The 58,672-nt window shown below is 46.6% G+C and overlaps 2 protein-coding genes across 3 annotated transcripts; one reads left to right on the top strand and one right to left on the bottom strand.

Annotated features, from left to right (window-relative positions):
* Positions 1-5,276: 5,276 nt before the first annotated feature.
* Positions 5,277-9,221, top strand: KLHL26 (kelch like family member 26). 2 transcript variants are annotated; one of them, XM_030219011.1, is made up of 3 exons: positions 5,277-5,576; positions 6,066-6,248; positions 6,956-9,221. In XM_030219011.1, the coding sequence occupies exons 1-3, from the start codon at positions 5,530-5,532 to the stop codon at positions 8,535-8,537; spliced, it is 1,812 nt and encodes a 603-aa protein (XP_030074871.1). In that variant the 5' UTR covers positions 5,277-5,529; the 3' UTR covers positions 8,538-9,221. The 2 variants fall into 2 exon arrangements, with proteins under 2 accessions (XP_030074871.1, XP_030074872.1); XM_030219012.1 differs by lacking the exon at positions 6,066-6,248.
* A 16,211-nt stretch (positions 9,222-25,432) lies between these two features.
* SLC5A5 (solute carrier family 5 member 5) lies at positions 25,433-40,520 on the bottom strand. The gene is made up of 16 exons (XM_030219782.1): positions 40,423-40,520; positions 38,740-39,133; positions 36,480-36,545; positions 36,163-36,214; positions 35,603-35,670; positions 35,153-35,307; positions 34,787-34,927; positions 34,191-34,320; positions 33,871-33,959; positions 33,394-33,506; positions 32,758-32,828; positions 31,120-31,206; positions 30,238-30,434; positions 29,308-29,411; positions 27,503-27,618; positions 25,433-26,997 (listed from the first exon to the last, which is right to left on the bottom strand). Exons 2-16 carry the CDS (start codon positions 39,100-39,102, stop codon positions 26,770-26,772), a joined length of 1,980 nt encoding a protein of 659 aa, XP_030075642.1. The 5' UTR covers positions 39,103-39,133; positions 40,423-40,520; the 3' UTR covers positions 25,433-26,769.
* Between the last annotated feature and the right edge of the window lie 18,152 nt (positions 40,521-58,672).

Below are 58,672 nucleotides of genomic sequence, written 5' to 3'. Positions count from 1 at the left end.
ACACTTAGATGGCGACTCTGGCTGTGATGAACTAGGGCTGATACTGGGAGACATGTATGGTCTGTGTCTCATATATGGCAATCTAGTTTAAGATGGGCTGGAAAGGGCTTAGACAGTATCTTTGGTGGCTGGAACTTGAGGACAGTGCTAGACAGACTTTTACGGTCTGTGTCCAGCAAATGAGAAGATGATTAGGCTGGAGTGGGCTTTGAGGGCAACTCCAGCAGTTGGAACATAAGGATAGGGCCAGGCGGACTTCTATGGTCTATGTCCCAGAAACGCCACAGAAAGACCATAATCAAGTATATAATATCACATTCATTATTGATTTAATCATGAATTGATAATGATTATGTCTATTGGGCAGACTGGATGGACCGTTCCGGTTTTTATCTGTTGTCATTTTTTTTTTGTTACATTTGTACCCTGCGCTTTCCCACTCATGGCAGGCTCAATGCGGCTTACATGGGGCAATGGAGGGTTAAGTGACTTGCCCAGAGTCACAAGGAGCTGCCTGTGCCTGAAGTGGGAATCAAACTCAGTTCCTCAGTTCCCCAGGACCAAAGTCCACCACCCTAACCACTAGGCCAATCCTTTCTGCTCCCAGGCTGATGCGCAGACCTCAGCTCTGACATAGGCACGAACATCAGATGTCACCTGACCTACTGGTGGGTGCATTTTGCGATCTCTTAGCGCACAGTGCCAGTGAATCAGAGAAGTCTTACATGTGCGTACCAGAGTGTTCCAACTTCAATTCCTTCCTTGCCTGCAGTGCTGCTGCTCGAACCCAGAGAGCAGACAGGAATTTTTTTTTTAATGTACCATTAAATTCTTGTGGGGACGGGCGGGAAAGGGTTAGGGTTAGATTCTCCGCAGGGACAGGTGGGGATGGGTTAGATTCCCCAAAGGGATAGACGGGGACAGGTTAGATTCCCTACGGGGACAGATGGGGATGGGTTAGATTCCAGCAGGGATGGGTGGGGACGGGTTGGATTTCTGTCCCCGTGCAACTCTCTACTCCAGGCTCCTTGATTGCTTTGCTTCCACCCACCTGGGTCTGCTCTTCCTCTGCCTGGCTTCCCTTGCTTCTCTCCTACTGGTCTTCCGGTTCCTCCTTTCTCTTCTCTTGTCCTATGGCTGTGCCCCTTCTCCCTGCTGATGTCAGATGCCAGCACTTTATCAGCTGAGCTCTCCCTAGACTCCTTGCTTCGGCATCTACTTTGGTAGGTGTTACTGGCTCAGTAGTGTGCTTCTCCTCTACTTTGTTCTTCATTGCTGACTCTGCCTGTACCTGGATTACTCTTGTGTCCAGGGGTGTAGCCAGACAGCAGATTTTGAGTGGGCCCCAAGTGTTCTCCCCCATCCCCCACCAACTTAAAAAAATATCTCAGCTGGCAGGAAAACACTGCTCTCTACCTTGGCAGCCTGCATGCGCTGAAGACTAAGCATGCACAGGTGCCAGTATCAGCAGCTTAGGAAGCTCAGACTTCTGAAGTGGAGAGCAATGTTTTCAGCACCATCAGGAGGTCTTCAGCTGGTGGAGCTTGGGATCCCCACCAGCTACCACTAAATGTGTGCTACTGTTGGGTGGGCCTGAGCCCTAAGTGGGTGGGCCCCAGCCCACCCAGGCCCACCTGTGGCTACACCATTGTTATGTCTGCTGCCTGCATACTGACCTTGCCTGTACCTGGATTACTCTTGTGTCTGCTGCCTGCCTACTAACTCTGCCTGTATCTGGCTCAGTCTTGTGTCTGCTGCCTGCCTACTGACTCTGCCTGTACCTGGATCACTCTTGTGTCTGCTGCCTGCCTACTGACCTTGCCTGTACCTGGATCACTCTTGTGTCTGCTGCATGCCTACTGACTCTGCCTGTACCTGGATCACTCTTGTGTCTGCTGCCTGCCTACTGACCTTGCCTGTACCTGGATCACTCTTGTGTCTGCTGCCTGCCTACTGACCTTGCTTGTACCTGGATTACTCTTGTGTCTGCTGCCTGCCTACTGCTCTGCCTGTACCTGGATCACTCTCTTCCCTGCTGCTTGTCTGGCCGTCACGTTCATCACCCCGCTTCCTGCTCCATCTTGTAAGCCCTGCAGGCCGCCCGCACCTAGTTAGGTGTGCCTTTGGAACAGGTCTGGGAAACACTGTCTTACACAAACATATGAATTTAAGAGAGACAATTTCAGTTTATTTTATTTGGGGTTTTTTTATGTCACATACATGGGAAAGGATGAGAATAGTATTGCCAAAACAGAAAGACTGCAACTGCAGGACATTGGACTAGACCAGCCAGTCAGCATTCCAAGATATTCAATTCATTTCAATTCTTGTATATCGCTAATATCTTCTTTCTAGGATTCAGTGCGGTTTACATTCTAAGTGAGATAAAAGCAGATAGTATTAGTGTGAGGTATGAGAAACATTGGAGACCATTGGTGTAATGCATGAGACTAAAAACATTAAAGGATGATACTAGGAAGTAGAAGTCATGATGGATTATCATGAAACAGTCTTTGGGAAGAGAAAGGTTTTTAGCCTCTTCCTGAAGTTCAGGTAGCTGTTTTCTGTTCTGATGGGAATAGGTAGAGAGTTCCATATTTTGACTCCAAGAACAGGGAATAGAGAGCTGAAAATCTTCAGATTTCGAATTGTCTTTTGAAATGGTGATGCTAGCATTAGTTGTCGTTTCAGTCTGTTAGACTGGACCAGATGTGTAGCAAAGTGGGCTTAGCAGTTCAGATGTGAAGCCCTGTAAGATTTGAAAAACTAAACAAGCAGCTTTAAACCTGAATCTATGGGAAGCCAGTGCAGTTTGTTTAGATGAGTTGAAACACTAGTATATCTATTCAAGCTGTATATTAGTCTTGTAGCTGTATTCTGTATGATTTGCAGTTTTTCTGATATTGACACACAAGAAATAGAAAGTAATCCGAGAAATACAGTAATCCGAGTGAGATAGGACTAACATTTTTGGTTGAAGAACGGTCTGACTAGACGTAGCTGTCTCATTTTGAATAGTGTTTTCTTCCATAGCTGATTAATATGGGAAGAGAAGGTGAGTGAAGAATCAAGCAAGACCCTTAATACACTGGTTTCAGATTTGACTGTAAAGCATTGACCATTGATGATGGGACTTCAGCTCCCTGATTTTGGATCCACAGAACCTTGTTTTTTTTTTTTTGCACATTAGATATTCACAATGAATATCCATGAAATAAATTTGTATGACTGACTGGGTTGGTGTGTCCCAAGGACTAGGTTGAGAAACCTGGTGTTGAGCAGTGTCTTATACTCCTTGCTCATCTTATGGATTCCACCATCAGCAAGTCCCTGGACTTCTACAGCAATCTGAGTGCACAGATGAATACCAGTGAAATTTCACTCAATCCCGCTGGTGTAATTCCAGTGCCAAGATCCCGTTTGGCCAAGGCTGCCTCCAGAAATCCACACCTTAACGACCCGTGTCAGGATATTGACACCTGGCACTGATTCCTTTTCTCTCCACTTTCTGGCTCCGTTTTCAGTTATTTTATGCTGTATAGGGGCTCTATTTGGTTACTGGACTGTGGTAGAATTGTTTTGTTTTGTTTATCTGGTTAGCATAACCCAGGGGTTCTCAACCCAGTCCTCAGGACATACCCAGCATGTCAAGTTTTCAGAACACCCACAAAGAATATGCATGAGATAAATTTGCATACAGTGGAGGTATTGCATGTAAATTTCTCTCATGCATATTCATGGTGGATCTTGAAAATCAGACTGGCTGGGTATGTCCCGAGGAGTGGGTTGAGAACTCCTGCTTTAACTTCATGGGACTCAACCAAGTCCTTGGGACACACCCAGCCAGTCTGATTTTTAAGATATTCACAATAAATTAGCATAAGAGAGGTTTGCATGCAATTAAGGCAGTGCATACAAATCTGTTTCATGTATATTCATTATTAATATCCTGAAAACTAGAATAGCTGAGTGCAGGGAGCGAGAACAGCTTTATGGATGGAGGTGCCAAAGGAACCCAAATTAATCTCCAGTTCTGCCTTCAAGCTCTGTAGTTGCCAATATAGTAGAATGCTGATTATATAGACTATCCTCTGCAGGGTGGTGCAGATAATTATAAATCCGGATAATTGGGCATATCAAATTTCTATGAAGAAAACAAGATTACAGCATTGCATATTAAACATTAGTTTTATTTTCATCCATTTCCAAGCAGCGATAGCAAGGCTGTTTCCTCTGCCACGTCCCCGCAAGAGCAAGGCAGAAGAAAGGGCTTTTTCTACTGCGTATGAGTCTGGAAAGGGTAGGGCTTTTCTCTGGGCAGACCACGAGGATTGGCTGGGAAGGTACTGCAGATAATGGGTCCAGATAATTGGAAATCCAGATGATCAGTGTTCAGATAATTGGCATTCTACTGTATTCTGCTGGGCAAAATATCAGCGGGGTCATGGCATTTGTGGCCCACCCCATTCCACTGCTGGTGGCTGAATGTGTCCCAGGTATTGGATTGAGAACCACCGTGGAGACCAAGATGCCTTTTGCTTCAGGTGTGGATAGGGTTACCATATGGCTCCAGAAACAGGAGCTGAGGAAAGGGGGAGTAGGAGGAGTAGGCTCTTGAACAACACTAGTAGGCGACGTAGATTAGGAACAATCTCTTTATTTAAATATACACTCGACTCAGAAACAGGAGGACTGGATCAATGTGTCCTCCTTTTCTAGGTGTGGAGCAGTAAAATCTGGCCCTGCTTTCCTCTGAGCTTACCTAATCTTGCCCAACCCCACCCCTAAAAAAGAATTGTCCTAATATTATCTTTAGTTTTCCGCCATCTTGTTACGTTTTCTGCAGAAATGGTTTATGAGTTTCAGTCACTGACCTGGATGTAGTCATTTTATTCTTCTGTGGCTGTTGTGAGTCGTTTTTATGATTGCCTTATATGACTCCTCATGTCTTTGATGCTGATAATGATATTTTAATGATTACTTTATTGCACATACTTTAGGCTTGTATTTTTGTTTTGTTCATTGCACTGGCTGTTTTAAAGAAAGAGGCTGGTCATAAATTGTAAAATTAAATCAAGGTATAAAACATTATAGAGTCTTAAGAAAAGCACATCTTCATCTTGGCTTTGGGCCCAGAAAAAGCAAAGTGCCTTGGAAAGCAGAGCTGAGAGGAATGTCCCTCCTGTGCCACCGTAGCCCAGACTCTGCTTAGTGCTTACCTCACTGATTCATGCTTCAAGTCCTCTGCCCCTTTGCTGCATCCTTAATTGAGGGGGTCCTTGCAGAGTTTAATTCTCTAAGTAGGTTTTTTTGTTTGTGTATTAAGTCCCGGTCAGCTGGGGGTCTTTCTGTGCCGGCTGTGCTTTGCATGCAGACACATAAGTTGTGATGGTACATCCAGCCCACAGGCCCTTGCTCTTCAGGGAGCTGTGGAAGCATTTCTGAGCTAGGGTTGTTGATTTGGTTTTCAGGAATCTGTGTTGGAGATTTTTATTCTTTTGCAGCTAGAGTGGCCACAGCGAGGGGAAGATGGCAGAATCTGGAGGAGGTGAATTTGGCACAGATCAGCAAAGCAGGTGAGGAAAGAACAGAGGTTTCAATGGGAAGTGTAGCAGCCGTGCAGAAACCAGCAGCAGGCAGTAGCACTGGGATAGGTAATGTTAGGTGGACAGGAGTATGGGGAGCGGGCAGTGCCAGGCAGGAGCACCATACAGGATTTTGCCAAAGACGTAGATACGTTCATTATAGGTGGATTCTGAGAGGCAAAGATACAAATAGAGTGTGGGGAGGGGCAGGGAGGTTTGGAAACAATAGGTGGCACATAAGGGGGGAGGAGGGGACATTGAGCAAGACCAAGGAAGAATGTAAACTGGAAACTTGTGGTGCAATAAGTCATAAAACCTTAGTGCTGCTCTGATGCCTCACCCCATCCCCAGGGTTCAGCAGGTCATCCATTCACAGTCCTGCAGCTATTACAGTAGTTACAGCTTGGTGAGTTTCACTATTGTTCAGGAGAGATGTTGCATAGCACATTATCATGGGTGCTGTCATTTGTTTTGGTTTAGTGCAATTGAAAAGTCCAACACCTCAAGGTGCAGCTTCTGTGCTCCTGCGCATAGCACCACACTGTTGCAGGGACTGGCCGCACTCTGGGCCCAGGGCCAGCTGTTGGATGTCGTCTTGACTGTAAATGACCAAGCCTTCCATGTGCACAGGGTGGTCCTGGCAGCCTGCAGTGACTACTTCAGGTGAACATTAGCCATAATAGTGAAGATAAGCTTAGCCTCTCTTCCTCCTAATATCCCTGCAATTCCAGCGCCTTTCCCACCTGGTGTCACCTCGATGCTCCCACCAACTGGCATTCCTTCTAGTGTCCCCGCGATGCTCCCACCACCGCTGTTCCTTCTAGTGTCTCCGCGATGCTCCCACCACCGCCGTTCTACCTGGCCATTCCACATATTGTCCCCGCAGTGCTCCCACCACCGCCGTCCTTTCTAGTGTCCCCGCGGTGCTCCCACCACCGCCGTTCTACCTAGTGTCCCCGCAATGCTCCCACCAGTTCCGCTGTACCCTATCTCAACGATGCTTCCGCCAGTGCCTTTCTCACCTGTTGTCCTCAAAATGCTCCCACCAGTACCTTTCTACTTAGTGTCCCCTTGATGCTTCCACCAGCACCCTTTCACCTGGAGTCCTCGTGATGTTCCCATCTGCACCTTTTCACCTAGCATTCTGTGATACAAAAGTGTTTGATATGTTATCTGGCTGCCTTGAAAAAACAGGTACTGTTTGAAAGGTTAAGTGTTCCTTTGACACATCTGATGTAAAATATGAGAGAAATAGTAAAAGTATTAGGGGACATAATTGAACAATCTCCACGAGAGATGTAGAGTAGCCTGAATTTATTCAATGGATCTTACTGTATCCCTCACTGAAACTCTCTTATCTTGATCTTTAGGGCAATGTTCACAGGTGGGATGAGAGAAGCCACACAAGATGTGATAGAACTGAGGGGTGTTTCTGCTAAGGGACTTAAGCACATCATTGACTTCGCATACAGTGCAGAGGTCACCCTGGACTTGGACTGTATTCAGGATGTGCTGGGGGCTGCAGTCTTCCTCCAGATGGAGCCTGTGGTACAACTCTGCGAAGAGTTCCTCAAGTCGGCTATGAGTGTAGAGACCTGCTTGAACATTGGGCAGATGGCCACAACCTTCAGCCTGGCATCACTGAAGGAGTCGGTGGACACCTTCACCTTCAAGCATTTCTTGCAGATATCGGAGGAGGAGGACTTCCTGCACCTGCCACTGGAGAGACTGGTCTTTTTCCTGCAGAGTAATAAATTGCAGGACTGCAGCGAAATCAATCTGTTCCAAGCTGCCATCCGCTGGCTTCAGCACGATCCATCCCGCAGGCCAACCGCCAGCCGGGTCCTGTGCCATGTCCGCTTCCCACTGATGAAATCGTCGGAGTTGGTGGATAACGTGCAGACGGTGGACATCATGGTGGAGGATGTTTCCTGTCGGCAATACCTATTGGAAGCATTCAACTATCAGATCCTACCTTTCCGCCAGCATGAGATGCAATCTGCCAGGACTGCCATCCGCTCTGACGTCCTTTCCCTGATCACGTTTGGTGGCACCCCATACACAGACAATGACAGGACTGTCAGTGCTAAAGTGTACCACCTGCCAGATGCTGACGCAAGGCAGTTCAAGGAGCTGACGGCTATGGAGATGGGGTGCAGCCATGCTTGCGTGGCACTGCTGGACAACTTTGTCTATGTAGTGGGTGGGCAGCACATGCAGTACCGCAGTGGTGAGGGGGCCATGGATGTTTGCTTTCGCTACGACCCCCACCTGAACCGTTGGCTGCGCATTCAGGCCATGCAGGAGAGCCGAATCCAGTTCCAGCTAAATGTTCTGCAGGGTGCACTGTTTGCTACTGGCGGCAGGAACCGCTCAGGCAGCCTTGCCTCAGTGGAGAGATACTGCCCCAGAAAGAATGAGTGGGGCTATGTATGTTCTTTGAAGCGTAGGACATGGGGACATGCAGGAGCTACTCTTGGTGAAAAGCTGTACATCTCTGGTGGCTATGGGGTCTCTGTGGAGGACAAAAGGGCCCTGCACTGCTATGATCCCACAGAGGACCAGTGGGATTTCAGGTCCCCCATGAATGAGCCAAGGGTCCTCCATGCCATGATGGGGGCCAATGGCAGGATCTATGTACTGGGAGGCCGGATGGATCACGTAGATCGCTGTTTTGACGTTTTAGCTGTTGAATGCTATGTGCCTGAGACAGACTTATGGACCACACTCAGCCCCATGAGGGCAGGCCAGTCAGAGGCAGGTTGCTGTCTGCTTCAGAAAAAAATTTACATCGTTGGGGGTTATAACTGGCATTTGAACAATGTGACCAGTGTAGTCCAGGTGTACAACACTGAGAGCGACGAATGGGAGAGGGACCTCCACTTCCCAGAATCATTCGCTGGGATTGCCTGCACACCCGCCATACTTCCACAGAGCGCCTTGCAGAGATAACCTACCCTTCTCGGGAACAGACACCCAGAGATGTAATCCCGACTCCTGGACCATAAAACCCTTTCCCAAACCTCAGAACCTGTCTTCGATAGCTGATATTCCCTGACAGTGGGTGACAGCATTAAACAGAGGGCCTAGTTTATTGAGGACTTTCCTGTAGACAGAGAAAAGCCTTAAGGGCTGATGCAGAAAACTTGTGGTAGAGTCTCCAGTGCAAACATAGCGCCTAATTTTTGCTCACCGATGTAGTAAACAAATTATATGCAAGCAGGACCTGTGCAAAACGTGTGCACTAACCTAGGAGAGAACACCAGACGCATGTGTGCAAGGTTCTGCGCTAAGGACAGCTAGTGCTGCGCTTATTGTGTGAGCAGAAACACGTACTGGCACACATCTGCACGTGGGCTGGATTGGTATTCTGTGCATAACATTTTTGCAGTGCCGATATTTTATGCACAGAATGGCATCGCATCACATGTACAGATGTGTGCCGTTTTTCTGCTTAGATCTTTGTGATGAACTGACACCTCCCCCGTTCTCTTTCTTTTTTTTTTTTACCCAATCTCTACTTGTAGGCCACAAAAAAGTTGGTGGTGTCCCGTATGCTGGCAGAAAAAGAAGCAATTAGATAACACCAAAAACGCTTATTGATTTTTATATTTAAATTTGTTTGTTGACATTTCCAAAAACAACTCAATATAAGGCATGATACATTCCAGTAAACAATAAATATAGAAAGGCCTTGTTTCTTTTAGCCTTCCCAGCCCAGAACATGGACGCCTCTCAACTTGGAAAACCCACCCTCTATCCCATGCCTCTCCCAAATAATTTAGTTCAGAACTCGATGATGGATGACTGTACCCCCCCCCCCCCCCCAAAAAAAAAGAAGTGGCAATGAATACAAATTAACAAAAACAAAACAGAGAAATTCAGTCAGCACGTAGGGAAACTATATAAGCCCTGTAACCTAATCCCAAGAAGATATAAAAACAAGAGAGGCAGAGGACCTGGGTTCTTATGACCCACTGAATAAATGCAAATCCCATGGTACAACTATAAGAAGAGAGGAAAGGAAAAAAAGGGGGGGGGGGTCACTCCGAGATCCCAGTAATTATAGAGTGTTGAACACTTCACTATGGGCCCAAATAAAGAGGAACTCCCTTTTACGTTTAACTCTCATTGATTTTTAAGAGGAGAATAAATATACACTCTCCACCAGATTCCTCTATGTTCATCCACCCAGACTTAGGGCCCTGTTTGCAAAGGCGCACTAGTGTTCTTTAGCGTGTGCTAAAAATTAGTGCATGCTAACTGTGTAGGCGCCCATACAGCACTCTAACAGCGTGCTAACACATGCTACTGCACCTTTGTAAACAGGGACCTTAGTGTAGTATGGTTATCATAATCTTTATTCAGTTATTTGAAGTGAAAAGGGAGGCCTTCAGTATAAAGCGTTGTACCAGTGATGGACAGATTCGTCAAATTTGTAACGTTGGTGGTAGAAACTACTGCATAAGTTCAAACTAACCTTCAGACCTGGCATTCACCTTAAAGTCTTCTGCGCACATCTCTGCATCGGGGCGGAATAGCTAACAGTCTCGTTACCATGGATTTTAATATGCTGTGCACTGGTGTCTAACACAAGGTTTTGCCCAGAGTTAGCTTCTGTGCAAAACCTTTTCTGCATTGTGCACCCAGAAAATTGTACACAGACATTGCGCTAACTGTATGCTACACAGAAAGGGAGTCCAAAAGCACACAGTGAAAGCGAGTAGCCAAACCCCCCCCCCCCCCCCCCCCCACCAACACACACACAAGGATCCTTCAAGAGTGGGGGCGTCACAGATATACTTTATTGATCAGACCCGACATGGTTCTTGTTTCGGCGAAACCGCCTGTATCACCAGTTTTTAAGCTAGCAAACATGTCTTTTTAATATTATATTTTTTAATGTTATGTTTCTGTCGCTTTAGTTTCTCTCATATTTCAACCTGATTTGTGTGTCTTTTACACTAGACTTGTTATTCTCAAGGCAAGATTGTATTTTTCCATTGGGAGATTGATACATTTGGATTTTGACACTACACTACAGTTATGTATGAGCTACATGTAGCTTCCCCTTGCTTTTTCTTCTTTCCATTTCATTTCATTTTATCATTATCACCCTTTCACTTCATATTTATCATATTCATTCATTTCACTTTTTTTTTTCTTTCATGATCTGGCTTTATTTATGTTTCAACAATTTTTATTGAAGGAACCAACAGTTTGACAATCCAACAGTAATATACACAACACATGTATATCCAAACAACCAAAATTTAGCAGAACTCCACATGTCCCAACAAAACTTTTTCATTTTCTCCCCCCCTGGTACCCCATCCTAATTCCCCCCTCCAAAACTACTTGAAGTTCCCAGCTTTGCCAGCCAAAAAGAGAAAACAGATTCAACACTATTCATTTTCATATCACTTTTTACTCATTTGTTTGCGTATTCATTTACCATTTATTTTTGTATTTTATATTACTGGTTCATATTAACATGTTTAGTGTTGTTTTTAATTAACTTATGGTTGAAATCCAATTTTTCTGTAAGTTTGCGCTTATTTTTCATGTTTATTTATCTAGACCCCTGATGCAAGCGGTTTTGTTGAAACACGGTCCGTGTCGGGTCTGATCACTCTTGAAGGTTCCTTGTGCTTTTTTTGGCTACTTGCTAACCGTACGCTACCATCTGTGCAAGTGTTCTGTATCAGCCCCTTGGCATGCGTTGGACACAGATACCAGATTCAAAGATTCTTGATTTGTTTCTTTGCTCTGTCACTTTATTTTTTTAATCACTGCAGGGTAATCAGGGATATATTTGGTAAATAAAGGAGAAGATTAACTTTTATGTTCTTCAAATGCTTATCTGCTTATGTGGGGTTCAGCATGGGGGGGAGGGGAAAGTAGTTGAATTTGTAAAGTAAGGTGTGTGGGAGAGTGAAAGGAACAGGGCGAGTCAGCTTTCTGTTCTCTCAGCTCAGCAGTTCTTAGCTCTGCTCTTGCCTCTCTTAGATATAATTATTTTCCTTTTTTACATTTTATTTACATTTAGATTTGTTCCCAGATCATGTTAGAACTTCCAAGCTACAGTTTGGTACAAGAAAGAATTCTGTTTGAACTGAAGTCATTCAGCAGAGCCATCTCCTAGTATTTTAGCCCAGAGGCAAGTTAGCATATGTGCAGGGGTAGCCTGGTGATTAGAGCAGAGGGCTGAGAATCAAGAACGCCAGGGTTCGAATCCTGCAAGTCACCTAACTCTCCGTTGCCTCAGGCAGGGGTGTAGGTAGAAGTTGATGGGAGGGAAAGGCCTGGGGGTTGGACTGGTGGGGCCAAGCATTTCCTCTCTGTCCTCTTGCTGCCACATGCCCCCCCCCCCCCCCAGATCATACTCTTGCTGGTGGGGATGCTTAAGTCCCACCAGCCACAGTTTTGCCACTAGCATGTGTTATCAGGGAAACAGGCAGGCTGCTCCAACACCAACACTTCTGCACATGCTCAGTTCAATGGCTGCCACAATTTTGGAGGGAGCTTGAGCCCAAAGTGTGTGTGGTGGTGGGGAGGGGGGGGGGAGTCTTCCAAGTCTCCTGCTGGCTATGCCACTGGCCTCAGATACAAAAAAATTGTAAGCCTGTAGGAACAAGTATGTAAAAACTGTCCTACTGGATCAGACTAAAGATCCATCATCTTGTTTCCAATAATGACCAGTCCAGATGTACCTTGACCTGGCTAAAATTATGAGCGGGGAGCAACAATAGATGCTGTTTAACAGGTAAAACTTAGGCATTCCTATGGGGAGAGTGTTAGATCACAAGGGGAAATATGCATGGGAAAGCTCCTGGAGCCATTTATGGTTACTGTGTAGTGTGTGTACATATATATATATATATATATATATATATATATATATATATATATATATGTGTGTGTGTGTATGTATTGTTTCAGGCTGAAAATGTCTGGAGCATTTGGTGCACAGTATCCGGTGAATTCCCACTTGGACATTTCCCACCCACCAATTACTCCCTGGATAATTGCCCCCTAACTAATTCCCACCCCAAGATGTCAATTTCCACCTGCAGAATCCCCCCCCCCCCCCCCCCCACCTCTAATCCTCCCCGATATCTCAATTGTAGGCTTTCTAACTTATATGGGTTACTTGCAACATTTACTTGCTCAGGGTTTCCTGGCAGGTTTCGCACTGCATGAATAAATTACTTTTTGAAGTCATCCACATAGGTCACTGAGCATCATGTTGCCAGGCAAGAGTACATTTATTAGCATATTGACATCACTGATATTTACAGACATAAAGTCCGTCTTTTTTTTTTTTACATTAAAGTTCCTTTAATTTATTATATCTTCTTTTTGGTTACTATGTATTTATATTTTTATTTGTTTACCGCATCATATCTTCTATAAAGGATTTGCTGGCGTCCTGCTTATTCGTCTGTGTGATCTTTCCTTCTCTTTGTGTCTTGGAAGGTCTGTGAGCAACATGCTAAATTCTTGGAATAAGACTTGTTATTTATAATTGAGTATTCATAACTGGTTATATATAGGTAATATTTTTTCTTTAGATATACACTGAGGGGCATAATCAAACAGGGACGACCATCTCTAAGGACGTCCCGGCGAAGGGGCGGGGAAACCCATATTGTCAAAACAAGATGGGCGTCCATCTTTTGTTTCGATAATACGGTCGAGGACGCCCAAATCCCAACATTTAGGTCGACCTTAGAGATGGTCGTCCCCGGTTTTCGGCGATAATGGAAACCGAGGATGTCCATCTCAGAAACAACCAAATCCAAGCCATTTGGTCATGGGAGGAGCCATCATTCGTAGTGCACTGGTCCCCCTGACATGCCAAGACACCAACCAGGCACCCTGGGGGGCACTGCAGTGGACTTCACAAATTGCTCCCAGGTGCATAGCTTCCTTACCTTGTGTGCTGAGCCCCCCAACCCTTCCCCCCCAAAACCCACTCCTCACAACTGTACAACACTACCATAGCCCTAAGGGGTGAAGGGGGGCACCTACATGTGTAAAAGGTAGGGGGGGATGGGCCTGGGTCCTTCTGGCTGAAGTGCACTGCACCCACTAAATCTGCTCCACGGACCTGCATACTGCTGTCAGGGAGCTGCTTATGACTTTTGAGGCTGGCAAAAAAAATGTTTTAAGTTTTGTTTTTTTGGGTTTTTTTTGGGTTGGAGGGGGTTGGTGACCACTGGGGGAGTAAGGGGAGGTCATCCCCAATTCCCTCCGGTGGTCATCTGGTCAGTTCGGGCACCTTTTTGTGCCTTGGTCGTGAAAAAAAATGGACCAAGTAAAGTCAGCCAAGTGCTCGTCAGGGTCGCCCTTCGTTTTTCCATTATCGGCTGAGGACGCCCAGCACACCCCAGTCCCGCCTTCGCTACGCCTCCAACATGCCCCTGGGAACTTTGGTCATCCCCGCGACGGAAAGCAGTTGAGGACACCCAAAATCGGCTTTCGATTATGCCGATTTGGGCGACCCTGGGAGAAAGACGCCCATTTCCTGATTTGTGTCGAAAGATGGGTGCCCTTCTCTTTCGAAAGTTAGCCTGACTGTGTTAGAAGTATATTTGCAATATACTGGTAAATGTTATGGAGGGGGATTGTCCTTGCTGGGGGGGGGGGGGGGGGGAGAATTGGTTAGGGGGAAGTTGACCTAGATGTAATTATCCAGAGGGTGATTGGTGGATTGGAACTGTCCGGTGGGAATTTTCCGGATGGGAACTCACGTAGAACCATGCTGGGAGAGTAAAGGAACTAGAATAGAAGAATAAGTGAATGCCAGGGGAGGGAACATAGAAAGTGCCGGGGGGGGGGGGGGGGGGGGGAGATGGAAAAAGTGTCAACAGGGAGAGGTGGAGAGGAGAGAGTTAGTGCCTGGGTTGAGTTGGGTTGGGGGTTGATGACTGCTGCGGCCACCCAAATGTTTAGTGAGTTGTGCTAATTTTTATTAATTTTTAGGAGCCAAGCGATGGACAGGACAGCGTCCAAAAGGAAAGTCTGCTTGTATTTTCCCTTTGAAAGGTGGTGTCAATCCATGGGCAGAGGTCCCCCCCGTGGACTAGGTGTGAAAATTGCCACTTAGGATCTTGTGTTCTAGATCCACAATGGTGCTAGGTAATGCTTCTTTCTCTGCTTTCCTCTGGGCTTGTCTGTTTCATTCATTCTCTGTCAATGGTTCTCTTCCACCTTTCTGTTGAACTGGAGGAAGAGATCAATACTTTATCGGGGCAAAATTTAAATAGAGAAGGCATTGTGTTCTAATTTTCAAAGAAAAAGTGTGCTGAAAATTAATATAAAGTATGGGGCAGCTAAAAGGGCTAAAACCGTGCACAGGTTTATGGAAATGTGAGTTACACGCCTCCTCACGATTCAGCTAGAAGTGCTCACACTGTGGAAAACTGCTCCTGCTGTTAGCCAGGTTGAGTGAGAGCACTTTTCAGTCAAGCCATGTTACCTGGGTCAGTCATCCACCCACTTCCCAAGCCTTTCAGGTTTCTGACCCACTCACTTATGACAACCATACTGGAGGTTCAAATCTAATCTGAGGTTACAAACTAAAAGGGCAACTTGTCAGGATAAACATATCTTTACATTTAGCAAAGAAGATAATGGTTTGAATTTCAAAGGTGTGATGCAATACTTCTGATAGAGGTTTGGTTCTACCAACTTGGGCCAAAGATAGCAGATCTGATCAGCACATGCTGAAAATGTGCCAACTGCCTTGGATTTTTTTTTGCTGTCAATTTTCTAAAGAGAAAGATTATCCTGTCCCCATGTTTCCTTCCTTTCCCCCAATAATGTCCACGAAGCTTCATTCACACTTTTGCTCTTACAGACCCCTTTTTTCTTTTTCTTTTCTTTATGGAAATAGGTCAGAGCACATTGTGATGTCATCAAGCATTTTTAAAATCGCCCTACCATTGGTTAATATAACCATATGCACTGGGCCAGCATTGGGGGAGCGGTGCAAACAGGTCCAGTGGGGCCCCCTGTGAGCCGGCATGTCTTTCCTCCATCTCTCCACCCTATCCAGTGTCTCCCTCACCTTGCGGTCTAACTTTAAAATGCATTCCATATCATCAAGCTGATCAATCCATAGACTGGTGGGTTGTGTCCATCTACCAGCAGGTGGAGATAGAGAGCAAACTTTTGCCTCCCTATATGTGGTCATGTGCTGCCGGAAACTCCTCAGTATGTTCTCTATCTCAGCAGGTGGTGGTCACACACAGCAGCAGCTCTGGCTAGGCCTCCAAGCCTAATCCTTAGGTTTTGTTGAGGCCTGGGGTTGAGGGCTCTTTTGAGCAAGTGCAAACCTGGTGGTGCCAGGTCCCTCCTTTTCTCCCCCCTCCCGCTGGCTCCGTTTAAAAAAAAAAAAAAAATTTTAAACGTCTTTAAAGGCGTTTAATTCGACGTTTCTTTAAACGTTCATTGCAGCTACTCACTGGGACACCAGTTCGTTACAGCTCGGAGCGGCAAGCAGGTAATTTTACCTTTTTATAGCGGGCAGGGGGTTCCCCGATTCTTCTCCTCGTGGCATATGGCGTCGGAGGGCGAGGGCGCAAAGGGTCGCTCCCCGGATCGCTGGAGCGCTTCTAGAGGGGATGCGGGGGTTTTACAACCTGATTCGCCCTTGATGGGTGACAGTTTAGTGACCGATGAATGTCCCGGTCGTTCCTCTGGCGTGGCGTTTTTTTCCCGCCATAAACGCCCATCCCCCGCTCCTCGCCTCCGCCATCTTGGCCGGCCACGCGGCTCGGACGGCTTCTTCGTGGGCCGCCCTTGAGGTTGGAGACATTAATGCCATGAACGCCCTTAATTTGGGCGACGGCACAAGCGGCTAAAGTTAAGCGCCGTTCTTCCCGCGCGGCTCCTTCGCGGAGTTTCGCGCCGGACGCCATTTTGGATGCGCAGCATGTCTCTCCCCCGCTATTGCGAGCGCCGGTTGAGAGTGCGTCTAGGGCTGTTGCCCAGGCTGCGGAAGTGCACAGTCTGGGGGGTTTCTCCCCCGAGTTTGTTTTGCTGCTGCATCAGGCTTTCCTCATGCAAAACGCTGCCCCTGCTCCCTCTTCTGATAAAGAGGTTGAGGTTCCCAGAGGTAAACGCCCTCGGGTTGATTTCCAGGCCTTGGAGGACTTTGTCTCCTCCGATGTAGATGAGGGCAGCGTGTCTGAGGTCTCCCAACGGTCCTTTGCGGATTCCTTGGAGGAGATAGATCCCCGCTCGGATGGAGCGGATGACCCCTCTGCAGCGCGGCTTTTTAGCCCAGAGGATTTGCCCAACCTGTTTTTACAGGCCATGGACACTTTGAAGATTTCCTCTCCGGAGGACGTCTCTCCCTCAGCCCCTGTTGGCTCTGCCATTATGCTGGGGACGAAGCGCCCGCCTAGATCCTTCCACGTGCATGATGCCATGCATACCTTAATTGCGGCTCAATGGGATGTCCCGGAAACGAGCCTTAAAGTGGCTAGGGCTATGTCCCGCCTCTATCCTTTGGCTGTGAGTGAACGTGAGGCCTATCTGTGGCCTACCGTGGATTCTTTAATCACTGCGGTGACTAAGAAAACGGCGTTGCCGGTGGAAGGTGGCACGGCCCTAAAGGACGCCCAAGACAGAAGATTGGAGGCGGCCTTAAGGTCGTCCTTTGAGGCAGCTGCTTTAAGTTTGCAGGCCTCAGTTTGCGGCTCCTATGTGGCCAGGGCGTGCCTGACTATGGTGCAGCGGGCTTCCCCCTCGGATCTTTCCTTGAGGGCTGATTGGCCGGCCCTGGAATCGGGCTTAGCCTATTTGGCAGACTTGCTGTATGATGTCTTGAGAGCCTCAGCTAAAGGCATGGCTCAGACAGTCTCTGCGCGGCGGTGGCTTTGGCTGAAACATTGGTCTGCTGACCACGCCCCTAAATCCCGCCTGGCTAGATTGCCTTTTAAAGGCAAGCTGCTCTTTGGGGTCGAGCTGGACAAAATCGTGACCGATCTCGGCACGTCTAAGGGCAAGAAATTACCAGAGGTCAGGGCTCGGGCTAGTACTCGTCCCGGTACCTCCAGAGGACGGTTGCTGGAAGCCCGTCGGTACCGCCCGGGCAAGTCGGGTTCCTCTGCCCCCTCTTCCTTCAAGAGGAATTTCTCCCCCAAGCAGCATTCCTTTCGCAGAGACCGCCGTCCCGGAGGTGCTCCCTCCGGTCCTCCCCCAGGGTCTCGTACCCAATGACGGGGCCTTGGTCCACGCCCCAGTGCAGATTGGAGGACGGCTGTCCTCGTTTCTGGGCGAGTGGACCACTATAACTTCAGACGCGTGGGTGCTGGAAGTCATCAGAGACGGCTACAAGCTAGAGTTCTGCCAACCCTTAAGAGACGGGTTTGTACTCTCTCCCTGCAAGTCTCCGGTCAAGCTGTGGCAGTGCAGCAGACCTTGGACAACCTGATCCGCCTGGGGGCGGTCGTTCCGGTGCCAAAAAATCAGATTGGCAAGGGACGTTACTCCATTTACTTTGTGGTTCCAAAGAAAGGAGGTTCTGTCCGGCCTATCCTCGACCTCAGAGGGGTCAATCGGGCCTGGAAAGTGAGGCACTTTCGCATGGAGACTCTCCGCTCTGTTATAGCGGCAGTGAAGGCAGGAGAGTTCTTGGCTTCCTTGGACATCAAGGAAGCGTACCTGCATATTCCCATCTGGCCTCCTCTCCAACGCTTTCTGCGTTTTACAGTCCTGAGACGACACTTCCAGTTCAGAGCCCTCCCTCTCGGGTTGGCTACTGCTCCGCGGACCTTTTCCAAAGTAATGGGGGTCATAGCGGCCTTCCTGCTAAAGGAAGGAGTACAAGTCCATCCTTATCTGGACGACTGGTTGATCCGAGCCCCCTCTTATGCAGAGTGCGGCAAAGCTATGGACCGGGTAGTTGCTCTTGTGAGCTCCCTGGGATGGATCATCAACTGGAAGAAGAGCCAGCTGCGCCCGACTCAGTCCCTGGAGTATCTGGGAGTTCGATTCGACACCCAAGTGGGCAGAGTGTTCCTGCCAGACAATCGGATTGTCAAGCTTTAGGCTCAGGTGGACTAGTTCCTAGTAGCCTCTCCTATTCGGGCTTGGGACTACGTGCAGCTGTTGGGCTCTATGACGGCCACGATGGAAGTGGTGCCCTGGGCCAGGGCTCATATGAGACCACTACAGCTATCTCTGCTGCTGCGCTGGACTCCGATGTCGGAGGATTATGCTGTGCGCCTTCCCGTGGACCCAGCAGTGCGCAAGGCGCTGAGCTGGTGGACGCAGACAGACAAGTTGTCTGCAGGATTGCCTCTGGTGACCCCGGAGTGGATTGTCGTCACGACAGACGCCTCTTTGATGGGCTGGGGAGCCCACTGCTTGGGAAGGACAGCGCAGGGGCTCTAGTCTCCTGCAGAGGCAAGTGGTCTATCAACCTCCTGGAACTCAGAGCCATTCGGTTGGTGTTATTGGAGTTCATCCCGGTACTGGTGTTGTAGCCTGTACGGGTCCTGTCGGACAATGCCACGGCTGTGGCCTATATCAACCGCCAGGGAGGTACCAAGAGCGCCCCTCTAGCCAAGGAGGCTATGAGTCTTTGCCAGTGGGCGGAAGCGAACCTGGAGCAGCTTTCAGCGGCCCACATTGCCGGAGTCATGAATGTCAAGGCGGACTTTCTCAGTCGCCATACCTTGGAGCCCGGAGAGTGGCAACTATCTGCTCAGGCGTTCTTGGACATCACGAAGCGCTGGGGCCAGCCGAGCCTAGATCTGATGGCGTCATCGGCCAATTGCCAAGTGCCGCGCTTTTTCAGCAGAGGACGGGACCCTCGATCCCTGGGAGTAGATGCTCTTCTCCAACAGTGGCCGACACAAGAGCTCCTCTATGTGTTCCCGCCCTGGCCCATGTTGGGCAGGGTGCTAGACCGGGTGGCAAAGCATCCCGGCAGGGTAATCCTGGTGGGTCCGGATTGGCCCAGACGTCCCTGGTATGCGGACTTGATCAGGCTCTCAGTCGACGATCCTCTGCGGCTGTCAGTGGAGCAGGGCCTGTTACATCAGGGTCCCGTGGTGATGGAGGATCCCTCTCCCTTTGGTCTTACGGCCTGGCTATTGAGCGGCAGCGTCTGAGGAAGAAGGGCTTCTCAGACAAGGTCATCGCCACTATGCTGAGAGCGAGGAAGCGCTCTACTTCTACTGCTTACGCCAGGGTTTGGCGTATCTTTGCAGCATGGTGTGAAGCAGGCTCACTTTCTCCCTTCACTGCTCCAATTTCTTCAGTGTTGGCGTTCCTGCAAGAAGGTCTGGAGAAAGGCCTGTCGCTCAGTTCCCTTAAAGTCCAGGTAGCGGCTCTGGCTTGCTTCAGGGGCCGCCTGAAGGGTGCTTCCCTGGCTTCGCAGCCAGATGTGGTGCGCTTTCTCAAGGGAGTTAATCACCTGCGCCCTCCTCTGCACTCAGTGGTGCCTGCGTGGAATCTCAACCTGGTGCTAAGAGCATTGCAGAAGCCGCCTTTTGAACCCTTGTCGAGGGCATCTCTGAAAGACCTGACGTTGAAAGCAGTCTTTTTGGTGGCTATCACTTCAGCCAGAAGAGTTTCCGAGCTCCAGGCGCTCTCATGTCGAGAGCCTTTTCTGCAGTTCACTGAGGCAGGAGTGACTATTCGCACAGTGCCTTCCTTCCTGCCCAAGATTGTTTCTCGCTTCCATGTGAATCAGCAGCTCTGTCTCCCTTCCTTTCGTAGGGAGGACTACCCAGAGGAGTACTCTGCTCTTAAATATCTGGATGTGAGACGAGTCATCTTCAGATACTTGGAAGTGACCAATGATTTCCGGAAATCGGATCATCTGTTTGTCCTGTTTGCAGGTCCTCGTAAGGGTCTGCAGGCTGCTAAGCCTACAGTGGCAAGATGGGTCAAGGAAGCCATTGCAGCGGCTTATGTGGCCGCGGGGAAGGTGCCGCCTATCCAGCTGAAGGCTCACTCCACGAGAGCTCAGGCGGCCTCGACGGCAGAGGCCGGATCCGTCTCCTTGGAAGAGATATGCAAGGCGGCAACTTGGGCTTCGGCTCATACATTCTCCAAGCATTACCGTTTGACTGTGGCTGCACGGGCGGAGGCCCGGTTTGGAGCTTCAGTGTTGAGGTCAGGGATTTCAATGTCCCGCCCTGGGTGAGTACTGCTTCGGTACATCCCACCAGTCTATGGATTGATCAGCTTGATGATATGGAAGGTAAAATTATGTATAATCATACCTGATAATTTTCTTTCCATTAATCATAGCTGATCAATCCATAGCCCCTCCCAGATATCTGTTCTGTTTTTATTCTGGTTGCATTTCAGGTTCAAGTTTAGTCTTCAGTTATTTCAGAAAGACTTCGTGTTCAAGTTCTTTCACTTGGATTCTTCAAGAGTTGAGACGAGTTTGTGTTACAGTGAGCTGCTGCATTCCTCTCCCCTCCGTTTTACGGGGCTGGATTGAGACATAAATTCTGCCGGCACTCCCTCCCGCTTCGTGCGGCTGTAGGGCAGCTTTGTACCCCTCCCGCTTCGGCGGTGTTAGGGTCAGTCAGCTCCTCCCGCGGTTGCGGTTGCAGGATAAGCCAGATCCCCCCGCATCGGCGGGTGTGGTGTCCCTCCCCCGCTCCGCGGGGATGAGCTGGACGGATTCCCCTCCCCCACTTGTGTGGGGATGAGCTGGGTTAATTCCCCTCCCCCGTTTCGGCGGTGGTGAGCTGGGCAGAGTGTCCCTTCGTGGGTGTAATTCTCTAAGTGCTGAGTCCTGCGGATGGAGCTTTGATATCGACATACTGAGGAGTTTCCGGCAGCACATGACCACATATAGGGAGGCAAAAGTTTGCTCTCTATCTCCACCTGCTGGTAGATGGACACAACCCACCAGTCTATGGATTGATCAGCTATGATTAATGGAAAGAAAATTATCAGGTATGATTATACATAATTTTACCTTTTGCTTCGCATGGGGTCACCAGCGCAGCAGCGATTCTGATATGCTGCCTGTGGCCTCCTTAGCGTTTTCCCTCTGCCACAGTCCACCCAGGCAGAAACAGGAAGTTGTGTCAGAGAAGGACGTACTGCAGCAGAGGGAAAGTGCCAAGGAGGTCATAGGCAGCATGTCAGAATTGCTGCCTCGTCGGCGACCCCCCTATGAAGCAAAATGCATTTTAGACCGGGAAGGTGAGGGAGATGGTGGATTGGGTGGGAAGAAGGGGAAGACGTTCCAGCCCAGTGGGGGCCCCCTGGAGCAACTGTTTTTGAAGTAGACCAAAGGGCGAGGGTTCAAAGACAAGGGGAAATGCTGGACCAAGGGTGGAGGGGGGGTGAAGGAGAAGAAGTGATAGGCCCAGAAACAGAGGCAAGGGAGAGAGATGGTGAACAATGGGATGGAGGGAGGGAAGAGAAAGGGAGAGAAGTTGGACCCTGGGAAGATGTGGAAGGCGATACTGGATGGGAGGGTAGTTGGGAAGTAAAAAGGAGAGATGGTGGACCTGGGGGTGGTGCGGAGGGAGGGACAGATGCTGGATGGGGGGGCAGTCTGAAAGAAAGGAAAGGTTGAACATAAGGGAAGGAGGGAAGAGAGAGGAAGAAATGTTGTGTTTGGGAGAGGAACAGAGGGAGAGATGCTGAACAATGGAATGGACTGAGAGAGGACAGAGATGCCACATCAATGGGGGGGGGGAGAAGAAGAACAGAAAAGAGAGGGAATAATGTTGAACCATGGGGGTAGGGAGAGAGAGGAGGAGAGATGAATGCTAGGTGGTGAAAGGAAAGGGACAGGGAGATGTCGCAATGAGACTGGGGTGGGCTACAAGAGTGGAGAGAGGAGATTCCGGAAATGATGGAACCATATGAGGGGGTAAAAGGAGGAGGCAAGAAGAAGAGTCAGAATAGTGAATACAAAGGTAGAAATGTGGTAATGGGGAGTAAATGGAAGGAAATAGGAGGCTGGGAGAGGAGTGACATTGGAGAGCTAGGGACTGAGGAAATGGAAAATTGATACCTGAAAATTTAAAAGAAGAATGGTGTCAGAGGGTGAAATTTGAGTGGAAAAGAAAAAAAAGGAGGAACTAGCTGAAAGAGAAAAATCAATATGTTACAGATAGGTGTAGTGAGGGAATGGAACAAACGAAGAGAGGAGAAAAGAAAAATGGCCAGCAGACACTGGAATGAGAATTAGGAGAAGAAAGACAAGAAAAGAGAAACTGGGATCAAGATGATGGAAAAGTAAAATGTCCAGGCAACAACGGCAGAAAAAAATGTTTTATTTTTAATTTATTAACTGGAATATATTAGCTTTGGAATATGTGCATCACAGATGGTTTTTGTATTGTATTCAGTGGTGTAGCCAGATGGCTGATTTTGGGGGAAGGGGGGGAGTGGGCTTTATCCCAAAATGGGTGGGCACCAAATTTTCTCCCCACCCAAATGCAAAATATCTTGACCTTACAGGGATCCCCAAGCCCCACCAACTGAAGACCTCCTCCTCCAGTCCAGCAGCCAGAAATCTCCAATATCTGCAGCTGGTGGCAGTAACCTTGAGTTGCTACTGCCACCCGCACACACACATTTGGTTTTCATGCATGCGTGAGAGCCAAGCAGGCATGGGGATGAAGTGGCAGCAGTTCTGAAATACTGCTGCTGGCTGCAGAGCTTGGAGAGTTCTGGTTGCAGGACCTGAGGAGGGGGAGGAGGTAGTCATCAGCTGGTGAGGTTTGGGGATTCCCACCAGCCACAGCAAGGGAGATGTTAATTGGGTGGGGGGCTAAGCCCCCCCCCCCCCCTTGTGGTTATTCCACTGATTGTGTTCAGTACAAAATGAAATGCATTTCTGTTTTTGTTTCTCCAGTGTTGCATTTTAACTTCTTGGTGTTCCCAGTTCACTTTTGGTGTTCATATTTCTAATTTGTGATCCCTTGCTCTGTATTTGGTGAAGGTCTATCTGTGTTTTGTCCCTGAAGAAGCCATTTAAAGTTTATGTGGTAGTTAATGGCGGGTGAGGAGATGGCAGGTGGAGAAGGGACTGGGGGCCCCTTCTTTAATTTCTGCCCTTGGCCCCAGCATGTCTAACACTGTCCCTGCATATGCATAATTTCTCTACCAAAGAAGAATAATAGCTATGAAAATGTTACAATATTTTATTTTCCCTATATAATAGGCACCATTCTCCTGCAACAAGACATTTCACCCAGTCCAGCCTGAGGAGCTGACAGGTCTCCTTTTGAGTGCACAGACGCCAGCCCCATTGCCACCATGAAGCAATGTGCCCTGCGTGTGAGCTACCTTACTGTGTAATAGAGATGTGAGCTGGTATGGGATGGGCAGACTTGATTGCTCATATGGTCTTTTTTTTTTTCCTGTCGGTTTCTATGCTGCTGTAATAAGGCTAACATCCTATTCTGCGTGCTTTCCCTTCTGGAAAATGACCAGAGCCTAGGACTGCCTTGATCTACAAGCTCCCCTCCTTAGCTCTGCAGAGACCCACGGAGCTGATGTGAAAAGCGTCACTGTGCTTCAGAAAGTATCAGTGTTGTATTGGTCCTGGGGGCTACCTTTAGTGGGGGGGGAAAAAAAGCAAATTTGCAACTGGCCATCAGGAATTTACCCTTAAACTGATCCACTAAATTAAATGGTCTCCTTTCAGCAGTGGCCAAAACAATGAAATTTAAGTGACCAGTCAGTCTTCTTGTGGGAGAAAATTGATTTCTAAAGAAATGGAATGGATTGTGCAGGAAATGGGGCTTCACCTATTCCTTGCTGACATAGAGCTGGTAATGTGAGGTGCATGACAGAGGTACATTCAGGGACAGAGTATTCTGTGTAGGCCCACTTTTCCCTCTAAGGCTAAGCTGAATGGGAGTCCTCCACATATGGTCCTGCCAGTGGGGGGTGCTGTTTCACTAATCACATTTTCAATAATGAAGGACAGGCAAGCTCTACCTGACCAGCAAAAAGAAGGTCCAAGTCTCCCACAAAAAACACATGAAACAACAAAGAGAGTGGAAGGAAACCAAATAAAAAACCTTTTTATTAGCATTTACGCCACTTTCGATTTCTGACAGCACCAGCGTTTATGCATTTCACTCCATGAGAGTTCTGGAGGCACATCTGTATACGTCAATTTGAAGACCCCTGAAGAAGGCCGGTTGGCCGAAACACGGACCGTGTAGGGTCCTAATAAACTTTTTTGGTGCTCTTACTCTCTGTGGTTTTTATCTGGTCTATTTTGGTTTCCTTCCGCTCTTTTTGTGGTTTCAATCTCTACCTGACTCCATGGAACCTGTCTGTCCCTTACGACTGAAAACACAGTATTGAAGCGCCACCCCCTACTGGTAGCATGCAGTTGGAAGACTCCTGCTCGGCTTTGAGGGAATAGTGGCTAGTCACTATCGCCTGGATTCTATAAAGGTTGCATATACTAGTTAATGAGCTGTTAATTATTGGCGTCGGACACTAACTTACATTTACGTACATATCTGCTTGTGCAGTATTCTATAACTCTGTGCACCCAAAACATCTCATGGGCGACCCAAAACGGGGCATAGCCATGGGAGGGGCATGGGTGGGTCACGGACATTCCAAAAAAATGTAGGCGCAGTGTTATGGAATACTGGGGGTATGATTTACACCAGGTTTCAAGTCTTTGGGCGTAGGAATCTATTCTAAGTGCTCAGTCCAGAGCACGTATGTTAGAATAGTGCTTGGCATAGATTTTCCCCCGCACTTGTTTTTTGAGCGCCATCTACTCAATCCAACCTAATATGACCTAAACTTGTTTTCTTTTACATACCACACAAAACTATTATATCTATAACAATAATCAAATAAAATAAGGAACACACTTAAGAGTTCAAGCTAATAGTCTCAAATACCAAATAATACAATTTATTTAAGACATAAATAGGTTGTGGTGGTTCTTTTTGCTCCCAAACTCTCGTTTACTTCTTCTAACATACAGTAATAAACACTACAACTCCCAGAGTGCTGTGGGGCAGAGGCATGGAGCTGTTGTCGCTTTAAAGGTGTGGAGCAAAACCTTTGCTTCTGATTAACTGATCCCTTGCTAGGATTCCAGTTCAGGTTTAAAAAACAAACACATGCGCCCATCCCAAAGCATTCTGGGACTTGTAATCTTGGGAAAGTACCAGGTGAGAAGGCTGCACATTAGTGACTTCTTCCAGGACTTCTTCCCTCTTCTTCACTGACAGCACGGACCACACTCGGCTATGCGTTTACAGCAGCATTTGGTTGACCACACAATACTACATACCCCTCGGAAATTCTCATCACAAAGCAAAGCTGCCTGAAGTCTGCCAGTTTGCACTGAGCTGTGAATTAGCAAACCAGGACTGGATTTCATGTACTAGTAGATATGAAGCCACTCAGCCTACTCTACAAAAAGTTGTACATTTTTATGCATGGACCGTGTTCAAGTTTCATCTTTCAGTCTGCCTTTCACATTGGAAATAAGAATAATAAGAGATCACTGGAAGGTGACCCATTGACCAACTGTATCCCTTCCTAAGCAAGGTCTGGCATACTCTCGCTGACCTCTGTTTCTCTATATGGAGTTGTGATGCCCTGAAATGGTTATGACCCGGGAATACAAAAATTCAGACACAAATACAAGACAGCAGCAGAGAGGCACACGTGAGACTCAGTCCATACAAGTCATGTCTTAGTTCTCATGTCCTATCAAGCAGCTTAAAACTTGGGAAGGCCAGAAGGTTCCGGTTTGTCCATCGAACCACACCAGCCATGGCTTGCCACCATCTTCTTGATGACCAGTGAGCCTCCCGGTACTAGTTCTTCCTCTTGCTTTTTCTGGCTTGCCAAGCTGTAGTGGTACACTAGCAGCATGTGCCAAATCTGTCCCAAATAAGATCAGGGCCTGCAGTCTATCCCTCCAGCAGGTCTGAAATGGAAAGGGAATAGGAAGCCAGGAGGAGGACTACAGATGCTCTCTCCCCCTAAGTTCATTTTATGTATGAACCATGTAAGGGTTTGGGAATGTGCATCAGGTGCATTGAGTGACCCTTTAGCAGGTAATGATGAGTCTCTGCAGTCAGTGTACACTTCCTCCATGCCACACCACCTGTCAAACAGCTTGCACAGGCTCAATATGTTCTTTTGGGTAATGGATGTGCCCACCAGTTTCAGCAAGCTCCGCCTACACATCTGTTTCTGCCAGTAGATGGAAGAATCTTTTATCCACTGGGCGGGATATCCATGAAGAAGCCCGTCCATCCATGGAGTCAGCCTTTGGCAGAACTTCTGTGGTGCCATCCTTTCTCACCAACAGGAGCCGATCCACTTCATGTGCACCTGTCACACCATGCACCAGAAACGTGGCAGCTCCAAAGGCCTTGGTTTTCATCTCAAGAGAGTCATCTGAGTACTAATGACACAGGAAACAGGAAGAGAGGAGCACCATATCAATCCCTCATCTTACCAAGAAAGAGCCAGATAGGACCTTAGCAAACAGCCAACACTACAGTTGAGAATTACTGGCTGTACAACTTCAGTCACTAAAAACCTGACTTAAGACAGCTTACATCAGAAGACAGTATGCCCCTCCATTTAAAAAACAGAGTTCAGAGCGGGAGCCTCATCTTTATCAGTCTGCTCAAGCATAAATCCTGCGCATGGGATTGATAGAACCACAGCCAAAGCAGATCTGCAATTATACCCTTCAGCTAATCCCATTCTGCTATCCATTTACCAGTTACACCATCACTGGTTTCATCCACCAATCACATTGCTTCCAGAATGGTGAGAATGATGTGATGGACAAACATAAGCAATCAACTCAGTTGCCACCATCACTCAGTGCCTCCTTCCCACTGGTCACATTACAGGAGTTGTTTCTGTGCAACAGTATGCTGGTTCAGTAGTACACTTACCTCTGTCAGGCTCTCCTCCGAGGAGTCTGTCTTCAGTTGAGGTGTAAACGTTGCCCCCTGCTTCATGAGGTCCCACCACAGCAGCCCTGGTGCAAGCTCACTCCTCTTAGTAGCACCTAACAAAGCAGAGGCCCTTGATTTATAATCAGAAGTTGGAGTCTTGGCTTCTGTTGAAGCTCAAGAGGTTTAGGAGAGGGGAAACACTCTTAATTGTATCAGATGAGAATATTAAAGTGCCTATGCTGTTATCGTAAGTATATTCACCTAAACTGTAGTCTGTTTCTCTAGGTTATACCACACATGTTATACTAGAAGCCCTCTCTGAAGAGATTTGGGGCCAATATTCAGAGTAATTTAAGTGGGCTGGAGAAGCTCTGGCCTGCTTAAATAGCCTGTCCCCACCTAATTGCCAATATTCAGTGGCACTAATCCGGGCAGTGCTGCTGAATCTCGCCTCTGACCGGCCCCCCCCAAAAAAGCTGACACCTGCATGAGCTTAAGCAGGTGAATTTAGGATAGCTCCTAAATTCACCCGCTTAAGCTTATTTATTTGTTGCATTTGTATCCCACATTTTCACACCTCTTTGCAGGCTCAATGTGGCTTACAATACATCATGAGTAACAGAAATACATGAAAAAGTATACATTTAGTGATAACTGAAGGATTTTGGGTAGCATGATCATGATAAAACATGATAGTATTTTAACTAGCAAACATATTAAGAAATATATAAGAAAATATACATTTAGTAGTAGCTAAAGGATCTTGGGTACCATGATAGTGAAAAAACATGGCAGTGTTTTGACAGGTTGACATAGTAGAGGCAGTTTTGGATGTGCGTATAGGAGTTTATATTTGTTAATCATTGTTGTATGCCTTATTAAAGCAATGAGTCTTCATCTCTTTACTGTGTTGAACTAAAATGTTCTCTGTTTTCATCCTATTTAGATGGCATTTAAAGCAGTGTTTGATTTGTGATGTGGGCCCAGGCTGAATATCGGGCTGGGACCTGCATGTTTTTTTTTTTTAATATTGAAGTTCCCCCCCCCCCCCCCACACTGAGCCCCCAATGCATCGCATCCCCTCCCTCTGCCATCCTGCAGCCACAAGCCACTCCTTCTCTGCAAATACCCCCCGCCCCCCAAGTCCATGCAGGGCCATCCCAGGCCTACCTTAATCCCTAGTGGTGGCCACTATGGGCAGGAGAAGAGCCACATCACCCCTGCCCCTTGCAGAAGTACATGAAGTACCACGAGCTGCTGTGAGAGATTGTGGCAGCCATTTTGCAAAGGTGCCACAAGAGGCAGGAGTGAGGGGGCTCTGCTTCTACCCCCAATGACCATGGACCACCAGGCATTAAAGTAGGCCCAGGGGGGCCTGCATGAACTGTAGGGGTTGAGGTGGGGATGGGTGGCATTTGCAGGGGGTGGGAGTGGCATGTGTTCGCGGGCTGGGAGGGCGAGAAGGAGGGGATGCAATGTGTCAGGGATTTCAATTAAAAAACAACTTATGCAGTCCCAGCCTGATATTCAACCAGGGCCACATAACTCATATGCAGGCTCAGCTGAATATTGGCTGGGCAGGCATAAGCTGCAGCAGCCTACCCACCCCAAATTGGCCCCCGGTATTCAGTGCCAGTGCCCGGACATGGCCCAGAACTGAATATTGTGGGATAATTTAGCCAGCGATGATAAGCGTGACTGCCGCCGGCTAAATATTGGGTGGTCTGTTAAAACAAGAGTGTGCAGTAGAGGGAGGTCCTCCCTAACACAGCTCAAGCCATCCTGCCCGACAGTGTTTTTACCTGTTATGTAACTGACCAGGACGCCTATCACGACTGTGCTCAGTGTTCCCAGAGCCCCATAGTACATGTACGATATAGCATAGAAGTCATCTGCAATGGCCGGCCTGTGGAAGAAAGACAGAAGTGGTTGACTAGGGAAACAGATGTGGCCTCAGTCAGGTTCAGTACACAGAATGGGAACACACAAGTACTAGCTAGGGGAGTGTCTAATTTACTTGCCTCCCAAAATGAAGGAACATGAACAGCTCTTGATATTCTTCTGTTGGACCAACCAAAGCTGCTGAAGATATTGTGTAGGCTGCACAGACTCTTCAGAACTCAACATGTCTTCTTACAAAACCATGGTCATGGGCCTTAACCCAGCAACTAGGTATGGCACTCAAGCAATGACTATAATTCCACCTCTTCTCAGCCTACGACTGCAGTATAAAATGTATTGAGTTTTCTGGGATCTTGCCAGGTATTTCTGACCTGGATTGGCCACTGTTGGAAACAGGATGCTGGGCTTGATGGACCTTTGGTCTGTCCCAGTATGGCAATATTTATGTACTGGATCAGTGGTGTTTCCCACACCATAAGATTTAAGAAAGAGCCTGGCCTTTTCCATTGAATTCACCAAAAGGAGGAGCAATGGTGGTTCATGGAGATGTGCCTCCTCAGCCATGGGCTAGCTCACATTTCTTCCATCAAATTTAAAAATTATGTTTCTAGAACTAGACACAGGCTGATCAGATCTACAAAATACTATTGTCCTGGCATCAAACAGTTACACCTGGCAGCCAGGCCCCTGCTGGTTCAATAACTGAAGTAGTTCCAGCTTGCCTTCTGACACTGGCTCAGTTCTAATGTCATCCCAAGTGACAAACACCCTGTCATTTTTACATCTAGCAAGTCAATACCATGTCTCTGGTTTCTTTCTTTCTGTCTTACCTGTCTAGGGGTGTTGAAATATTTGCCGGGGGCAACGGTCCCATGATGATGGTACCATTGGTGGAATTGTATAAGGGACAGAGATCAGCATACGTTGGCAAAACCCCCATTGTCTTTGCGGAGGGTGGGTAGAGTGTCCCCCCCACAGCTACCCAGAAGGACAAGGCAAATCCTGCTGCCAGACCACTAAAGACACCCTGTGTGTGATGGAAAAAGAACAGTTACCAAGAATGAAAGTGTCCACCTGAGCTCAAGGATATACACATTACTGCACACGAAGTGAGAGAACGACCACCAGGAGGCCTGGCGCAATGCAGCATCATACTGCAGTGTCATCAAAGTCTTATCATGAAGCAGAGCCACCTAGCTTTCAAAAGTCCCTCCTTCATTCCTTATTGGATCTAGACTCCTACAGAGGACTTCTGTATTTCCTCATCAGATCTAGTCTCCTATGGAGGATTTCTGCGTTTCAAAGGGATTTAACAAAACTGAAGGACTAGCCTCTCATATGAGGTATTGTTGGTAGCTCTGCATCCTGGCATTCATAGCCCTCATATTGTCATCCATTATTGTTATTCAGAACTCTGACATGTGTCCTTAGCCCATTGAGGTTCATTCTGTACTCAGTGGATTTCTCAGGAACTACAGCATAGGTACCAGTGGTGAAAGTACTTGAGCACCCCTATTATTGAATAAATGCTGTCACTGAGTCCATGGAGGGGGTAATTTGTGTTGAGTTTAGCATGTTCAGTCATTTTGAAAAAGGTTGGCTCATGTGGCTTATGGCCATGCCCCAGGTCTGACTAAACTTATAATAGGAGCAGCAGTAGCAGCCACTTCTGGTCTTTTCCCCCTCTGAAAGCTCTACCTTAAGGTACTTACATACGTATTTGCAGCTGGTATTAACATCCCAAGTATGAAAGCTCCAAGCAGTGGACCACCGATAACACCCATGACAGTGAAGGAACCCTGCAGAAGACAGACATAAGACACTGGAGTTAGGCCGTGGCCAGGTTTGGTGTCAGAAGCAAGAATACTATTCAGATTATTTGAGCTTTAAAAGAACATTCCAGATTCTGCTTACTGAAATTTTTTTTTCAAAAGCACAGCCAACAGGGGGAAGGGCTGCACTCTGCATATTTAAATCAATAATGGCACATCTATGTTGAACGCTCTTTAAACTGCAGTTCTGCTGATTTCCTGGGAACATGTCAGCAAGATACACTTGCTGGATCAGCTTATTCCTTGAATATGATGTCACTAATGGCATCACAATACATACACATTAGTCTAGGGCAGTGGCGTAGCCAGCTGGGGCCTCAGAGTCCTGGCCCCCCTCCCCCCACTTTGGGCTCAGGCTTCCTTCAAAATTGTGGCAACCAATACATGGCTTTTGCGGGGTGTCCAAGCCCCATCAGTCAAAGAGTTTTGCCGCTGGAGCCCTACCCGTATTGCCTGAGCAGCAGAAGTCAACAGGGTGCTCTAGCCACCATTGCTGGCACTTCTGTACATGCTCAGTTCATTGTATTTGAACTGAGCGTGTGTGGACATACTGGTGTCGGAGGCTGGAGCAGCCTGCCTGCTTCCCTGCTTCTCAGACAGCACATGTAGGGCTCTAGCAGCAAAGCTTTGACTGGTGGGGCTTGAACATCTCCCATCAGCTAAAGATATGATCCAGGAAGGGGGGCAGCAACAGCAGCAGGGGTTGAGAGGGGACTGAAGGGAAATGATTGGACCGAGGCCCACCCAGTTAGGGCTCAGGCCCACCCAACAGTAGCACACGTTTAACGGTAGCTGTTGGGGATCCCAAGCTCTGCCAGCTGAAGACTTCCCCCTGAGGGTAACAAAAACGCTGCTCTCCATGATACTGGCACCTGCGCATGTTCTGTTTGCAGCGCAAGCCTGCTGCAGACTGCCAAGGTGGAGAGAAGCATTTTCCCGCCAGCTTAGATATTTATTTGGTGGTGGGGGAGAATACTTGGTGCCCACCCACTTCTTGCCTAGGCCCACCCAAAATCTGCTGTCTGGCTACGCCCCTGCCCCCCCCCCCCAAATCAACTTCTGGCTACACCCTTGGTCCAGGTGTTCGAAACCCAGTCCTCAAGACATCTAGCCAATCATGTTTTCAGGATATCCCCAGCGAATATGCACGAGATACATTTGCATATATAGAAGGCAGTGCATACAAATATATCTCATGCATATTCATTGGAAATATCCTGAAAACCAAACTGGCTAGGTGTGTCCCGAGGACTGGATTGAGAACCCCTACATTAGTCTATCCAATTAGCTCTCTTTTCTTATGAGACTGTGACCCTATCAAACACAGTGCACTCTGGCACCATCATCCCCTGGCAGACAGACTTCTGCATCCCCAGAGTCCTAAACTAGAACTCCTGAGGTGGCCATAAACCTGAAAAGTTCCCCTTCTCCCCCACTCCTATTCATTCATCAAGGGTCCTCATTTCCCTGTAATGACTAGAGCCACTAACAATGCTAATACACACATGTGCCCATTACCTGCAGTACACCACCTCCAAGTAGGGAAGAAAGAGCCGCCACAGTGATACACGCACTGCCATAGATCAATGCTGGAATGAGAAACAAGGATAGGTGAATGAAAGCACCAAAGAGGATGCCTCTAAACTGTCTTCTCCCAGACTTTTACCCTTATGTCACAGATAATTAAACTCTGGAATTCGTTGCCAGAGAATGTGGTAAAGGCGGTTAGCTTAGCACAGTTTAAAAAAGGTTTGGATGGCTTCCTAAAGGAAAAGTCCATAGACCATTATTAAATTGGACTTGGGGAAAATACACTATTTCTGGGATAAGCAGTATAAAATGTATTGAGTTTTCTGGGATCTTGCCAGGTATTTGTGACCTGGATTGGCCACTGTTGGAAACAGGATGCTGGGCTTGATGGACCTTTGGTCTGTCCCAGAATGGCAATATTTATGTATTGGATCAGTGGTGTTTCCCACACCCACAACATAAGATTTAGGAAAGAGCCTGGCCTTTTCCATTGAATTCACCAAAAGGAGGAGCAATGGTGGTTCATGGAGATGTGACCTTGCTCCTAGGAGCTCTATCTGCTGTAGTCTAATACCGAAATTCCCCACTTTTCCCTCACTGTGATCCCCTCCTCTTAATACGTACAGAGTCCCTTGGAAATGAGGGCTATCTTCTTCTGGGACAGCGAAGGCATGTTGGGCTTGATCAGATCTTCTACAGTTACTGCAGCCATGGCGTTGATGCTGGTGGAAGCCGTGCTAGAGAGGAAGAGGAAGATGGAGAATGAAAGGTTAGTGACATTTGACCTGGAGGTGCTTTCAGAAGAGGCAACAGAACACACTATATCCTACTGAAGTCCTTCATTAAAGTCCTATCTTGGGCTTTTCTACCATGGATGTTGCCATATGAAGGAAGAGATGCTGTGACTGGTCTGTCCCATCTGCCCACTACGTGGGAGATATTGTCAGATGCCCCACTTCCAGCAACCCTGATGGGAGCTTAGCAGCAGCGGGATGCACCAGAACCATTGTGGTGAAGAGGACACGTCTCTCTCTGTCCCACAGATCCATGGTTCTAGTATATTTCTACAAATGATAACCTCCAGCCAGGTTCTTTACTTACCTTAAAGTTCCACTGTAGGCACAAGCCAGGAAGAGACCAGGAACCCCAGGATACTGCTCAAAAATCTCCAGCACCAGGAAAGGTATGTACTGATGGGATAGAAAAACAATTAAATCAGAAGACAACGCAAAAAAAAAAAAAAAACATGGATTCAAATGAAGAGGAGGAAATCTGCTCCCCACATCCAAGGAAAGGAGTAGATTAGGGTCTGATGAAGGGGACTCTTCACCTGCTGCTGATGCAGCACATTTATCTAGCTGGCACTGCCAAAACTCACTGCAGGGCCCTTGAGCATTCAACATGCGTTACAGATTTCATACCTGGTCTGGAGCTGAGACGTATCCTGCCAGCAAAGGGTCACAGTTTCTGTAGAGGGCAAACATCACAATGCCACAGGCCACCGCACTGCCCACAATGAGGCAGAGAGCCCCTTGATTCACCAGGATAGCACTGTGGAAACAGAAAAAAAACTGGTCAGCTCTTCAGAGTGCGGCTGCTGTAGCAGAGTAAGTGGTTGGGAAAGACTGGCTCAGCAGTCCAAGAGAAGTGAAGATCACGGGAGGTCTCAGTGCCCTGAAACAACCAGGGACGCACAAGAGTCAGAAAGCAATATCAAATTTTGGTGCTGCACACCCCACGGCAAGATGTGTTCACAGACTCCACTCTCCCAAAGATACCAAGATATCATCTAATACTCAGAAGGTCCTTATGGGCTGAAATGTAGTTCTCTCTGAAGTCTGAAGGGATGTACTGTTTGCAATACATTTACAGATGGGAAAGTGTGAGTTTTTCCTACACAGGCAGTGGTCTTGTGCACCTTCCACCCACATCGATGGAGCTTTCTGCAACCTCAAACTGCTCTAGCTCCCCTATTTTCCTCCCCCTTCCTTTCCCCCTCTCCCTCCCAGGTACTCACAGCTTTGCCTCACGTTCCGTCTTGCAGGAGATGTAACGCTGGACTTGTGCCTGGTTGACTCCATACATGGACAACCAGAGTAAGGTGCCACCAAAGAGGAAGGTCCAGAAGGTATAACGACTCCGAGGATCGGGATCAAAGCTGCCAATACAGACACAAAGTCCCTGTTAGAAGAAATGCCTTGCGATAAAAAATGTATGCATGCCCCCTGTTACAGGGATTCCTCTGATACAATATTTAATATGATTCTGGTCATTAGTGAAGCTCAGCACATGCACGGGAAGGGGAAGGGGCTATAATCCAACCCTCTAGAAGCAGCAGTGACTACCCAGACCACAGTCAGAGAAATCATATAGACAGACGTACTCCCCAAAGTTGATTCTGGAGTTATTGCTGGCGATTTCCAGCACGTTTCCAGCTCCACCAAGCAGTATCGTCCCTTGGATGACAATTGCAAAGAAGCCAGACATCATCACCAACACCTGGAACACATCTGTCCAGATCACAGCTTTCATCCCACCCTGAGGGGAGAAGAGAGAGTGTCATACACTTGGAACACATCTGTTGGAGCAGAGTTCTGTTTATTACAGCAAATCCCGGCCATTATCAGAAGGAAACAGTTGTGATAGGGAGAGGGCCCTTTATACAGGCTTCAGCAGCTCATGAACAGCAGTGGATTTGGCCAAGATGATTTGTGAAGTGAAAATTAAGATTCTCTTTTTGCCTCCTCCCCCACCTGACACACAGACCTCCACCTTACCACTTACAAAAGTGATTTTCCTGACCACCTAGGTGGGTATTGGCAGTCATACTCACCAGCGTTGTGTAAATGGTGCAGATGGCCCCAGTAGAGAGAAGAGATGCCCATATATCCAGACCAGTTACTGTCAAAGAGAACAAGGAAGACGTTATCCTGATGCTAAGGTCCCTCGGTGAAGAGAACAGAAAATGTGCAGTGCTTCAATATGTCAATTCCATTATTGGGAAGGAATAGCCAGGGAAGGGGGTGTTAGATTTCAGGGACTTTTTCTATCTTTGACTCTGGGTGACTTCAGAAAATTCACATCATCTCTCTGTGCTTTGGTTCAAATTCAAGTTCTTTCCTTGACTCTGGGAGACAGAGGTTTGCACCAGCTGCTCTTGCATCCTGCATCATACAGCATCACAAGGCCGTGTGTATCATTTTCTCCTGATTATTAGTGTAATAGCATCTTTCATATAAACAGAAAGAAGACCTGCTTTACAGCCACGGTGCTTTAGACACAGAGAAGCAGCCACTTTGGGGTGCCTGATTCCAGGCGTATGAACTCTGTGCCCTCTAGAATAGCAGTTCTCAGTTTCTATGTACAGGAAAAGGCAGCGGCAGTGGTACATACCTTGGTTGAGTATTAATGCAGGGGTGTAGATGACAATCCCAGTATACAGCATCTGCAGAAAGAATACAGAGCAACCAAGGGTCAGTGCCGTGCACTACAGCAGGCATCCCCGTCTGTCAGTAAGAAGTGGGCATGGAGTGCACTCAGCTGCCTACGTAGCACTGATACCCTGACAACTTTCATGCAAAGACTGATCCAGAAGCTAAGTGCACCGATGTGGCTATTACAGTGTCCTAAAAGGGGCTTTGTGTTATTGTCCGGGTGGAAGTTCATTCCAGTTTAAGCAAGGCCTTTCCAGCACAGAGATAGTGTCTTACCGTGCCAATGACGTACTGAATGGTTCCACACAGCCGCACCGACTTACTGAACCTCATTTCCAGGTACTGCAAAGAAAATCCAGAGAGAAGGGATTAGAACAGATCCAGAGAGGAGAGCTCTGACTGCACCATGAGCTGCTGCAGATGCTTCTGGGATCCCTTTCAGCAGCTCTTTTAGCTAGGAGTAGCCTAGTGGTTAGTGCAGTGGACTTTAATCCTGGGGAACTGAGTTTGAGTCCCATTGCAGCTCCTTGTGACTCTGGGCAAGTCACTTAACCCTCCATTGCCCCTGATACAAAATAAGTACCTGAATATATGTAAACCGCTTTGAATGTAGTTGCAAAAACCTCAGAAAGGCGGTATATCAAGTCCCATTTCCCCTTTCCCTAACGATACTGCGTGCTCTGGCTACTCGGGGGCTGACAGACCCAGGGCTGATTTTACCTCTGTTGCAGGCAGGGCAATGTTGTTCCTGCTTTCTTCAGGGGAAAATCAGGTCTCCGGGTCCCTCCCTGAAGTGCAATGAAAGCTGGAGTGAATCTGACAGTCCTGAAAATGTGCGTTCACTGGCTCTCCCTATCCATTGGTCTTCTGCAAGTTATGCCATAGGTCAGACATAACAGGGCACACAAAGGATGGCTTGTATACACAAGTATTGTGTAAGTGTGTGAATGAGCAGTTTACTCTGTTCTAACACTAACACAGGGAGGGTGCAGTAGGGTTTGCTTTGTAAGAGTATATAATCCCTGTTTTGTATGCATTGCTGTTTTTGAATCCAATGCACTAAAGTCCAGGCAGGCTCTGAATTGCAAAGCTGTATGTATGGCTGGAAAGTAAGAGGTTTTCAGAGTCTTCCCCCCCCCCCCCCCCCACCCCTTTTATGCCCAGGGAACACGGATTAGAAACTTTAAAAATGTCATTCCCAGGCAGACAGGTAACTTCACACTGCAAGATTGGAGATGGCTGTTATAACTCAGGCTGGGGTAGAGACAAGAGAGAAATATCTCAACCAGGCAAAATGGCCCTTGGTCAGGGACCCACACACCCTATCCCACTGCAAACTGCAATTATGAGACCAGCTGAGGCCATGCGTCCAGCGGTCCCTCTGGACACCTGGCAACCAACAGCTTTTTTGGAAAGTGGATTTGTTAGGCCAGGATTTGGCAGTTAGGGGAGAAGCTGGACAAGTTGTACTTGGATTGGAAGAGTCTTGACCATCATAGAGTGTCCTGCAACCCGACCTTCTGTCTCCTAGACAGATCTGCAGAAGTTCAGGTCTCAAACAGAAAAAAAAAAAAAACCCTGGCACACCATGCTAACAGTTTCAACAGAGAAAGAAGGGACAGTGGCATTCTTACTGGTAGCTTGTGAAGTCAGTGGCTGCTGGGAGAGGAATCCCTCTGGCTACTGAGATCATGATCCCTACATGGGGCCGGATTCAGTAACTGGCACTAAGAAATAGGCACCGGGAAAAACCAGCACTCAATAAAGGGTGTTCCAGGATGTGCGTCCTTCATAGAATAGCACCTAGTGGGGATTCACACGGCCAGCTTTGGGCACGAGGACTTACACCAGCTGAAACATGATGCAAATCCTGGCATGCAGGTTGGGTGCAGATCCCCAGAATTCTGTAACACTGAGTGCATCTTTTGTGAAAGCCCCTGACCCGCCCATATAGCTTCGTGGCCACGCCCCCTTTTGGGTTGCACGTGAGAGGATTTCAACCAGAGGAGTAGCCAGCCCTCCAATTTTGGGGATGCCCAGGGGTGGACTGGGAGGGGAAAACACATTCCTTTTTCCTCTCTCCCTCCCCCCTCCTCCATGCATTAATGTGCTAACCATACCTTTGCTGGCAGGGTTGCTGAGGCCCCACCAGTCAAATAATTACAGTGCCTCCGCTCCCCTCCTCATCTGCTTTCTTTCTGCAGATGGCGGTACCAGGGAGCGGAGGCACTGTATTTATTTGGCTGGAGGGGGCTTCAGAATCCTTGCCAGCAAGGTAAAGGGATGCAGCAGTTCTGGTGAGGTGCTAAACCCAAGGGGGGCAGGCCCCCAAGGCCCCCCATAGCTATGCCACTGATTTGAATGTGGATCTTTACAGAATCACGTGCTGCCAGATCCGCACACAAATCCAGATTAGAGCAATTAACATCGATAATGCTTGTTAACAGCAAATCATTGATTATTAATGGCTCACTATTGGGTACATATCTCAGAATTTGGATGTCATTTATAGAGTCTGATGGTGGTGTACTCTTACCTCATAAGTGCTTGTTATCCCCAGGCGGTAGAAGACAGGTAAGAAGATATAGGCAGTCAGAACACTGTTCAATATCTGACTGATGCACATCTGTAAAAATTTGACACCATAGCGGTAGGCTTCCGCAGGCACCCCCAACACCTGGATGGCAGACATGAAGCTGGCAGCAAGGGATAAGCCCACTGGCACGGCAGACATTGACCGTCCGCCCGTGAAGAAGTCATCCGAGGTTTTCTGCTTGCCTTTGGCAAAGGCATAAAAGAGGCCAATGCTAGTGGAGATGAGCAGCATGAGGGCGAAGACTCCGTAATCCCAGAGTCCGAAGGTTAACTTCTCTGGCGCAAAGAGATCGTACTCTTCCATCCTGTCCTCCTCAGGATCACAGCAGAGAACCCTGTGGAACAGTTAGCCAAGAGATGACATTATTCTCTCTGAAATCAACTCCTGTTGCCCCCCTCCCCCCTCCTTTTTTCTAAGTTCACTCCATTTCTTAAGGACATACTGGTTCTGTGCCAGTTTTTCAGCCTCACACCACGGTTATACTATATCCTGGGTCTTCTGTAATAACTTTTAGCAGCCCCTGGCATAGGAGCTAACTTTTCAAAATTATTGGGGGTACTAAGCCCAATAGAAACAACCCCTCCCTGGACACATACAAGGAATTTTCTCAATATTGTGGGTGCTCAAGCACCCACAGAGCTGGCTCCTATGGCTCCTGGTGTTTTGTGGAGTGGCCTGGAGTGGCCTAGTGGTTAGGGTGGTGGACTTTGGTCCTGGGGAACTGAGGAACTGAGTTCAATTCCCACTTCAGGCACAGGCAGCTCCTTGTGACTCTGGGCAAGTCACTTAACCCTCCATTGCCCCATGTAAGCTGCATTGAGCCTGCCATGAGTGGGAAAGAGTGGGTACAAATGTAATAAAAAATAAAACCTATGTAAGCAAGGGAAATGCACCGTGGGGACACAGGACACACACTCAGCGCTGTCTGCTTTCTATTCTACAGCACCAACAACGTGAGGTGAGAAACGCTGTGATCGGTGCCTGTGATTTCATGATCAGCAAATTCTATAATGCACGATTCTGTCTCCAGTACGGACACCAGGAGGACCGGCAGATTGGCGACTGCAGAAGGATAACTTGTACAGCGCTGCGTAACCCTGGCAGCGCTATAGAAATGCTAAGTAGTAGTAGTAAGTTGCTATTCTCTCTGTCGTGGTGAGAAACGCACCGAAACAGCTCTAACAGAATACTCTGCAGAATTGGTTTTGTGAAAAGCTTGCAGGTTATTACCTGTAAATAATCCACTATTCAACCGTACAGCATAGGAACGGCAACGCATGCGGACAACTCAACTGGAAGGTTGAGAGTAGACGGATTTTCTGTTCTCCGTACATTCTGTGTGGCCAAAACTTCCTCCCCTGGAGCCTCACTGCTTTTCAATTCTAGTATCTTATGCCCCAGAAGAAAAACTATTAGGGACTGCGTGTCCCTCCCCCACCCCCTAAAAAAATGCACACTGGAAAAATAACTAACATATTACCGGCTCCCAGTCTAAAAAGCCCGGGCTATAGGCGCAGAAAGTGAGACATCCTTCACTTCTCATCCAGTGAGGGAAAATCCCTACGGTCATTCAAGAAACCCCTGGAAAATCGTTGCCTACCTTTGAGTTTCTTGATCACTTACCTGCACTTGGGAAGAGGCGAGCTGGAGCGGTGTGAGCCTGAGGAGAGCCGGCGGCGGTGGACTCAGGTAAGCTGTTGCATTCACCTGCGCCCGCTGAAGTGGCAGGAAAAGCTATTTGTGCTGTAGAGATGCAGGAAGGAAGCTTTTATAGGTGCTTGACGGGCTGATCCCTCCCTTTGCATACAAACCTTTTTTCCCCTTTGGCGTTGTCTTTAACACGTTGGCCCGTATCCAGAGGGATGGACCATTTTGCAGACACCTTCTTCAAGACCCCGAGGCTAAACGGGGCTGAACTCTGAGGCGCCAGCTCCTTGCAGATACTGCCCTGGGCCAAGTAATCTTTGCTAGCCATGGGTGCCTCCTCGGGGCAGGATGGGGGGGGGGGGGGGGGGGGACGTGGACAAAATCCTTTCTCTCGTTTTTCATTGTCCTTTTCTGTAGTTATGTTTCCTTATTTCGTTTCTGTCTTTTCAGCGGAAACTAAAACGAAAGAATAAACGCGACATTTTGTCATTTTCAGCCTTCTTTCAAGTGGGGAAGTGCAAAGCTTATTGTGCCCAACAGCACGAATGATAACTTGGTTGCTTTTGGCCGTGTCTTAGCACTGCTGCTTTTGGAAAGGAACCGGGGTCAAATTTAAGTTTCTTAAAAGCAAGAAACAAACAAATAAACAAACAAACAAAAAAAATCACACACACACACAACAAAAGCAAAAAAAAAAAACCCATAGCTGCAGCCTGCTAGGCACAGCTGAGCCCCTTTTTGAATCTGTTCCTATGTCTCCATATCTACAGCGTACGGAGCATCGTTTTGCAATAGCCAATCTTCAATTTCATACTCAGCAGTTTCTGGAAAGGAAAACAAATTCTAGAAAAAACGAGGAGCAGTAAAATCTTGTGCAGATAGTGTGAAGAAATTGTTGCCTAATGTGGGAATTTTGCAAATATCGGATATGGTTTATGGGCGCCTCCAGGCTTTTCTCACAGTCGCTTACCAATGGTTAGCAGTAGCTATTGGATCTAGAGGCTGTCAACTGGCACTTTTGTTTCAGGACTGGTTGATCCCATCCTGGTTTTAACCCAGTGCATGCAGGGAGACGTGGTTTAGATTTTCTTAGGGAAACTCAATGAGAAAACCAGAACTAGAAGTCTGTATTCCCAAGGCTGCATTAGCCTCTCCCGAAATACTGGAGCCAGATGTCAAGTGTACTTTTTAGAGCAGGGATTCTTAACACTTTTTGGTTCTGGCAGCCCTTTAAACTGATAAGAGAAATCCTCATACCCCCTTTCTAAACCAGGTATCCGCTAGTGTGTACCGATACCTACATAGGTCGATGTTAACAGTAACTGTCTTAAAACTGTCTTCGCTCTGTCTAGAAAGTTTCAATAAATTGCCTCAGATTTCAAGACCCTTCTCTTTATCCCATTTGAACTCTTCCCACAGGCACCACTCCTGGTTTAGCGCATGGAACAGGCATGGAGGGGCATTTTCGAAAAAAAAACAAAACATCCAAGTCAGAATTGGGGTGTCCTGCTCATAACATCCAGAAACCATCCATCTCACAGTCATTTTCAAACAGGAAAAACATTGGGATTTGAAAATAGGTGAGAGGGATGTTTTTGTGCTGAAAACTCTGGAATTCGTTGCCAGAGAATGTGGTAAAGGGGGTTAGCTTAGCGGGGTTTAAAAAAGGTTTGGCCAGCTTCCTAAAGAAAAAGTCCATAGACCATTATTAAAATGGACTTGGGGAAAATGCACTTCTTATTTCTAGGGTAAGCAGCATAAAATGTTTTGTATTTTTGGGGGGACCTTGTCAGGTATTTGTGACCTGTCTTGGCCACTGTTGGAAACAGGGTGCTGGGCTTGATGGACCTTTGGTCTGTCCCAGTATGACAGTACTTATGTACTTATGTAAATGTCCAAACAGAACAGCTATTTTCTAAAATGAAACATCCAAAATATTAATGCTCAAAAAGCAGGCACAAAAACATCTGCCTGGCATCATTTGTATAAAAATGGCCAAACAGATGTCCCTGCAAAGCAGAGGAGCAGCCTAATGGTCACTACAGTGCTATAATAGAATGGGAAGAAACGTCCAAGTCAAAAAAGAAGGACATTTTCATATAGACCTGTTTCAATTATGTCCGGGGTACAAAAAAGTGCCCTGATTGAGCAGCTGACCACTGGAGGGTTGAAGGCATGACTCCTCCTTAATCTCCCAGTGGTTACTGACCCCCTTCCATCCCCTTAAGAAGTGGAACTGACAGTGGATACCAGGATCTATGACAGCATCAGGTATTACAGCCATTCCTAACAGAACAGCAAGCCACGTGTAAGGAGTAGCCTAGTGGTCAGTGCAGTTGAGTTCAAATAATAGGACCCACTGTAATTCCTTTATATGTTATTGTGAGCAATAGCCATCATGCTCGCAGGTATCTTATAAATTCAGATACAGTAGGTATTTCCATGTGCCAGGAGGCCACATATTTATACAGAAATAAAAGAGTTAATGAGGGAGTTGCAGCTTTGTCCCATTGTTCAAAGTCCACTGCATTGACCACTAGGCTACTCCTAACGCTTGTTTCCTGTTCTATTAGGAATGGCCATAATACCTGAATCTGTGGTAGAGCCTGGTATCCATTGTCACTTTCACTTCTTAAGGGAGTAGGAGGGGGTCAGTAACCACTGGGAGATTAATGAGGGGTCATGCCTTCATCCCTCCAGTGAACACTTCTAATGCTCAACACTCTACAACTGCATGTATATCACGGACCTCAGCAGCAACTCTTTTCACATGGGCGAACAACCCATGACTCGCCTGCCTCTTCATCGACCTCAGTATATGATATACTCAATTATCTTTATTTATTTATTTATGCTTGTATCTTTAGCAATCTTTATACACACTTCAATTTAGTCAAATAAGAAACTTTAGCTTATCTTTCTGGTGTAGATCCGCTGCCTACACGGACCATGTTTCGCTAGGCATTAAGCCTGAGCTTCGTCAGGGTGCGGACCTCATGCACAAGCTGCCAGCCTTTTCTTACTGTACTCTTGGAAATATATAATCTGATGAGTTCAAGGAATTCATCCATCCAGTGGTCAGCTGCTCAATCAGGGCACATTTTTGTAACCTGGACGTGATTGAAACAGGTCTATATGAAAACGTCCTTCTTTTTTTACCTTAGACATTCCTTCCTGTTCCATTATTGCTGAAAAACATCCTAATTTTGGTCTCACCCAAAACACACCCCTTGCTATGTGGACAAACTGCAGTGTAAAACATATAAACTCTGCCTTTTGAAAATCGCAATTTGGATGTGTTTTGGCAGATGGACTTTTTTGGGGGCCATTTTGAGATGTCCATCTGCTTTGAGCACCACAGTGATATAACTTAGTAACACAGTAAACGAGGACAGATAACAGGAGGGCTTCTTGATATCTGGCTAGATGTTGAAACTTCTTTCCTTTTGAAGGGGGAAAGGGGAAATGGGACTTGATATACTGCCTTTCGGAGGTTTTTGCAACTACATTCAAAGCGGTTTACATGTATTCAGGTACTTATTTTGTACCAGGAGCTATGGAGGGTTAAGTGACTTGCCCAGAGTCACAAGGAGCTGCAGTGGGAATTGAACTCAGTTCCCCAGGATCAAAGTCCACTGCACTAACCATTAGGCTACTACTCCACTCCATGGGGCTGAGCAGAATGCAGGGTTACCAAGTGTTGATTGCCAGTTTTTCACTCAAAGCCAATGCACAGAAGAGTTGTGCACTAGAGTTAACTTGCATGGAAGATACAGCTGCAAGCTGTATTAAAATGTATGCTGATGAGGTCACTTAGGTATTCTGCGCTATGCAGAGAGTATGCTGCCCACTTTTGACGCATGCACAATGCAATAATTTTTCTGTGCGGGTCTGGGGAGGCATCAAAGGTTTTGCAGAGAAAATTTATTTTCAATCTTTCACATGTAAGTGCTGGTTTTGTCTTTTTAAAGAAGCAGAAGGAAGCCCAGGCAGGTTTTAAAGGCAGATTTTAAGTTACAAATATGTTTGTGTGTCTGAACAAAATTAAAAGTGAAAACACACATCAGCGATTGTTCATCTGTGCCTAAATATGAGACTCTCAAAAATTTCAAGTGGAAAAAATTTGTGCAAAGTTCATTTTTAGGTGCAGAAAAGCAAGCGCTGATATGTGCTAACACTTTTGTTTTCAGTTGGGACATGCACAGAAGAAGCTATGCTTATCGCAAAAACTTTGTGAACATGCATCCGGCATACTGCATTTGCTGCAGGTTTGCTGGGCATAAAAATTACATGCAATTTGCTTCTTACACTCGTGGTAGAAGCCACACGCTCAGACATCCATGTGTGGCTCTACCACAAGACTTTCTGCATCTCCCTCACTGTTTGTGGTCCTATGAGTTAAGAGACCCTGCTCTGCTTTCTTTTTACCTGGAAAATCTGCAGTTGCATTGATGTTCAGCAGCGCATGTTGCCTCCCATCCCAATCTATCTGAGAGTCTGGTGTCCTACTTACAAAGATTCTGGTCTGCATGGAGTAGGGAGGAATTTCCCTAGGGTTTATTCCATTTTCTGCTCTGCTTTCTTTTTACCTGGAAGATCAGCAATTGCATTGATGTTCAGTGGCACATGTTACCTCCCCTCCCAATCTATCTAAAACCTTAGAGTTTGGTGTCCTACTTACAAAGATTCAGGTCTACGTGCAGTAGAGAGAAATTTCCCTAGGGTTTATTTCATTTCCTTGAGTATCTTCCTGCTCCTCTAGTCGAAACAACTGTACTTCCTTCAACTGGATATGTCTTCACAAGATGTGGGGCAGGAGGCACAAGGCATTGCTTCTTTTTCTGACACCCAAATTCTCTTGGATCAGGGTGTGGTGTGTTCCCTGCCCACATTGTAATACCTGCCATACACAATTGGTTGACACATGATTGCTGGGGATTCACCATACTTTTCCCAGTGCTAAATCTCCACTTTCATCCGGCTGTATTAGCTGATGTAATAGGCTGGAGATAGTAATTAAGGCTTCTGAATACACTGAGAATATTATTATGAGGGCAGGAAGGAACAAGCTATTAAGGATGATAATAGGTGTCCTAAACACAGGGAAACAGAGGTCAGAGAGAGAGAGAGAGGGCGCATGTGTATAACAGTATAAATGCATGTGGCTGATTCGGTGTGTTAAAGTATGTGTAGTGTGCGTGTATGTGTATTCCTCAATCTCCACTACCCCAACTATAAAGGACTAAAATACAAATCCACATACGCAACCAGTTTCTCCTACATTTGCAGGCAACTATGGAACGCACTACCAAAGGACATAAAAACAACTGAAGACCTAACTACCTTCCGAAAGCTATTGAAAACTGACCTGTTCAAGAAGGCATATCATAAACATCCATCCTAAATACTAAACAATAAGACTGAACATGAACTAGACAAAACCAAACTTTTATTATTGTCTGACCAACCACATTGCTATTAATGAATAAGCACTACCACTTTAATCCTCATGTCGAAAATGATTTCCCTATAGTTGATGACCTAACGTATGTTACAGTCCAATCTATCACTCAGGAACCTATATGCAATACCATAATGTATTCTTCTTTACAATGTATGTATGCATCCTAATGTAATACCATTTGTAACTCTGTTAACCAGAAATGGCAATTGCCATTACGGCAAATGTAAGCCACATTGAGCCTGCAAATTGGTGGGAAAATGTGGGATACAAATGCTACAAAATAAATAAATAAATAAATAACAGTATAAATGTGTGTGACTGAGTCGGTGTGTTGATGTATGTAAAGTGTGTGTGTGTGTGTGTATACAACAGTATAAATGCAAGCGGCTAAATGATTAGAGCCAGGATGGTGGCGAGTGGACGCCCATTCAGCAGCTCTGCTCTGAAAGCGCTGTATCTGACCTCTCAGATGTCCCTCCCCATTTTGGAATTCTCTGTGTCTGTAAGAGATAGCAATATATGTGGCTGTGTGAGTGCATTCTTCGCCTGTAAAATAATGTGTTTGGATTGGATTTTTTGCTCACACTTTTTTCAGTAGTAGCTCAAGGTAAGTTACATTCAGGTACACTGGGTATTTCCCTGTTCCTGGAGGGCTCACAATCTAATTTTGTACCTGAGGCAATGGAAGGTATGTGTGTATTAGAGTGGCATGTATCTCTGTGTGTGTGTTCTCTGTTTCTATACAGAAACATAATATAGGGATGACCTAGAGGTAGGACCAGGATATGATGCTTTCTGGGAACACGTGCTTAGGAAAGTCATTTCTTGCTCCAGACTACCTCCCCAGAGTTAAGCCAGTGGAGGAGATGCTGCAGGGATGGTCTCCTTAACCACTGTGAAGGGAGCCAGTCAAAGTTGTTATGCAATGGTGACACCTAGTGGCCAGATATAGGCACTATAAAATTAGGGAAGATTCCTAGTTAGTGGTGAATGAGATTTGTGATGCCAGATCCCAGCCCTGGTTTTGAATGAACTGAGAGGCCGATGGTTAAATCAGGGCACCGAACAGTAATGCAAAAAAAAAAAAAAAAACAGTTTGGCAATGCTCAAAGCAAATCATATTTAAATTGTATGTGTGGTTAAATCGCGCTATTAAAACAGGAAGCAGAGGGAGGAACATGTCTGACAAACGTGTCCAAAGGTTTTGACGTACGCTCGGCTCTTATGTGCATGCTCAGACAAAAATGGAAGTGCCAGCACATATTGGTGCTTTTTCTTCAGTGCCTAAATATGAGCCTCACTAGCACATGGAATGTTTGCTAGACTCATAGTTATGCGCAGAAGAACAGGCTTTCTGTTTTACTTTTGGTTTTGCTCAGACACGCACACATATTTGTTACTTCCCATCTGTCTTTAGAACTTGCAGTAGCCTCCTTCCACTTGTTAAAGAAGACAAAACCGGCAATTGGTGTGAAAAATTGGCAAGAAATCCTCTTCTAAAAACCTTCTACACTGTCCCTGACCTGGGATAAACCATCATTTCCTTCAGTGCATTGCGGGGCTTTTGTTTGTGCATTACAAAGGAATACTTACTGGCCTCATTACCTTCCATTTTAATAAATTTCATCTGAGCATTTGGCACACAATAATGTGCACAAACTCGGCATTAACCGCATATTAACCCCAACGGTAGGTAACATCATCTCTGTGTACAATAGACTTTCTTGAAGTCCATTAGTGTTCAGTCTGCAAGGCTATTCTATCATCCACCATGCTCTCCTTGAAGAAATATTTCCTGATGTTTGCTCCTGAGTCTACCTGTCCTGGAGCCTCAGACCGTCACTTTTTGTTCTTGACTTTTCTTTCTCTGTAAAAGGTTTGGTTCTCATATTGGAACAGCAAACAGGAAAAACCTCTATGTCAAATCGTCCAATCAGGCAAGAGTAGAAGTTGACCAAAGGACAAATCCAGTGCTGGAGATAGTTCTACACAGATATTTTATTTGTTGATTGGAAAAAAGGACTCGACACGGTCCGTGTTTGGGCATCACAAAACGCCTGCTTCAGGGGTGAACGCTGGTTGTCCAGTATTTTCTCTTGAGCGGATGCCTTTGAGCAATTTTGTTTTTTCAGAATACTTCTTCAATTACTATTGTGACCCCTGAAGCAGGCATTTTGTGATGCTGAAACATGGACCACGTGTCCCCTAGTATTAGTATTTTTGGAAGAGTAAGAACATAAGAACATAAGCGTAGCCATACTGGGTCAGACCAATGGTGGAGGAGTAGCCTAGTGGTTAGTGCAGTGGACTTTGATCTTGGGGAACTGAGTTCACTTCCCACTGCAGCTCATTGTGACTCTGGGCAAGTCACTTAAACTTCCATTGCCCCTGGTACAAAATAAGTACCTGAATATATGTAAACTGCTTTGAATGTGGTTGCAAAAAACCTCAGAAAGGCAGTATATCAAGTCCAATTTCCCTTTCCCTTTCCATCTAGCCCAGTATCCTGTTTTCCAAACAGTGGCCAAGCCAGGTCACAAGTACCTGGCAGAAACCGAAATCGTGGCAACACCTTATACTACAAATCCCAGGGCAAGCAGTTGCTTTCCATGTCTGTCTCAATAGCAGACTATGGACTTTTCCTCCAGGAATTTGTCCAAACCTAAGTAAACAAACAATTCACATCTAACCATTCTACTCCACTCACTATTTCATAGACCTCTATCATATCTCCCCTCAGCTGTCTCTTTTCCAAGCTGAAAAACCCTAGCCACTTTAGCCTTTTCTCATATAGGGAATCGCCCTTCTCTGTACCTTTTCTAATTCCACTGTATCTTTTTTGAGATGCTGTGACGGTTGCACCATGAGGTTCCACCAAGTGCACCCATGGAGTGGTTGCACCATGGAGCAATGCAAAGACATTATAACATTCTCATTTTTTTTATTCCATTCCTTTCCTAACATTCTATTTGCTTTCTTAGTCACTACTGCACACTGAGCAGAGGGTTTCAACATATCATCAATGATGACACCTAGATCCTTTTCCTGGGTGGTCATTCCTAATGTGGAATCTTGTATCACGTAGCTATAGTTTGGGTTCCTCTTTCCCACATGCATCAATTTGCACTTGCTCACATTAAACGTCATCTGCCATTTGGATGCCCAGTCTCCCAGTCTTGTGAGGTCCTCTTGTGATTTTTCACAATCCTCTTGCAATTTAACAAATTTGAATAACTTTGTGTCATCATTTTGGTAGGCTCTCTCAGATCACATCTACCTTCTCTATCACTATCTTTTTAGAGGTTCCGTGCCTAGAACAAGACACAGTACTCCAGGAAGGCTCCACCGATGATAGTACAGAGGCATCATTATCTTGTTCTGCTTGTCACACCCCTCTTTCCACATCCTTATCTCTGTGCCTCTGTCCACCACCTTATCACCTTGTATATGTGTCAGAGTGAGCAACGGGAAGGTATGTGGATGTCCTCATATTTTCTCTGTGTGTAATTTTGTGCTTTTTGTGTATCTGTACAGAGAATTATATTTTGCCATGTTACCCCACTTGAATGAACCAATAAGAAATCTATCACTTGCAACTTGTTTATTGTGCTACCTTGAAATCTTTAGACAACATCATCCCAATACCTCTCTTATGTACATGTTCCAGTGCATGACTCTGCTTTTTTAGCATTAATTCTTACCTGTGAAGCACTTGGCCACTCCTTGGACTTTCTTAGATTCCATCACATTCTGCCTACTCACTCAGGGCTGTTCACGGTGTTGCAGGTCTTTGTACAATCCACAAAAAGACAAACTTCCTTCTAACCTTTCGCAATGTCGCTGACAAAAGTCCTTGAACAGAACCAGCCTCAGGATGCATTCTTATATATGTTTGTGGGTGTGTGCCAGTCAGGGGAGGGGTGGAAGGGGAAGACTGTATGTGGATGTCCAGATTTATTTTCTTTGTACAGTTATGATTGTGCCTCAAGGGGGAGGGGAGTATATGTGGATATCCTGATATACATACTCTCTATGATGTACAATTGTGTTGGGGGGGGGGTATATGTGGATATCTAGATATATTCTCTGAGGCTTTCAGACCAACTAACTCCCGCAGTCAGCACTGAGAGCTGATATCAATGCCGGGCCGTTTCCGGCATTGAACATCCGGTTAAATTTTGGCCGGTCAGACTTTAAACATCCAAGCCGATATTCAGCGCTGGCCGGTTAAAGTCAGACCGGCCAAAGATATTCCAGGGTTTCAGGCGGCCAAATATGGCCACCAAACTTGGCTGGTCTGACTTTAAAAATCGGCAGATAGCCAGTTATATTGCCCAATAGAACCAGCTAGCCGATAGCTGGCCATGTACTGCTGAATATCGGCAGATAGCCAGTTATCCCACATTTAACCAGCCAGGAGCTGATCCTGGCCAGTCAAATACAGCTGATCATCAGGGAGCATGTGTGCAATTTTGTGTGTGTGTGTCTGGGGGTGAGAATTTGTAAATGTTCAGATATATTCTCTGTGTACCATTGTGTTGTGTGTGTGTGTCCAGAGGGCGGGGGGGGGGGGGGGGGGGGGGGGAGGGGAGGTGAATATCCAGATATATTCTCTGTGTACAATTTATTTATTAGGATTTATTTACTGCCTTTATGAAGAGGTTCACCCAAGGCGGTAAACAGCAGGTACAAGCTTAACATAAAACAATTTTGTTAACAGCATATCAATACTAAAATGACCAAGTATAAACATAAATACAATAAATGAGGTAAACTTGAAAACAGCAAATTAAAACTTAATAATAGGACTACCATGAAACAGGATCAAAAGTATACAAATAACATAGATATTATGCTAATGCTTTTCTACAATACAGCTTACCATATTGCGGAGGGGCCAACTACAGATATATAGATGGGGATAAGGTGGGTGGTACAGAGTCAGTTGGGATAAATAGATGGGTGGCTAAACTCAAGGCAAGCTTTTTGTACAGTTAAACAAGAGATAAGGAACTGTGTGGACTGTGAAATATTGCAGGAAGACCTTAGGAAATTGGAAGACTGGACATCCAAATGGCAGATGAAATTTAATGTGGACAAATGCAAGGTGATGCACATTGGAAAGAATAATCTGAATCATAGTTACCTGATGTTAGGGTCCACCTTGGGGGTTAGCACTCAAGAAAAAGATCTAGGTGTCATTGTAGATAATACTCTGAAATCTTCTGCTCAGTGTGTGCTGGTGGCCAAAAAAGCAAACAGGATGTTAGGAAACGGATGGTGAATAAGACCAAAAATACTATAATGCCTCAGTGCAGCAAGTGGCCATTTTGAGGGGGAGCACTTACCGCCACCCACTGAGATAAGAGCTCCAGCCCTAACCCAGTGGTAATCGGGCACTGCTTTGCCAGGTAAACAGTAGTGCTACAAAAATACAAATATTTTTGTAGCACCAGAAGTGGCGTGCGCTGGGGGTGGGAACTGCGCCAGGCTGCTGCGGTAGCCCAGTGTTAGTTCTGGATTAGCGAGCGGTATGCCCATGTTGGATTTACAGTCGCTTCTTAAAAACTCCTTTATTGTTTAAATACTCTGGCCCATTTTGTCTGAGGACCTTGAAAGTCAAACATGGAGGTTTACATTTAGCCCTGTAAGGTACTGGTAGCCTGTGCAGTTTTTGCAGGAAGGGTGTGATGTGGTCATGCTGCTTGCAGATTTTTTATCAGTCGTGCTGCAGCATTCTGAATCAGGGGCATAGCCAGACCTGGGCGGGAGGGGGGCCAGAGCCCGAGGTGGGAGGGGGCACTGTTTAGCCGCCTCCCCCCCGCCGCCAATCCCCTCACCACCACTTTGGACCTCCCCACCGCCGCAACCGCAATCCCAACCCCCCCGCCACTTTGGACCGCTGCCGCAACTGCAACCCCCCCCCCACCTGCCACCGCCACCACCACCCGCCCCCCCTCCGCATCAGGTACCTTGTTTGCTGGCAGGGGTCCCCAATTCCCGCCAGCTGAAGAGTTTTCTTCGGTGCAGGATGTAAGGCGTCAGAAACAGATGATCCCACAACGAAGACGCCGGAGTCAACCAGCGCTGAAGAAAGCTCTTCGGCTGGCGGGGTTTGGGGACCCCCGCCAGCAAACAAGGTACCTGATGGGGCGGGGGACAGGGGGCGGCGGTGGCGAGGGGGTCAGATGTAGAGGGGGCCAGGGCGTAATCTGTGGGGGCCCATGCCCCCGTGGCCCCACGTAGCTATGCCCCTGTTCTGAATTAGTTGGAGCTGATACAAGCTCTTTTTGGTTTGACCAGCGTACAGGGCATTATAGTAGTCTAGTCGTGACGTTATCATGGCATGGACCACTGTGGTCAGACTCATCTTTTCAATATATGGAGAGAGATTTTGTAGCTGCTGAAGGTAATAGAGACAATTTTTAAAAGTTGTTTGAATTTTTGGGATCAGAGAGAGTGATGAGTCTAGCAGTATCCCAAGATTCCTGACCTGTGACTTTAGGGGGAGTTCATACTTCCCAAAAGGTATTTTGAAGTCAGGTATTTGTCCACTTGTGTTTGGTACCCAAAGAATTTCTGTTTTGCTTGGGTTCAGGCAGAGTCTGTTGTTGTTTGCTCATTCTTGAGTTGCAGGTAGACAAGCATTCAGTTTACTCAAGGCTATGGGTAGATCTGGTTCAATGGGTATAAGTAGTTGCACGTCATCAGCATTGATATAGAATTTTGTGTCCATTGACTGAAGCAGCTCAGCCAGAGGCTTCAGATAGAAATTAAATAAAATGGGAGACTGTATGGATCCCTATGGCACCCCACAGTCCAGTGCCCAAGGTATTGATGTGCTGTTGTTGAACAGAACTGATTGTTGTCTGTCTGACAAACAGGATTTGAACCATGTAAATACTGTGCCACTGATACCTGTTTCTGCCAGCCTTCTAAGCATATGATCCCCAGTGTCAAAACTTGCTGAGAAATCCAGCAACACTAGTATCGAGGCAGATCCCCTGTCACAGTTTCTGTGCAGATCATCAAGAAGGGACACAAGAACTGTTTCTGTGCTATACCCAGGTCAGAAGCCAGATTGACATGGGTCTAGCCAATTACTTTCAATTAGCCAGTCGTTGAGTTGAATGCAGACTGTCTGTTCTATACGTTTTACCAAGAAAGGAATGTTAGAGACTGGTTGGTAGTTTTCGAGCTTGTCCTGGTCAAGGGAGCTCTTTTTCAGTAGGGGGTGCACCACTGTGTGTGTATGTCTGAGATGGGTGTTTGTAAATGTTCAGATCAGTGGTGTACCTAGGTGGGGCACGGGGGCCTGGGCCCCCCCTCCAAATTTGCTCTGGGTCCCTGGTTGGTTGGCGGGGGTCCCCAACCCCTGCCAGCTGAAGACTTCGTCCAGCACTGATCTGTGGTGGCAGCGCTACATTGCCTGCCCTGCTTTCTCTTCCCCTCACGTCGGGCACGCTTCTTTTAGTGAAATTGAGTTTCACTAAAAGGAGCGTGCCGGACATGAGGGGAAGAGAGAGCAGGGCAGGCAATGCAGTGGCGCCGGAGACCAGCGCTGGATGAAGTCTTCAGCTGGCAGTGGTTGGGGACCCCGCCAGCCAAGGTATTTGCGGCAGTGGGTGGGGACCCCCAGCCAGCCAAGATGTTACAGTGGCGGCAGTGGGTGGCGGAGAGGGGTGGCAGTGGGGTGGTAACCAAAATGTGCCCTCCACCTTGGGCTCTGGCCCCCTCCCACCTCAAGGTCTGGCTACGCCCCTAGTTCGGATATATTCTCTGTGTACAGTTGTGTTGTGTGTCCTGGGGGGGGGGGGGTGTTTGTAAATGTTCATATATATTCTGTATGTATATTTGTGTGTGCAGTGTACGTTGGGGGAGAGGTAAGTGGATATCCAGATATATTCTCACTCAGTGTTTAACTGTGAGCATGTTGGGGGCAAAGGGAAAGGCATCTGGATGTCCTAATATATTCTCTGTGTACAGCTGTGTGTGTATATCTGAGTGTATTCTTGCTGTCTTTATCTGTGTGTATTTTAGCACCTCAGTGTTGGTGGCTTCATTCAATGTTCATTGCAGCCCTCACCCATCACATCACTACCTTATAATGCTGACAGGAAGCTTCCATAACCTCACAGAGATACTCTAACAGTTTTAAGGTCCCTGGGTCTTGCCTGCCATCATCCTGTTTCAGGTGCCTACTAGCAGCACCTCTCTGCTGCTCTGGAATCTGGTTTATTTTCTAATTGCAGAAACAGAATTATCCATGGAAAGCCCCACAAGGAGTCCAGTTTGCTAACAGAGCATCATAGAAATGACTTCTAAATGTGTCACTCACATTCTGCTCATGGTACAGTCAGACAAGTGCCACTTTATGATGATTGTGTATAAGTAGATCTGGAGAGCCCTGCAACCAAACTTTCAACTATCACTCCTGGGGGAATTGCAGGATTTGCACAGAATTTCTCCCCTGTACAGAATTCTGCACAGGAAAAGGTCATGGGCACAGGTAGCAGTAGCTGTCATTATTCCTTTCCTCTCCTCCCATGCCTGAAAAACCCCTCAGCTGGTCTCTTCCTCACCCCACACATCACCCCCAAGACAGAGAAAGCACTCACCATGGGGTAATTTTACTAAGCCGCAGTAAAAAGTGGCCTGCGGTAGTGTAGGCGCGGGTTTTGGGCGTGCGCAGAATTATTTTTCAGCACATCTGTAAAAAAGCCCTGTTTTTTCCCCCAAAATGGATGTGCGGCAAAATCAAAATTGCCGCGCGTCCATTTTGGGTCTCTGACCTTACTGCCAGCTATAGACCTAGCGGTAAAGAATTTGTGCAGTAATGACCTATGTGTGTCAGATGCCACTTGGCGCGGGTCCGCTACGCGTGCCAGAAAATTTAAAAAATATTTTTCAGACGCGCGTAGCGGACACGTGCCAAAAATGAAATTACCGCAAGAGCCACGCGGTAGTTGGGCGGTAAGTTCATTTTGGCACACATTGGGTGCGTATAGACGCTTACGCAACTTAGTAAAAGGGGCCCCATACCTGTTAATGCTCCAGACAATTAGCAATGCACAGCAAGGAGGAGGAGGAGAGCAACTGCTCATCAGACCATATCCTCCTTCTCTCCCTGGTATTAGCATGTTCATTTGAACCACGTGACTGTACCGTGTTCCTCACAGTAGAGGTGTGCATGGGGACTTAATTTGGCCCCTACCCCCACACACTGCCAGTCAATTTTTTTCTGTGCCCATCCCATCCCCATCATATCGATACTGTCCCCTCACCATCCCCACACTTTTCTTTCCTATCTGCTTAACCAACCTGCATTGAAAGATCTTGTAATTCAAATAAAACCTAAAATGTATCTTATAACTTGTTAAAATTGAACATAAAGCAATAGGCATTACTTTGTTAAATATGCATATTTTTTATTTTTAGCTGAGGTGTTGGTGTTTTAAGATATAGTGCTCTCAAAAAAGATAGTAGAATTAGAAAAGGTACAGAGAAGGGCAATGAAAATGATAAAGAGGATGAGATGACTTCCCTATGAGGAAAGGCTGAAGTGGCTAGGGCTCTTCAGCTTGGAGAAAAGATGGCTGAGGGAAGATATGATAGAGGTCTATAAAATAATGAGGAGTGGAACAGGTAGACGTAAATCATTTGTTTACCCTTTCCAAAAATACTAGGACTAGGGGGCATGTGATAAAGCTACAAAGTAGTAAATTTAATATGAATCGGAGAAACCCTTTCTTCCCTCAATGTGTAATTAAACTCTGGAATTCGTTGCCAGAGAATGTGGTAACGGCAGTTAGCTTAGCAGGGTTTAAAAAAATGTCTGGCCCGCTTCCTAAAGGAAAAGTCCATAGACCATTATTAAATTGACTTGGGGAAAATCCACTGCTATGTCTGGGATAAGCAGCACAAAATGTATCAAAATTTTTTCGGGATCTTGCCAGGTATTTGTGACCTGGATTGGCCACTGTTGGAAACAGGATTCTGGGCTTGATGGATCTTTGGTCTGTCCCAGTGTGGCAATACTTATGTACTTAAGTTCCTGAGTTGAGGTGTGCACAGGGACATAATCTTGTCCCCATCCCCTCCTGTCCCCATACGCTTCCAATTCATCCCTTCCCGTCTCCATTTGCTTTGGATCCATCCTCTCCTATCCCTGCAGTATCAATGATTGTTTTGTCACAAAGACCATGGATACCCATGGATTTCCGAGAGTTTCTCATTATCCCTATCCACACCTCTGTCTCACAGTTGAAATTAGCAGTCAGGCCCAGTTAGAGAGGAAAACTAGGGGGCAGAGAGAGAAAGTTGAGGTTTGAACCTGCTGAAAGGAGGAGAGAATAAGCATAGGAACAGCATCAAGCTAAGCAGGGGATAGAGAGAGCTGGGAAGGGTTGAGAGAGAAAGCTAGGGGTGTCAAGAGGATCAAGGCATTCTGATGAGAGAATTCAGTACAAAAAAAAATTCCAATAAAGAATGCGGAATTTTTAAAATGTTTGCACAGAATTCTAAACTTTTTTGTGCAGAATTCCTACAGGATTAAACTATGCAAATCTCTGTTGAGGGACATTTCAAAGGCAGAACAGAAGGACCAAACCTTCTTCCAGGAAGAATGCTTCCACTGAGGGATCTAGGGTGGCCAACTGTTCAGGCCCGTTTTCCAGGCAGTCCCACTGTCCAGTTACAAAGGTAACCTAACACTGTAATGTCCAGTCTAGTTAGGCCAGTGCTATTGTGCACCAATCGGATCAATCAGTGGTGTCAGTTGCCAGAAAATAATGTACCATCCCCAACTTCCTAGTTCTCATATGGGCGTCTGCTGCAGTGCTACTGATCCCCAGGTCCTCCTCCTCTACGTACAGATGTGCTTCCTTTCTGAAACAAGAAAAGCAATGTGACTAAAGAGGGCAAGAGAGCCACGGGAACCAGTAACGTTGCACGTGATCTGAGTCCCACAACCCACAGTGTTGGTAATTCCTGCATTGTCACCATTGCAAAGAGTGTAAGAGAGAGGCCATCTTCAAGTACTACTACTACTTCTGCTTCTCACTGGGAGGCTGAGTGGCTACATAGGAAAGAACTTACAGAGAGCAGTGTTACCAAACAGGGCAGGAGTGAAAAGTGGAAAGGGGAGAGAGATTAATGGTGGAGAGAAGAGAGTTGGGTAGGATGGCAATACCAGGCAGAGGAGGGGAAATATATGAAGCAGTGTGAGTGAAGAAGGGGGGTGGTGGGAAGGTATATGAAGAAGGAGGTTGGGCGTTAAGCAGGAAGAGGAGGCAGGAGAGGGTAGGATGAGTGAAGGAAAAGGACAGAGATGGAAGAGGAGAAAGGGAATGAAATTGGAAAGGAGACAAGAGAATATTGGGTGGGAGAATGAAGAAGAAAAAATTCAGGGATTTGAACAAAAATTCGTGGATGTGGGACTAGGTGATTGCATTGGGGTATAAATAGGAATATATTAGATGGATTTGATCAGGGTGCAGGAAAATGAGGAGGGGTAGAGGAGCTAGGGAGGAGTTGAGAGGCAATGGAAAGGGATAGAGGCTGTCGAAGGAGTAAAAGTGAAAATAAGGGATCTGGGCAGGAATAGGAGACAGAGGAAAGGGGTTAAGTGACAGGGAAGGAGCTGGGGCTCATGGGTGAATGAAAGCAGAAGGAGGTACATGAGGGCTGGGGAGGGGATGAAAAATAAGGAATAGAAGTCTGAGGATGGAGAGAAAAAGAGATGGGAGGGATGAACAGCAGGTGAAAGTGGAAGATGAAGAGCTGGTAGATAGGAGAGAAGTAACTTGAAACTGAATGAAAGATGAAATCTAGATATGAATGGATAGAGAGGCAGAGAAGAGAAGTGGAGACAAAAGATAAAAGGAAAATATCAACGACAGAGACAGATATAGGGAAGAAGAGAAGAGGAGAGAAAAGAAATAGAAAATTTACAGGAGACCCTGGAAAAAGACTTGGGAGAAGATCAACTAGAGAAAATAAAAGAGAGACTGGGGCAAATCTGAATAGAAAAATAAAATGCCTAAAGGTAGTGAAAGTAAAACATTTTAATTTCACTTTTTAGCATCAGCTTTTGGAAAGCATATTTCTTATATCTTTGTATTTTGATTACTAAAAGAGGAAATGTGTTTCATTTTCACTTTTCTGTGGTATTGGATTGCATGCCAAGTCTGTTTTCTCAGGGTTTCTGTTTCTTTTTTTTTTTTTTTTTGCATGTTTCTTTGCAATCTCTTATTCTGTATCAGGTAAGGATCTGTATATGCAGAACAGAAATTAAAGATTTTGCTAATGTGTAGGGGTCTCTAGCAGTCTGGCTTATTTTTTGGCCTTTTTTAAGGTTGAGCTCTTCCTCTTGGTGTGTTGTGGTATGGGAGGTGTTTGGTAGTATGGAGTTGATGCTGTTCATTTGTGACTTTGCTAGGATAGATTGTGCTGATGCAGACTTTCAAATTTTCTAGAAACCTGTATATGAGTCAGACAGGCAGCATGCCATTGCACCATGCCAGGGAATGGCTACTGTCCATGCTGGAACTGACAGACTATGTCCCACCCCCCAAGAAGTTTCTGCTTTCCATTCCCATTTCCTTTAAAGTCCTGGACTTAGAACGGGTGAGGGTGTCCATGTGTGGGTAAAGTTGTTCCTCTCTGGCTGTTTGCAGGACTCCATTTGTGCCTGGGGTGAAAATTTTCCTGCTGGTTTGCCAGAAGGAAGTTGGAATTCACACAGCTACCTACTGTAATTAT

This window comes from Microcaecilia unicolor, chromosome 11 (assembly GCF_901765095.1).
Source record: "Microcaecilia unicolor chromosome 11, aMicUni1.1, whole genome shotgun sequence".
Lineage (NCBI taxonomy): Eukaryota > Metazoa > Chordata > Amphibia > Gymnophiona > Siphonopidae > Microcaecilia > Microcaecilia unicolor.
The sequence above is the reverse complement of the archived record's forward strand: the minus strand, read 5'-3'. Positions and strand labels throughout refer to the sequence as shown.

Excerpts from the sequence above, each read along its gene's own strand:
- KLHL26 (XM_030219011.1), top strand. The coding sequence starts at position 5,530 with ATGGCAGAATCTGGAGGAGGTGAATTTGGCACAGATCAGCAAAGCAG. Across the intron at positions 5,577-6,065 it reads GGCACAGATCAGCAAAGCAG|TGCAATTGAAAAGTCCAACA; the intron begins GTGAGGAAAGAA and ends GTTTTGGTTTAG. Across the intron at positions 6,249-6,955 it reads GCCTGCAGTGACTACTTCAG|GGCAATGTTCACAGGTGGGA; the intron begins GTGAACATTAGC and ends CTTGATCTTTAG.
- SLC5A5 (XM_030219782.1), bottom strand. The coding sequence starts at position 39,102 with ATGGAAGAGTACGATCTCTTTGCGCCAGAGAAGTTAACCTTCGGACTC. Across the intron at positions 35,308-35,602 it reads GCACCATTTACACAACGCTG|GGTGGGATGAAAGCTGTGAT; the intron begins GTGAGTATGACT and ends TTCTCCCCTCAG. Across the intron at positions 32,829-33,393 it reads CCTCATTTCCAAGGGACTCT|CATTGATCTATGGCAGTGCG; the intron begins GTACGTATTAAG and ends TTCTCATTCCAG.